This window comes from Neltuma alba, unplaced genomic scaffold (genome assembly GCF_004799145.2).
Source record: "Neltuma alba isolate B1F8T4 unplaced genomic scaffold, ASM479914v2 tig00012028_pilon, whole genome shotgun sequence".
NCBI lineage: Eukaryota > Viridiplantae > Streptophyta > Magnoliopsida > Fabales > Fabaceae > Neltuma > Neltuma alba.
The window spans coordinates 124,384-196,472 of record NW_021636595.1 but is presented as its reverse complement, the minus strand read 5'-3'; the positions used below and the strand labels follow the sequence as shown (position 1 = coordinate 196,472).

General features: G+C 31.9%; 4 protein-coding genes and 1 pseudogene across 6 annotated transcripts; all 5 read left to right on the top strand.

Moving 5' to 3' along the window:
• The first annotated feature begins 13,561 nt into the window (after window positions 1-13,561).
• Window positions 13,562-16,768, top strand: LOC114721307 (protein DETOXIFICATION 40-like). Its single transcript, XM_028907128.1, has 4 exons — window positions 13,562-13,878; window positions 14,010-14,641; window positions 16,053-16,109; window positions 16,705-16,768. Exons 1-4 carry the CDS (start codon window positions 13,594-13,596, stop codon window positions 16,766-16,768), a joined length of 1,038 nt encoding a protein of 345 aa, XP_028762961.1. The 5' UTR covers window positions 13,562-13,593.
• Window positions 16,769-18,427: 1,659 nt separating this feature from the next.
• Window positions 18,428-18,941, top strand: LOC114721306 (uncharacterized). Its single transcript, XM_028907127.1, has one exon. The coding sequence runs from the start codon at window positions 18,537-18,539 to the stop codon at window positions 18,939-18,941; it is 405 nt and encodes a 134-aa protein (XP_028762960.1). The 5' UTR covers window positions 18,428-18,536.
• An 18,102-nt stretch (window positions 18,942-37,043) lies between these two features.
• LOC114721301 (protein DETOXIFICATION 40) lies at window positions 37,044-44,692 on the top strand. Of its 3 annotated transcripts, none has more exons than XM_028907123.1 (7): window positions 37,044-37,420; window positions 37,552-38,183; window positions 39,164-39,220; window positions 41,533-41,771; window positions 42,765-42,883; window positions 43,018-43,104; window positions 44,382-44,692. In XM_028907123.1, the coding sequence occupies exons 1-7, from the start codon at window positions 37,136-37,138 to the stop codon at window positions 44,457-44,459; spliced, it is 1,497 nt and encodes a 498-aa protein (XP_028762956.1). In that variant the 5' UTR covers window positions 37,044-37,135; the 3' UTR covers window positions 44,460-44,692. The 3 variants fall into 3 exon arrangements, 2 of the variants coding, with proteins under 2 accessions (XP_028762956.1, XP_028762955.1); XM_028907122.1 differs by having other exon boundaries at window positions 42,726-42,883; XR_003738066.1 differs by lacking the exon at window positions 44,382-44,692 and having other exon boundaries at window positions 42,739-42,883; window positions 43,018-43,046.
• Window positions 44,693-47,368: 2,676 nt separating this feature from the next.
• Window positions 47,369-51,706, top strand: LOC114721330 (protein DETOXIFICATION 40-like). Its single transcript, XM_028907152.1, has 7 exons — window positions 47,369-47,773; window positions 48,805-49,436; window positions 49,700-49,756; window positions 50,271-50,509; window positions 50,595-50,713; window positions 51,237-51,323; window positions 51,465-51,706. Exons 1-7 carry the CDS (start codon window positions 47,411-47,413, stop codon window positions 51,537-51,539), a joined length of 1,572 nt encoding a protein of 523 aa, XP_028762985.1. The 5' UTR covers window positions 47,369-47,410; the 3' UTR covers window positions 51,540-51,706.
• A 13,340-nt stretch (window positions 51,707-65,046) lies between these two features.
• LOC114721328 (protein DETOXIFICATION 40-like) lies at window positions 65,047-69,359 on the top strand (annotated as a pseudogene).
• The last annotated feature ends 2,730 nt before the right edge of the window (window positions 69,360-72,089 follow it).

The window sequence follows — 72,089 nt, the reverse complement described above, 5'->3', positions numbered from 1 at the left end:
ACGTACATATATAGTATATCTGATTGAGGATTAATCAAATCAAATAAAGGAACGTGGATATTAAGATTTAAGTGTTAAATTAAAAGCAGACACGTGAAGGCTATTAATTACTTTAATCAATTATACAAGTCCAATATTCCTTTATTTAGTTCAAATCTAAGTTCACACACTACTGTTGGATTCCCTTTGCATAATCCGTTCGCTTCAAACCCAAAAGATGCTCCTTCCTCCCCTTTTTGACACACATCACTTCCAATTTCATGTAGACGCCAAATTATTCATCTAATTTTCAAATTAACAACTTTCTAACTTTATCCATATTCAATACATATAATTTTTTAAAAACATAACAATTTGCACAATAATAAATAAAGACAAAATAATACTATATCCATATTAAAAATGTAATGGTGTGACACATAACAATACCCAACAAAAAAATTTCTTTGCTTTATAAATAGCATTAGAGGAGCAAACAGATACTAAATCCTAAAGAGTTATCTCTTTCTACGTATATACATACTACTCCCAATCCTTAATATAAAAGCTAATTAAGGCATTGAGTTTGGTCTTTAACATAAAACATCAATCCATTTTGTTTCCTATTTTTTTTTCAAAATATTCCTATTAATTATAAGATATTCTCACCAAGAGGTAGTTTTAATGCATATGATTGAAGAGTTAAGAAAAGTCAACACATATTTGTAACAAACAACCAACTTAATTAATTTTTTTAATATTATTAAATTAGTTATCTAATTTTTATATTAAAGACAGAAAATATGTATTATATAGAGTAGATGTACTTGTGCATATATGTAGTTAATTAATTATGTAGTGAGTCTGAGACGGCAAAGAGGATTAAATTTGGTCAATAAAAACCCATCCAAAAAGCAGCCACGTAGGAACATATATATATATAACTAAAAGGTCAATTGACCCTGTCGCCTACCTTCTCGTATATATATATAAAACCCATCAATCAATCTCTCTCTTATTACCGTCTTCATTTTCAAGCCTTTCTCAAACTTATCTACTCATCCCCCCACTCATCTCTCTCCACCCATTATCCTTACATTACACGATCACTCTCATAATTCCTCTGAGTTTTAACGGAGCCTATATTATCATTATGGGAAACTGTTGCGGAACGACGTCGTCCTCTGCAGTTGATCACTGGGGCGGCGAGGATTGGAGTTTTCTGACATCGAGCAAGAATAGCAGGAACAAGAGCTCAACGAAGGTGTTTGATGAATTGAAGTTGATGAACAATAAAGAGGACAAGCTTCTTGTGGGAGATTCAAATGCTTCTTCTTCTTCTTCTAATGGGAAGATTAAGATAAAGATTTCGAAGAAGGAGCTTCAAGTTTTATTGGGAGAATTAGAGAAGCAGAATAAGAAGAAGAAGAAGAATACTAATAATTCTGCAGAACAAGTTCTGGTTCGTTTAATGGAGGCCAGAAATCAGCATCATCATCGTGCTGGCCACAACTGGAGCCCTGTGTTAGAGAGTATTCCAGAAGTTAACTGATGATGGTCAGGTTAAGGTTTAGGTTATTTTTAGTGTACAAAAATCTCAGAGCAATTCGTTTGTTAATTCTTTTGTTTAATTTGGGTTTGATCTTGTAGTTTGGTGTAAGTAGCCTGGTTTGGTTTTGATCAGAGTGTATATTTATGTGTGAATATATCGAAACCTGCAATAAAAAAGTGAAAATTTATGTAGGTATATGTGTGTGTGTGTTTCGAAATATATACATATAGTTTTCTATTATAATAATATGTATGAGCTTTGTTAATTAATTCATTAATTAATGTGGAGAGAAATATCACAACAAATCAAATCAAACAAGGTTTCTTGTTTTGAAAATTATTTGTTATATTAGTTCACCAAAACAAAAAATATTTTTTACTATTACATGGCCTATCCTTGCCGTACGTCCACATACTTCGCCTAATTAATTAATTTCTTCGTTTTAGTTAAGATTTAATTAGAAGGTGGATTGTAACTGTCTTTTTGTTTTTGTTTCTTTTTCTTTTGTGTGTATTGTAGTCCTCAAGTTTAGAATAATTATAGAATATGATGAATATCGCCTAGTGATGCGAAAGAACTTTTAATTTGTAGGTGACAATTAATATATGTTGTTAGTAATTGTCTCTCTAAATAAATAAATTAAAAATAATAAACAACAAAAAATAAAGCTGGTAATACGGGTATGTGGGTCCAACCCGTAAAAAATGATGAAATGGGATAATTAAAAACCAGCTTGTCACTCAATAACCTTTTTTAATGCTGCATTGCTAGACATCATGATTCATCGTAAGCCGGGCTATGAGCCCACAAGCGGACTTACATTTAGTTTTATTAATTAATCAAATTATGTTATTATATGTTATATTTTATCTAAAAAAATTTAAAAAAAATACTTGTACCATTTAGTTAGCGCTTTCAATCAAGAAGCTGAAAGAAAAAACAAAAACTCATTATATATTTTTATATATTGTATTAGAAAAAATATAAAAAAATAGAAAATAAAAAAATAATAATAATTAGCATGCCAACCTACCCAATCCACCAAACCGAGCTTAGCGAGCCTGCATGTAAATAGGCTTTTTTAGCCCACAGTGCATAGATTCAATCTGCCATAATAGGCCAACTGGCAACCTGCGAATTGGCCGTATTCTGCTGGAAAATTAAGCAGAAACTAGTAGCAAATGACAATTCTCCTTCTTCTATTTTGGTAAAGTTATGATGTAGTCACTCGACCGAATCTAAATGTCATTTTCATGCAAGAGATTCACTTGTTAGCGTGATATATATATATATATATATATATATATATAATCAATCATATGAAGGAATAAGAAGAGCTAATTATTTGGGAAAAAGACAGAAAAATGCATCTTTAACTTCAAAAGCCCAAAAACGTTCGTCCAATTCCACAAATCCTTTTTGGTACCATGAGACCAAACTGGGATTATTATGTGAAAGGAAAAGACCACATTGTCCTTCATTTTAAATATTATTTTTAAAATATCACAGCCCCTACTAGCTGGCCGGTCACCGGACCTCCGGCGGCGGCGGTCACTGGAGCTCCGGCGACCAGCCGACAATTGGTCACCGGAGCTCCGTCGGTCGGATTTTTTTTTTTGAAAATTTTTACAACTTCAATATAATGGTTAACAATTTTTATAATGCTATTAACAACTTCAATATAGCAATTAACAACAGCTTTTCTGGAAAATTCAACAAACTTCAGCAACCAGAAACAATTATTTTGAAAATTTTTACAACTTCAATATAACCGTTAACAACTTTTGTAATGTCATTCACAACTTCAATATAGCAATTAACAACAGGTTTTCTGGGAAATTCAATAAACTCCGGCGACCGGAAACAATTTTTTTGAAAATTTTACAACTTCAATATAACGGTTAACAACTTTTGTACTGCTATTAACAACTTCAATATAGCAATTAACAACAACAAACTCAGGCGACCGGAAACAATTTTTTTGAAAATTTTTATAACTTCAATATAACGGTTAACAACTTTTGTAAGCCTATTAACAACTTTAGTATAGCGGTTAACAACAGGTTTTTGAGTTTGTTAAAGGCATTATTGAAGTTATAAAAATGTCACTTTTTGAATTTAAAAACTTGTTGTTAACTGCTATATCAAAGTTGTTAACTGTTATATTGGAGTTGTAAAAATTTTCAAAAAAACGTAATTGTTAACGTTATACTGAAGTTGAAAATTTTTACAACTTCAATATAACGGTTAACAACTTTTATAATGCTATTAACAACTTCAATATAACAATTAACAACAAGTTTTCTGGGAAATTCAACAAACTTTGACGACCGGAAATAATTTTTTTGAAAATTTTTACAACTTCAATATAGCGGTTAACAACTTTTGTAACCCAATTAACAACTTCAGTATAGCGGTTAACAACAGGTTTTTGAGTTTGTTAAAGGTATTATTGAAGTTATAAAAATGTTACTTTTTGAATTTAAAAACTTGTTGTTAACTGTTATATCAAAGTTGTTAACCGTTATATTGGAGCTGTAAAAATTTTCAAAAAAACATAATTGTTAACGTTATACCGAAGTTGAAAATTTTTACAACTCTAATATAACGGTTAACAACTTTTATAATGCTATTAACAACTTTAATATAGCAATTAACAACAAGTTTTCTGGGAAATTCAACAAACTCCGGTGACCGGAAATAATTTTTTTGAAAATTTTTACAACTTCAATATAGCAGTTAACAACTTTTGTAAGCCTATTAACAACTTTAGTATAGTGGTTAATAACAGGTTTTTGAGTTTGTTACAGGCATTACTAAAGTTATAAAAATGTCACTTTTTGAATTAAAAACTTGTTGTTAACTGCTATATCAAAGTTGTTAACCGTTATATTGGAGTTGTAAAAATTTTCAAAAAAACGTAATTGTTAACGTTATACTGAAGTTGAAAATTTTTACAACTTCAATATAACGGTTAACAACTTTTATAATGCTATTAACAACTTCAATATAGCAATTAACAACAAGTTTTCTGGGAAATTCAACAAACTCCGGCGACCGAAAATAATTTTTTTGAAAATTTTTATAACTTCAATATAGCGGTTAACAACTTTTGTAACCATATTAACAACTTCAGTATAGTGGTTAACAACAGATTTTTTTGAAAAATTATATAACTCAAAAACCTGTTGTTAATCGCTATACTGAAGTTGTTAATAGGGTTACAAAAGTTGTTAACCGTTATACTGAAGTTGTAAAATTTTTTAAAAAAATTGTTTTCGGTTGCCGGAGTTTGTTGAATTTCCCAGAAAAGCTGTTGTTAATTGCTATACTGAAGTTGTTAATAGTAGTACAAAAGTTGTTAACCGTTATATTGAAGTTGTAAAAATTTTCAAAAAAATTGTTTCCAGTCGCCGGAGTTTATTGAATTTCCCAGAAAACCTGTTGTTAATTGCTATATTGAAGTTGTTAATGGCATTACAAAAGTTGTTAACCGTTATATTGAAGTTGTAAAAATTTTCAAAAAAAAAAAATCCGACCGACGGAGCTCCGGTGACCAATTGTCAGCTGGTCGCCGGAGCTCCGGTGACCGCCGCCGCCGGAGGTCTGGTGGCCGGCCGACCAGTAGGGGCTGTGATATTTTAAAAATAATATTTAAAATGAAGAGCAATGTGGTCTTTTCCTTTCACATAATAATCCCAATTTGGTCTCATGGTACCAAAATGGGATTTGTGGAATTGGGTGGACGTTTTTTGGCTTTTGAAGTTAAAGGTGCATTTTTCTGTCTTTTTCCCTAATTATTTACTTGATCAATGAGTTTTATTTGGATAAAAAAATTAGTATTTTTAATTTTCTTGCACAACAGTACAATATGCGTATGCTTTTGTTTGTTTTTAAAATCAATATAGCATGGGAGAAAACAAATTTCAATTGCACAAAACTAAGGCCCAGTAATAGTTAATGCGTTTCAAGAACAGATTGAATCTAATGGAGAATAAATTATTTTTAACAATATAATTTCGCAATTTTAGTCATTTTTTATGGGGGGAAAATTGCACATGGTCATGTGTGTGTGTATTTGACTATTTGTGCATGGAACAAGGCTCTTTATGTTTTTATTAAAATATTCAATTATTTTTTGAAAAATTCAAAGTATAAGAGCTAGAATCTTGTAATTCTTACGCATCGGATTTGACCCACAACAAAATCGAACTCAAACTGATTTTTGAACATTGAAATTTCGAGAACCGTAATTCAAACAAATGAGATCTAAAACATATCATCACTACCTCCTTTGATTAATATAGATTTTCTTTTCATGAACTCCAGGAAATTAAAAAAAAAGGTGTAATTTCAAACAAATTAACCTCAAAACCTAAGATGTGTATAAGTTTTTCTATTTTTCAACTTCAAAAGGAAAATAAAAAATTTAATAAAATTGGGGCGATTTTGGCGAAATTCAGTCTATCAATTTTAAAATTCAATTTTAATAAAACAGATGCCATATTTATGTATAATTTAATTTTTAATTCAATAATTGGTTTAAAATTGAATTTTAATAAAAACAGATGCCATATTTATGTATAATTTACTTTTTAATTCAATAATTGGACTAATAATTAGTAAATTTGGTTGAAGCATGCTGGCAAAAGGAAGTTAGGATATATTTGTAGTATGTATTTCAAAGATGAAAATCCAATAAATAGCAAAAATATAGTAATTAAAAGTAACACTGTATGACGAAAATAGTTTTCTTAACTCTGTAATTGTGCTTGATCTCACTGAACCTAGTGATAATATTTTATACGAATGTTGTACGCATGCAACCAAATATTAGCACAATTAATTGTATATAAGATTTTATTTTGATTCATTAATTTTATAAAGTGTCGTTTTTTAAATTTTCAACCCTAGCACGGCCAACAAAAAATCTTATATCAAACTTTAAATGTTCACAAAACATTTAAAAATGCTGAATTTTAATTTTCAAAATAATTAATAATGATTGTTACAAAAAAAATTATTATTATTTTAAAACTAATGGTGTCAAAGTTAAATAATTCAAATAATACATTATAAAATTACAGAACTAAATTAATTGGAACCTTATATAAAATTAAAAAAAATAAAGGTGTGCACCTAAATATCGGTTGAGTTTGAAAAATAAGCCGTAATTTTGGTCATAATAATGGTAGAACATTTTATATATATTTCGTATTATAATATTGATATTTATTATCCGAACGTGACACAAAAACACACAAAAAGAATCAATGAAAAGAATGGTAAAAGTTGCAAGTCGTGTTTGAATTCAAGTCAACTACACAAAGTTGGTCATCATGGGATTAAATTAATTAACGTTCCTTATTAACAAAAAGGAAAATGAACAGAAAATCGATATTAAATAATGGTTTTGTGAGGGATTATTAACGTTGGATTCAGCCCCTTTGAACAATTTGATTAACTTGGAAACAGAATTTTGCAAGCCCCTTCAAAATTTTTTCCCACCTCTTCTAATCATGGAAAGTTGGCTGATCTTGATCATTAAAAAATTCAAATGTTGAATTAGTGACTTTTTTTTAGAGGACATTGGATAAGTATGGTCCTGCATGGTGGGGCCCACGCACACATCCAAATATGTTCATTAATTTTATTATATGATCGTTGTTATTCTGCGATTAGATAAAACGTTGATTAGTGGCTAGTGAGGTAATTTAAATTATATTATACATTATATTGATTTTGACGAAATTATATATATTATTTGGGGGAAATGGCAAATAAAGACCCTTGAAAATATAAAATGGCAATTTGGGTACTTCAATTCATAAAATTGCTATCAGAGACCGGGTCCTAGATTGCAATTATGAAATGAAGCCCAAATGACTAAAATGCCCTTCCTTTTCTCTTTCTTCCAGCACCCCATTTCTTTCTCTTTCCTTCTTCTCTTCCTCTCTCCCTTTGTCCTACTCTCCCTCTCCCTCTCTCTTATGATATTAGAAACGTAAATTTCTGACTTCCTTTCTCTCTCTCTCCCCTCTTTCTTCTCTTTCCTTCTTCTACTCTCCTTCGACTTCATTCTTCTTCTCCAGAACCGTGACGTTCTTCCATGTTTTTCCCAACCCATTGATTTGCAATGGGAAAAATGAAAACATGTTAACCGTGTAGCTTCCATATTTAATTTTCTGCAAAACATGTAATGCTAATAGCCTAATATAGTACTCTTCATATAAAAGCTCTCATTCTCCATAATCTCTCTTTATTCTACAATCTCATCTCCTACTGATATACTCGAATTAACAACTATTACCTCCTTTCATTGTAAAAAACTGGTTGTTGTCAAAGAATTCTGGAAATTATCATTTACGAAGAGAAATGTAAACTTGTATAAAAACCTTATCAAAAGTGATAAGTTCACTATGACAAATGACAAGCTGAGTATGGTAAATGACAAGTTCTCATAAGGTTTTCATACAATTTCAAATTTCTCTGTTAAAATGACTGAATTTTCATATTGATTTATGAAATGACAAGTTTACTATGGCAGATGACAAGTTGAGTTTGACAAATAACAAGTTCCCATAAGTTTTCATACAATTTCAAATTTCTCTGTTAAAATGACTGAATTTCCATATTGATTTACGAAGTGAAAAGTTTACTATGACAAATAACAAGTTGAATATGACAAATGACAAGTTCCCATAAGAATTTCATACAATTTTAAATTTCTCTGTTGAAATGACTGAATTTCACATTGATTTACAAAGTGACAAGTTTACTATGACAAATAACAAGTTGAATTTGGCAAATGACAAGTTTCCATAAGGTTTTTATACAATTTCAAATTTCTCTATCAAAATGACAAAATTTTCATGTTGATTTACGAAGTGACAAATTTACTATGGCAAATAACAAATTGAGTTTGGCAAATGGCAAGTTCCCATAAGGTTTTCATACAATTTCAAATTTCTCCATTAAAATGACTGAATTTCTACATTGATTTACGAAGTGACAAGTTTACTATGGCAAATAACAAGTTGAGTTTGGCAAATGACAAGTCCCCATAAGGTTTTCATACAATTTCAAAAAAATGAATGAATTTTCACATTGATTTATGAAGTGACAAGTTTACTATGGCAAATAACAAGTTGAGTATGGCAAATGACAAGTTCCCATGAGATTTTCATACAATTTCAAATTTCTTCGTTAAAATGACTGAATTTTCATATTGACTTACGAAGTGACAAGTTTACTATGGCAAATGATAAGTTGAGTTTGGCAAATGACAAGTTCGCATCAGGTTTTCACACAATTTCAAATTTCTCTGTCAAAATGACTGAATTTTCACATTGATTTACGAAGTAACAAGTTTACTATGATAAATGACAAATTGAGTATAGCAAATAACAAGTTCCCATAAGGTTTCATACAATTTCAAATTTCTCTGTTGAAATTAAAATTTGCAGATTTCTGACAGCAACTACTTCTGATAAGCAGTAAATGACAAGTTTAGTAAGATTAATGACAAGTTCAGTGAGTTGAACCCCTTGTACAAGGAAACTAATTACGAGCTGCACCTCATGCAATCTTGAGTCTTACATTCCATCATAAAGTTGACTTCCCTTCCTCATTCACATGCAATGAATCATCCAAGCTTTCATTCTTTAAGGAGGAGTAGATTATGAACTTGTCACCATCAAATTGAAATGTATTTCCTAATCTAACCATAGTCCTCAAAGAATTTCTTGACACCTTGTTCCATTTGGAAGAATTGTCCTGTACGCAAGACAAAATCCAATATGATCTTGGTATGTTTTCTAGGTATGTACACACAAAAAAGTTCAAACTATATATAAAAAGACACATACACATTAAAATAGCCTTTGACTTTCTCCATGAAACTGATAAATTGACTAATGAAAGTTAATCATGAATTTTCATTTCTTGATTTCCTCCATAACTACCTGACTCACAAAGACAATACCAAAGACAAAGTAAAGAAAGAAGGAGGAATTCAAAATGAGTATAAGCAAGGATAAGGCGTAAGTATCTTCAAGTTTTTGGTATAGTTTTCATAAGTTATGGTAAGATAATTATTAGATATGCATAAAGCCCTGTTTTAGATAGTAGAAAAACATAATGAATTGATAATGTTCTGATATATCCAAGGTGATAAAAGATGAATCAAATAATGTTGCAGATTTGGTACTTAGTTCAAGCAGGGGCAGAATATCACACTCTGTAAGCATTACACATAATCTTAAACAAGCATAAAACAATGCTCCAACATGCTTTGCTACACTGTTCCTTCTCTCTCTGAGACAAGGAATAATAATTTCAAAGTAGATTTTCTATTCAAAATCTAACAAACCATCGCAATATTATTTTGTTACAAGAGAGATAATAGTACAAGCTGAAACTTTACCAAATATTCTAAGGTACAGATCCTTCTTCGCTGCACCAGGTTTGTGGCTATGGAAGGTGGAAATGGAGATAGGCTTTTGAGCTATGGTGGAAGAATCAGAACATAGCAGCACCTTTCTCTCCCTCTAAATTCTGAAGTGAGAGACGTGGCTGAGGTGAGGACTAGAGTGCAATGCTTTGATCTTGATTCAGCAGCAGCAAAGAAAAGGACAGAGAGAGAGAGAGCAAGAGAAGAAAGAAAAAGAGGGAGGGGATGAGACGGAAGGAAGAGAAAGGAAATGACATTTTTACTTTTCTCCTACATTTCATAATTGCAATTTAGGACCCGGTCTCTGATAGCTATTTTGTGAATTGAAGTACCTAAATTGCCATTTTATATTTTCGAAGGTCTTTATTTGCCATTTTCCCTATTTGTAAGCTCTGACAAATATCGATTGATGTTACGTGTGTGTATTACATATATGAAAAGTTATAACTAAGCCCCATGTAAACTATATTACACGTAAATATTATAGGACAATATGTAATACCAGATTATTGTGATGTTTATTTTTTATTCTTTACATGTATGAAAAGGTAACTTTTGATTAATGGAGTTGGATCTAATAAAAATGGCTCGTCTTTTATAACATAACAAATTAATATTAGAATTCCTGTCATGAGAAGTTTTATATTTAACACCTGACAATACTCAAAAGAAAACTACTTCTAATGAAAAAAATATATGTCTCTATGTCTAGCAAAACAAAAACCAAAATAAATAAAAAGTATCTTTTTATGAAAAATGAAATTACAAAATACGGGCAAGGATATATGAGTGGGCCTGGTAAAACGTTATTTCACTTCACCTTAATAGCGGCCCAAGAGCCCCAAAAAAATTATAAGGCAGCCACATGAGATGCCGTTTTTCTCTGCTAAAATTAATAATTAGATTACCAATAAGATTGGGTCTAGCAAAAAGGATTAGTCTATCACAACATGACGAATCAAGATTTAAATTTCTGTTAGAAAAAATACCCACATTTAGTGCCTAACAGTACCTCGAATAGGATTGCCTCCAATAAGAAGATACCTATGTTTTAGCAAAAAAAAAAAAATGGATTTCAGTTTGATATGTAAAATAAATATAAATTTTCACTCGAAAACTAGTTTGAGTGAAAAAATTTTATATGGCTGCAAATTTAAAAATAGTGATATGTATAAATAATATTTATTTTTCATTTTATATAAACACACTCTACAGTATACACACAAATATATTAACATCAGATTTAAGTCTAAAATTTCATTTAAATATAACAAATGGCCCGTTTAGGCAACTTGCCGTTGATACAAAACAACACTCATGAAAGCATATGTTTTCTTTTTTGGTCTAATTAATCTCAAATACTGTTGTATTAATATAAAAACCAAAAAAAAAAAAAGACAGTAACAGTACAATCAGAACTGCAGTCCAGAAAACTGAGAGCAGAGAATGAACAGAAAAGAAAATGCAACAAAAACAAGAAATGAATTGGAAGCAGATATACCACAGGCCAGGCCAGCTATTAGATATTAATACTCCTCTGCAAGGGAGAGGTGGCAGATTTATTTCTGTTTTCAACCTCAGTATTCTTCTATTTTTATATCTGCTCTGCCAAGTTTTACTTTCACAATTAGTCTCAACACTAGTTGTAATATAACTATTACCTTATGTATCTAATATAAGAATTAATCAAGGTGTTAGATATAAGATCTTAATTAAGTTACTTTATTTCTTATATTTATTATTTTCTCCCAAGCTAATTTATCTAACTTTATAAGCTAATATATATATGATCTAGAAAAAAAACTTAGGTCAAATTATTTATATCCATTATGTTAAGTTTTTCAATCATGCATGACCATGTGGCTTTTTATATTTCATACGAGTTTATAATTAAATGTTATTAAATGCTAATATTTTAAAAATAAGACATATGGTCATATCTGATTTCAGAACTTAACAGAATGAATGTAAAAAACTTGATGCAGGTATTGTCCAATAATCTAATGTTATACAAGAGATCATGCCTTATTTATTATAATTAAAATTTGATGTACCTAAGAGGGAGTGTTACATATCGAGTTTTTCAATATAATTTTCATTAGGAGTGTTCATGGGACGGGACAAGACAAGGATGATCCCGTCCTAGACCCGTCCTGTCCCAATTGGGACAGGACATAACTAGGATGGGACAAGGACGTCCCATCTCTTTTTTTGTAATTTTTTTAATTTAAAAACTAACTATATAAGAAATGTAAAAACTTATATTATGTGAGGAAAATAGATAAAAATGACAACATACTGACAAAGAAAAATGTTTTTTGTAATATGAGAGACAAAAAATAAACAAATATAAAATATTTGCTACAAAGAATATCATGTAACTCATACGAAAACAACTTATAAACAAACAAAAAATAACAATTGATAAATATCATTACCAAAATACTATTACAGTGATAAATAAAATAAATATATAACAACTAAAAATAAAGATAATATATCAGGACGGGACACCCTTATCCTGCATCCCGTCCCGTCCTGAAACAATTTTGTCCCGTCCCGCTTTCGTCCTGTCCCAAAAGCTTTCAGGACAGGACTGTTCCGTCCCAAAATGACTGGGACAGCAACAGGACACTGGGACGGGACATAGTTGAACACCCCTAATTTCCATTCCTATCACTTGAGTTACGTACAATACCTTCTAAAAAAGACTAATATAATCATACATTTTCCATTCCAGTCTACAGTTTCTTAAGAGACTTCATTAACTTCGTCTAGAAATAAATTTTTTTCCTAACTTTAGAATATTGAGAAACATTGCATTAGATTTCAAGTCGCTTCCTACTAAATTATAATAGAGTTAATATCTTAAAATAGTTACTCATCTGGTCCTATTTATAAGTCACTTCCAACATATTTCACACAGACTAAGAAAAACCTTAAACTTCATTAACTTTTATTTAAAATTCAACAACTTTTCAACTTTATCCCTGTTTAATATACATTATACCTCATGTAAAGAAAGTCAACATAATAATAAATGAAGGGTAAAATTATATATCCATACAAAAAAAATTCTTTTAGTGCCCCATAAATAGAACCAAAAAATATTTTCTCTCTCGGTCTTATAAATAGGACCAGAGAAGTACTTATCTAGTCCTAAAGCACTTCCAGTATGTTTCACTTAGACTAAGAAAAATCTTAAACTTCATTAACTCATTTAAAATTTAATAACATTTCAACTTTATTCCTATTTAATATACATTATACCTCATATAAACAAAATCAACAAAATAATAAATGAAGAGTAAAATTGTATATTCATACAAAAAATTTCTTTTAATTCTTTATAAATATGACTAAAAAATATCTTTCTTGTAAACAGGACAGGAGGAGTAACTAGTAACTCATCAAGTAACTTTTGCGTGTGTGACTATCAATTCCCTTTAAAGGACACCATGGATAAGGAAACGCTGGAAGTATATATTCTCTGTCCCCCGCTTATTGGTCTCTGGGAGGAACAAATTCTAATTCAGCTTCAGAATCAATCTATCCATCTAATCCACTCATGGCTTCATCAATAGAGAGATAAGCGGAAGAGCCCCTTCTCATGGAGCCCAAGGAGGCATCATCAGAAGAGCCGCCCCGAGTAAGGTCGGAGCTAGAAGACGTTCTGACAAACACCGACCTCCCTTACTGGCGGCGCCTCCGATCGGCCACTTGGATCGAGCTCAAGATCCTCTACCGCCTCGCCGGCCCCGCCGTGGTCGTCTACTTGCTCAACAATGTCACCTCCATGTCCTCACAAATCTTTTGCGGCCACCTCGGTAATCTTCAGCTCGCCACCGCCAATCTCGGCAACACCGGCATTCAAGTCTTCGCTTATGGCGTCATGGTACACTCGCTCTCTCTCTCTCTCTCAAACTATTGGAACATGACGTTTCCTGAATTCTTGGAATTAAACATTAAATTATTCAACAAAGTGTGTCTTTATAAGTTTTTGTCTTGTTCTTATTTTGCAATCAGCTTGGGATGGGAAGTGCAGTGGAGACACTGTGTGGTCAAGCTTATGGAGCTCATAAGTATGAAATGCTTGGCATGTACATGCAAAGATCAATGATTCTTCTAATGGCGACGGCGATTCCACTCACACTCATTTACGTATTCTCCAAACAAATATTACTTCTTCTGGGTGAGTCCACCATTATAGCATCAGAAGCTGCGATTTTCGTGTACGGTCTTATTCCTCAGATTTACGCATATGCGGCCAACTTTCCGATACAGAAGTTTCTTCAAGCTCAGAGCATAGTGGCTCCGAGCGCTTATATATCGGCGGCGACGTTCGCCGCCCATCTGCCACTGACGTGGATTGTGGTGTTTAAGTTGGGCGGCGGGTTGCTGGGGGCGGCGTTGGTGCTGAGCTTTTCGTGGTGGGTAGTGGCGGCGGCTCAGTTTGTGTACATAGTGGTGAGTAAGAGGTGTGAGAGAACATGGAAGGGATTTAAGTTGGAGGCTTTTAGCGGACTTTGGGGTTTCTTAAAGCTTTCTGTGGCTTCTGCTGTTATGTTGACCTTGGAGACTTGGTATAATCAGATCCTGGTTCTCATTGCTGGCCATCTCAAACATCCTGCGATCGCCCTTGATTCTCTCTCCGTTTGGTAAAATCTCTGTCTGTTAGTTAAATTAATTAAACGTCACTAAAAGTTATTTTTGTAAGTATTCATGAAGAAGAAGTTATGAGTATTCTGAAATTTTTTTGACTCAGTATCATCCTAAAAATATTTAAAAAGAAGTAGTATTATCATTTTCGTTAAAATTTATTAATAGTCAATGTTAGCTTTTAAACAAAAAGAGCGGCTTCTTTTTTAATACTTACAGGAGATATTAAGAGGTAATATTACCATTTTCGTAAAAATTTATTGGCCAACTGTTAATGTTAGTTATTAAACAAAAAGAGTGGTATGGCTTCTTTTTTAATACTTACGGGATGATATTAAGCCAACAAAAACTTTCAATACATCCCCATTAGCTTCTTTGTAAATACTTTCAATATACTTGATTTGTTTTGCCTGAGCATTGAATATATATACTTGATTAATTAGGTTGCATTTCATTAGAATCATATATATATATATATCATGTATATATATTTACTCCTCCGGTCCTTAATATAAGACCCATTTAACTAATTTGATTAGATTAAGGAAGTTAGGTAAGTCAATTAATTATAAGAAAAGTGAAATATTTTTCCTAAAACACCATAATCATCTTTTTTAGTACCCCCTCCCCCTCTTCTACTTAATTATGGTTGAGAGAGTATCCATATGGGTAATTTAGAGAAAATTGATAAATATGAGAAATGGGTCTTATATTTAGGACCAAAACCAACTCAACAATTGGGTCCTATATTAAGGACAGGAGGAGTATATATCTCGCTACGTAGTTAGGGCAACTACATGGAACAAGAATGTCAGATATGAAGATGTCGTACAGGGTTGATGTGTCTTACTGATTGAATAGATCAGATACATATGTTTATTAATTTGGTTTGATGGCAAACCTGCGTGGGGTCTGCATGCGATTTGCTAACCTTCTAACAAGAATCTCCTAGCAAACAGTTGGTATAAATATATATGTCCACCAGAATGTTTGGAAGGCACAACCCCACCAAGAAAAAAAGGGGGAAAAAAAAAGAACAGAGCAAAGAACAAAAAAGGTCAGATGTACCATTCGATTTTATGAAACTTGTCTTGTATTTGACTTGTCAATTTGAAAGTTCACTTAATTTTGGTTGGAATGATGGTACCATCTTTTAAAATAGTTTTTAAATCATAATTTATTGGATACGAAATAAACATGTGAAGAAAATTTTGTTTTCACTGTTAAGCAACTCTAAACCAACCCTTAGTTTTACCATTATATATATATATATTGCTGTTAATATGCTTGAAACGTATATATACATGTATATGTATATATGTATGCACAATTCACTATATGCATGATCAATAACGGAGATTACATATAAATACACAACACTAAGTTTTATTTGTTATTTGCATGATGCAGCACGACAATATCTGGGTGGGTGTTCATGATTGCAGTAGGATTTAATGCAGCTGCAAGGTATCATCGTATTCATTTACACTTCAAATAACTTCATCGTATTCATTTACACTTCAATTTTTTAATTCACTCGAATTAGTTGATTAATTTTTACATTAAGTATCATAGATTAATAGGAGTAAATCAACATCACGCAATTATCAGAGGATTCATCTTCTCTTTGGTGTTTTGAATTTTATTATGTGCATGCATCAGCAATTCAATTCAGAATATAAATATATATTTGAATGATATTCAATAATATCTTTCCACACACATATATATATATATATATATTTCATCTAAAGTAGGAATAATGCAGTCCTATGGGCTTCAAATCATGGTACTATGGTGTTCTTCTGTGGGTTTGATGCCAACATTTTCATTTGATCAATTATGAATCATTCTACCACAGCCAAAATATCTTACTCTGACTTCATCATCAACTCTCATCTTCCATTTTCCAGAAAATTCTAACAACAGAAAAACATATTCTCACAAAATAATTAATCAACTCTGTATATTGTAATCAATTTGATTTGATTTGATTATTAAAAATAAAAAAAATAAACCAATCATTCCTGAATTTTTCTGGTGTTGTAATTTGATGTCCTAGCTCCTTGGTATATGCTGAGTACAGATTTGCTTTCAATGTTGATGCTTTCTCTTTTTCCCCTTAAGTTGCAATATTAATATTAATTACGTGTGTTTTTGGATTTATATGATCGACTTCGCTAATAAAATCCTCGAGTAATTTTCTTTACGTCACTTAAGATTTAATTAATAGGTTATGTGTACATTGCTCAAATCAAAATGTTAATGAGTGATTACTATTTGCACACAAAATAAAATTTTGAGGTTCATTTTATTTGAGGTGTGGCTCCAGTTCTTCAAAATAAATTAACATATTTATCATCACTCGAGATTATATATACAATTTTAAAATGTTAAAAGTCCACATTTTAGTCAAATATAAAGTCAAAGTCCCCATAAAATGTATTTTCTAGGGAAAATGATGCATTAATACATATATATTAACATAGATTCATTTTATTGTATCACGGTTATGACGAAGAGAAAGAAGAGATTAAAAGATAACTTTGTGTGTGTGGATGAATGAAGAGATCCACTTGCATTTTAATTTGTCATTGTTCTTTTTTTTTTTGGCCAACAATTTGTTATTCTCATTCATGAATAGAATAATATTGAACAATTCGACTTAATTTTAATTCGTTGGTAGAGGTCATTTGAGTGTTTCAACATAGATATCATTAATTAATAAACAAGCGGATAATTAAAAAATTTAATTAGTTTAAAACACGTACATATATAGTATATCTGATTGAGGATTAATCAAATCAAATAAAGGAACGTGGACATTAAGATTTAAGTGTTAAATTAAAAGCAGACACGTGAAGGCTATTAATTACTTTAATTAATTAAAAGGGCAAAATATTACAAGTCCAATATTCCTTTATTTAGTTCAAATCTAAGTTCACACACTACTGTTGGATTCCCTTTGCATAAGCCGTTCGCTTCAAACCCAAAAGATGCTCCTTCCTCCCCCTTTTCCACACACATCACTTCCAATTTCGTGTAGACGACAAATTATTCATCTAATTTTCAAATTAACAACTTTCTAACGTTATCCATATTCAATACATATAATTTTTTAAAAACATAACAATTTACACAATAATAAATAAAGACAAAATAATATGATATTCATATTAAAAATTTAATGGTGGGACACTCAACAATACAAAAAAAAAAACATTTTTCTTTGCTTTATAAATAGCACCAGAGGATCAAACAGATACTAAATCCTAAAGAGTTATCTCTCTCTATGTATATACATACTACTCCCAATCCTTGATATAAAAGCTAATTAAGGCATTGAGTTTGGTCTTTAACATAAAACATCAATCCATTTTGTTTCCTATTTTTTTTCAAAATATTCCTATTAATTATAAGATATTCTCACCAAGAGGTAGTTTTAATGCATATGATTGAAGAGTTAATAAAAGTCAACACATATTTGTAACAAACAACCAACTTAATTAATTTTTTAATATTATTAAATTAGTTATCTAATTTTTATATTAAAGACAGAAAATATGTATTATATATAGTAGATGTACTTGTGCATATATTTAGTTAATTAATTATGTAGTGAGTCTGAGACGGCAAAGAGGATTAAATTTGGTCAATAAAAACCCATCCAAAAAGCAGCCACGTATATAAAAAGGTCAATTGACCCTGTCGCCTACCTTCTCGTATATATATAAACCCATCAATCAATCTCTCTCTTATTACCGTCTTCATTTTCAAGCCTTTCTCAAACTTATCTACTCATCCCCCCCACTCATCTCTCTCCACCCATTATCCTTACATTACACGATCACTCTCATAATTCCTCTGAGTTTTAACGGAGCCTATATTATCATTATGGGAAACTGTTGCGGAACGACGTCGTCCTCTGCAGTTGATCACTGGGGCGGCGAGGATTGGAGTTTTCTGACATCGAGCAAGAATAGCAGGAACAGAAGCTCAACGAAGGTGTTTGATGAATTGAAGTTGATGAACAATAAAGAGGACAAGCTTCTTGTGGGAGATTCAAATGCTTCTTCTTCTTCTAATGGTAAGATTAAGATAAAGATTTCGAAGAAGGAGCTTCAAGTTTTACTGGGAGAATTAGAGAAGCAGAATAAGAAGAAGAAGAAGAAGAATACTAATAATTCTGCAGAACAAGTTCTGGTTCATTTAATGGAGGCCAGAGATCAGCATCATCATCTTCATCGTGCTGGCCAAAACTGGAGCCCTGGGTTAGAGAGTATTCCTGAAGTTAACTGATGATGGTCAGGTTAAGGTTAAGGTTATTTTTAGTGTACAAAAATCTCAGAGCAATTCGTTTGTTAATTCTTTTATTTAATTTGGGTTTGATCTTGTAGTTTGGTGTAAGTAGCCTGGTTTGGTTTTGATCAGAGTGTATATTTATGTGTGAATATATCGAACTTTGCAATAAACAAGTGAAAATTTATGTGGGTATATGTGTGCGTGTTTCGAAATATATACATATGGTTTTCTATTTATAATCATATGTATGAGCTTTGTAATTAATTCATTAATTAATGTGGAGAGAAAGATCACAACAAATCAAATCAAACAAGGTTTCTTGTTTGAAAATTATGTGTTATGTTGGTTCAGCAAAAAAAAAAAATTTGTTACTATTACATGGCCTATTCTTGCCGTACGTCTTAATACTTCCCTAATTAATTAATTTCTTCGTTTTAGTTAAGATTTAATTAGAAGGCGGATTGTAACTGTCTTTTTGCTTTTGTTTCTTTTTCTTCTGTGTGTATTGTAGTCCTCAAGTTTGGAATAATTATAGAATATGATGAATATCGCCTAGTGATGCGAAAGTACTTTTAATTTGTAGGTGACAATTGAGATTACTGATTGGATCCCACTATAATATATGTTGTTAGTAATTGTCTCTCTAAATTAAAAAAAAAAACAATAACAAAAAATAAAGCTGGTAATATAGATATGTGGGTCCAACCCGTAAAAAATGATGGAATAGGATGACTAAAAGCCAGCTTGTCACTCAATAAACTTTTTTAATGCTGCACTGCTAGACTCATAACTTACCGTAAGTTGGGCTGTCACCTGCATTTGATTTTATTAATTAATCAAATTATGTTGTTATATGTTATATTTTATCTAAAAAATTAAAAAAATACTTATACCATTTAGTTAGCGCTTTCAATCAAGAAGCTGAAAGAAAAAATAAAAATTCATTATATATTTTTATATATTGTACAAGAAAAAATATAAAAAATAGAAAATAAATAAATAAATAATAATTAGCATGCCAACCTACCCAATCCACCAAACCGACCTTAGCCAGCCTGCATGTAAATAGGCCTTTTTAGCCCACAGTGCATAGATTCAATCTGTCATAGGCCAACTAACAACCTGCGAATTGGCCGTATTCTGCTAGAAAATGAAGCTAAAACTTGTAGCAAATGACAGTTCTCCTTCTTCTATTTTGGTAAGTTATGATATAGTCACTCGATCGAATTTAAATGTAATTTTCATGCAAGAGATTCACATGTTAGTGTGATATATATATAATCATATGAGGAAATAAGAAGAGATAATTAATTTACTTGATCAATGAGCTTTATTTAGATAAAAAAATTAGTATTTTTAATTTTCTTGCACAACAGTACAATATGCGTATGCTTTTGTTTGTTTTTAAAATCGATATAGCATGGAAGAAAACAAATTTGAATTGCACAAAACGAAGGCCCAGTAATAGTTAATGCATTTCAAGAACGTATTGAATCTAATGGAGAATAATTATTTTTAACAAGATAATTTCGCAATTTTAGTCATTTTTTTCAGGGGAAAAAGTTACATACAGTCATATGTTTGTGTATTTGTGCATGGAACAAGGCTCTGTTTTCATTAAAATATTCAATCATTTTTTGAAAAATTCAAAGTATAAGAGCTAGAATCTTATAATTCTTACGCATCGGATTTGACCCACAACAAAATCGAGCTCACACTGATTTTTGAACGTTGAAATTTCGAGAACCGTAATTCAAATAATGAGATCTAAAACATATCATCACTACCTCCTTTGATTAATATAGATTTTTTTTTTCCATAAACTCCAGGAAATAAAAAAAGGGTAATTTCAAACAAATTAACCTCAAAACCTAAGATGTGTATAAGTTTTTCTATTTTTCAACTTCAAAAGGAAAATAAAAACTTTAATAAAATTCGCGTGATTTTAGCGAAATTCAGTCTATCAATTTTAAAATTCAATTTTAATAAAACACATGACATATTTATGTATAATTTACTTTTTAATTCAATAATTGGACTAATAATTAGTAAATTTGGTTGAAGCATCCTGGCAAAAGGAAGTTAGGATATATTTGTAGTATGTATTTCAAAGATGAAAGTCCAATAAATAGCAAAAGTATAGTAATGAAAAGTAACACTGTATGACGAAAATAGTTTTCTTAACTCTGTAATTGTGTTTGATCTCACTGAGCCTAGTGATAATATTTTATACAGATGTTGTGCGCATGCAACTAAATATTAGCACAATTAATTTTATACAGGATTTTATTTTGATTCATTAATTTTATAAAGTGTCGTTTTTTAAATTTTCAACCCTAACACGGCCAACAAAAAATCTTATAGTCAAATTTTAAATGTTCACAAAACATTTAAAAATGCTGAATTTTAATTGTCAAAATAATTAATAATTATTGTTAACAATAATTAATTATTATTTTAAAACTAATGGTGTCAAAGTTAAAGAATTCAAATAATACATTATAAAATTAAAGAACTAAATTAATTGGAACCTTATATAAAATTAAAAAACAAAAAACAAAACAAAACAAAGGCGTGCACCTGAATGTCGGTTGAGTTTGAAAAGTAAGCCGTAATTTTGCTCATAATAATGGTAGAACATTTTTTATATATATTTCGTATTATAATATTGATATTTATTATCCGAACGTGACACAAAAACACACAAAAAAAATCAATGAAAAGAATGGTAAAAGTTGCAAGTCGTGTTTGAATTCATGTCAACTACACAAAGTTGGTCATCATGGGATTAAATTAATTAACGTTCCTTATCAACAAAATGGAAAATGAACAGAAAATCGATATTAAATAATGGTTTTGCGAGGGATTATTAACGTTGGATTCAGCCCCTTTGAACAATTTAATTAATTGGAAACAGAATTTTGCAAGCCCCTTCAAACTCTTTTCCCAGCTCTTTTAATCATGGAAAGTTGGCTGATCTTGATCATTAAAAAATTTTTTAAAAAATCAAATGTTGAATTAGTGACTTTTTTAGAGGCATTGGATAAGTATGGTCCTGCATGGTTGGGCCCACGCGCACATCCAAATATGTTCACTAATTTATTAAACGTTGATTAATAGCTAGTGAGGTAATTTAAATTATATTATACTATCTCCGATCCTAATTATAAGAGCTAGTTGACTAAATTGAGGAAATTAAATAAATAAGTTAAGTTAGTTATTTGTAATAAATAGGTGTTGTCTTTCCTAAAATATCATTACTAATCAAATTTATTGGCTAGAACTACTATTATTCGAGGGACTATTTTGGAAAAAAAAATGTATAAAGGGGTGTTTGGATAGAAACCAAACCATAGTTTCAGAAGTGCTTTTACAATTTACAAAGTAAATATGTGGAGGAGTTTGTCTCATTTTGCGGAAAAGTGTTTCTGAAACCATAATTTGGAGGTTGCCAAACACCCCTTTATAATAAACAAAGTGGATTGAGGTCTTATAATTAGGATCAAAATAAAATTTAAATGAGATCTTATATTAAAAATCGGAGGTAGTACATTATATGTTGTGCGTGTGCGCATTACATATATGAAAAGTTATAACTAAGCCCCATGTAAACTATGTTACATGTAAATATCATAGGATAATAAGTAAATGCCAGATTATTGTGATGTTTACTTTTTATTCTTTACATATATGAAAATTTTTAATTAACGAAGTGAAGTCCAGTGAAAATGACTCGTCTTTCATAACATGACAAATCAAGATTAGAATCCTTATTATAAGAAGTGCTCATATTTAATATATGACAATATTCTAAAAAAAATTGCTTTCAATAAAAAAAATTATCTGTGTGGCTTGGAAAACAAAAACAAATAAAAGGTAACTTTTTATGAAAAATGAATTATAAAATATGGGCAAGGACATATGGGTGGGCCTAGTAAAACGTGACTTGACTTCATCTTAATGGCGGCCCAGAAACCCCAAAAAATTATAAGCTGGTCATATGAGATGCCGTTTTTCTTTGCTAAAATTAATAATTGGATTTCAGTTTGATAGGTGAAATAAATATAAATTTTCACTTGAGAAATAGTTTGAGCGAATAAAATTTATATTGCTACAAATTTTTTAAAAATTATATATATAAATAATATTTATTTTTTCATTTCATCTAATTTAAACGCACTATGCACACAAATATATTAACATTAGATTTAAGCCTTAAATTTCATTTAAATATAACAAATGGCCTGTTTAGGCAACTTGCCGTTGATATAAAACAGTACTCATGAAAGCATTTTTTTTTTTTTGGGTCTAATCTCAAATGCTGCTGTATTAATATAAAGAGAAAAAAAAACAGTAACAATGCAATCAGAACTACAGTCCAGAAAACTCAAAAGCGGGAATGAACAGAAAAGAAAAATGCAAAAAAAATATATACTGTGGTATCTCAAAAGCCAGCTGGTACCTTTTTGAATCACAAAACTAATTTAGCTGATCTTTACCGCTTCCGTGAACTGTACGGAGAGAATCTGAGTCAGATTAGTCCCGCTTCTTCCTAATGCATACATGTGTGTACACAAATATCTCTTTATGTGCCTAGGGCCGCCCCCGCCCATGTGATTAAAATTTTAAAAATATCCTAATTTGTTAGATTCAGTTTTTAAGTTAATGGGTTTAAGGTTGGTCCACGAGTTTTCAATCTGTTAAAAAAAAAAACTATTTTTATATTTATCACATTTTTATAAAAAAAGAAAAATAAATCAAAAAATTATTAATAAAAAACATAAATATGAATAAAATTAAGTCATAAATATTAAATATTATCATATTTAAATATGCATTAACATTCAAGAATATCTAAAACATCCATTAACAAGATAATAACATCCAAAAGTTTTATCTATAGTGCAAATGTGCAATAAACAAACACTATCATTAATCTTTTGAAATTTCATTATCACTATAATCAATTACTCTTCTTTATAAGTATGCTCTTCTTTCGAGACAAAAATATCAAGTTTTTCTCATTTATAGGAATTTCAGTTTTAAATTTTACAGTTTAGCTATTATTTTACTTTAATTTGAGAAGTATTGTTATTGAAACTCATAAATTTCTAATTAAAATTATAGAATCACAAGTTATATGAGTATAAAAATACTTTCTTATCAAATATATATAGTTTAAAAATATCAACACATATAATATAAATCAAATCATTATTAAAGTCTAAATTAACCCATTTCTTAAAAATTTAATTGGACAAATTATTGTCTAAAACTAAATAAATCAAATCATTCTTTGAAATTTAATTTTAAAATGATAATAATAACTAACTATTTGAAATATCATTAACAATATAAAATAATAATAATATTAGAATTATACAAAAAAATTAAAAAAACAAAAAAATTATAAAACTGCTGAACGAGCAGCCTGTTTAAACCCTCAGTCGTACAAGGCCAGACCCTTTAAACCCATTTTTTATTTGAGGGGAAAAATTTAAACCCAACTTTTACAATTTTTCAAGCCTAAACAGGCTAACCCGTTTTTCTGACTCTAATCAGAGCCTAGTGATATTAATACTCCTCTACAAGTGAGAGGTGGCATATTTAGGGGTATTTAGGTGAAACAAAAAGTATTTTTGTGCTAATCGGGACAAAATTATTCTCGTATATATATTTATTTAACATGTCGTAAAATTACTTTTAAATTATGATTAACGGAGCACTCTTTTATTTCTGTTTGTAGCCCCAGGGATTCTTCTATTTTTGTATCTGCTTTTCTGTGTCTTACGTTCACAATTAGTGTCAACACTAGCTGTAATATAGTAAGAATTAATTAAGGTGTTGGATTTAGTGTAAGATATAAAATCTTAATTAAGTTAGTTTATTTTTTATATTTATTATTTTCTCCCAAATTAATTTATCTAACTTTATAAACTGATATATATAATCTAGAAAAAAAATTTAGGTCAAGTTACTCATATCTATTATGTCAAGTGTTTCAATTATGCATGGCCACATGCCTTTTTATATTTCATATGGATTTATAATCAAATGTTATTAAATACTAGTATTTTAAAAATAGGACACATGATCACATGTGATTGCGAAAATTTACATAATGAATAAAAAAAATTTGATGTAAGTGTTGTCCTATATTCTAATCTAATGTTATACAAGAGATCATGCTTTATTTATTATAACTAAAATTTGACTTACCTAAGAGGGAGTGTTACATATCGAATTTTTCAATGTAATTTCCATTCCTATCACTTGAGTTACGCACAGTACCTTCTAAAAAAGACTAATATAATCTTACATTTTCCATTCCTTCTATAGTTTCTTAAGAGACTTCATTAACTTTGTCTAGAAATAAATTTGTTATCCTAACTTTTCTTCAGAAAATATTGAGAAACATTGCATTAGACTTCAAGTCTCTTGCCTACTGAATTATAACAGAGATAATGTCTAAAAATAGTTAACTAATAACTCATCAAATGACTTTTGTGTGCACTACAAAAAAACAGACTTTAGGCGACAACTTTCGACGACGACAAAAAAAGTCACTGCTGAAAGTGGACCTTCAGCGGAGACTTTTTTTGTCGCCACTGAAAGTTCGCTATTGTCATATCCCCCCATAACCATCCCCTACCATGCACAAACATGAGACGCACACTGGTTGCTCCCTCCTGAAATCCATATACCTTGTGGAGTTAAGATTGAATTGGGTATTTAATATAAAACATAAAATATGTTGATTATCAAAATGGTAATTAGGAAATTCAGTATTTAAGATCATTACTAATAGACAAATATTGTATAACATATAAAATAGGTTCACTATTCTATATATTAAGAAATTGAGTAGTTCCTATTGTTAAATTTTCATAATAGTAATAAACAAAATATCTCAACTAATATATTTAAGCTTATATTTCTTTTTTTTATTAAGCTAATTCATAAAAGACATTGATTGCTTTTCTAAAAATTAGTGTTTTATTTTATTTTAAAATAAATTTTAATTCTAAATATCAAAAGTAAAATAATTTTCCATTTGAATTAGATTTTAGAATAATTTATAAACAAAAAATAATAAATATTTTAGGTATAAACAATAGTTTAGATTTAAGGCATAGGATACTATTTTCAGTACATTAATAGATTGACCGAAATTAAATTTCAAGCATAATTAATTTTAAAAAATACTATCAAATTAATACAAATTTCAAATTTTGAACATATATCATGGCCAGCATATATGCCATGATTTTCGGGATTAGAGAAGTTATATAATTTTATTTATTTTTCTCAATTTAAAATATTTGCAGAGAAAGGATATTTTGGTTTGTACAAATTAAAAATAGAAAAAATAAGGCTCATTATTGGGGATAACTGCAATAAATTCGGTAACAATTCAGAATTAATTGAATTAATCAAAAAAATTATTAAAAAAATAGATTTATCTCCCATTAGAAACATGGGTAGAAAATGGGTGAAAAATGTGGCCTTTTCTTTTAAGAAAAAAAGAACATTTATCTACTCATAGGTGAGTCACGTGTCGTGCTGCCAATAACTCTTGCTTTGTACTCTACTTTTATATATTAATAGATTTAATTAATTTCACTGCCCGCCATGCCACATTGTATTTTTTGGTTAAATATAGGTATTTTTTTATTGAAGGTAATCTATGTGAGATACTGTTAGGTACTAAATATAAACACCTTCTCTAGCGGAGATTATATATAGTCTAATCAACTACTGGTTAAACATTCTAAAAAACTAAATCGCAAGTAGAAATATTTACAAATCAAAATCATCTGAAAGGATCAAGCAATATATAAACATATGTCGACCGTGGATTATATACAGTCTAACCATATAGCAATGCGGGTCCTGCAAAATAAAACTATCCATATTTCTTGTAATTCTGATTTCACTGTGATGATGCATTGATAGATGCAGGCCTTCCCTCATGGCCAACCCAGTACCTATATTACAGAAAAAGTGTAATGCACCCCTCATTACCTGTATGTGTTTTGTGATTGTAGCTGCTGTAAGAAAATTAGAGGAAAAAACTGACATTCTTAAATGACTTGATCAGTAGTGCATTAAAATTCTATTTGAAACCATTTTTCATTATTGGAGATCAACATCAATTGTGGTTGCACTCTACAAAAACCAAAACACACACGCACACAAGATTCACCCGAGCTAAGATACTCAACAAAAAGCGGAGAGAGAGACATCAGCGAGAGTGCCTCTATCTCTCCATGTCCCATATCACCAAAATTGCTCTCAACAAAACACCACAGTCGTAAATCAACACTTTCCAAACTAAAATAGCTCTCAACAAACTCATTGCAATATCCTTGGGGAAAGATCAATTGGATGTACCAATTTTTGTGCGTAGAGAGACTTGCACGGAGAAAATCAAAAGAACAGAAATAGGATAAAGAGTTTTACTGACAATATTGACTTTGGGGGGGGGGGGGAATCCAGTTCAACCTTTTCTTTCTTCTCCTCAAATATGACCCAATCATCCATTCTCTCCCTAACCATGCAGCCGACGAGTCCAAGCCACAAGATATTCATGAGGAGGGGGACATGAATGGTATTGTTGCCATTGAGCAATAGGGAGGCAATTACACCAAGAAAGATAAAGACACCTAAGATCTAGGAAGCTTTGATGCTTGGGTGAAAGAAGAGGGAAACACCAAGTACAGTGGAACGCTTACGTCAGCGTCGTGCAACCGGACTGCTCTGTTGTTGCAAGATTAGAGCTTCCCAACGGTAGGTGAATGAACCTCCAAGACAAAGCGAGAAGGTTGGAAGCTGATGTCAACCACGCCTTCAAAAGGTGAGAAAAGAGAAGCTTTCTCTGATAGTTTCAAATTGCTGTAAACCATCTTTAGTGTCAAGCAATACAAACCCCTATCGATATAATGCTTGCCACTGTCCCTAGTGATATAAGAAGTCTGAGTCCATCCCAAAATTGGCGTCGGTATATATACATGCGTGCCACGATCACTTAAAGGGGAAAAATACTGCACATTGTCTACATTAGAAAGGGTAACTGCTACAATGAAAACATGGGTAACCGTCAGAAGCACTCACATATCGAACTATTAGGAACGTGGGTAGGAACATGGGTAAAAAATGTGGCATTTCTTTTTTTTGAAAAAAAGAAATATTTATCTAATCTTAGGTGATGCCATGTGTCATGTTGTCAGCAACTATTGCTTTGTACTCTACTTTTATATATTAATAGATTAATAGATGTTGTACGCATGCAACCAAATTTTAGCACAATTAATTTTATACAAGATTTTATTTTGATTCATTAATTTTATAAAGTTTTGTTTTTTAAATTTTCAACCCTAACACGGCCAACAAAAAATCTTATGGTCAAATTTTAAATGTTCACAAAACATTTAAAAATGCTGAATTTTAATTGTCAAAATAATTAATAATGATTGTTACAAAAAAATTAATTATTATTTTAAAACTAATGGTGTCAAAGTTAAAGAATTCAAATAATACATTATAAAATTAAAGAACTAAATTAATTGGAACCTTATATAAAATTTTAAAAAAAAACAAAACAAAACAAAGGCGTGCACCTAAATATCGGTTGAGTTTGAAAAATTAGCCGTAATTTTGCTCATAATAATGGTAGAACATTTTATATAAATATATATATATTTCGTATTATAATATTGATATTTATTATCCGAACGTGACACAAAAACAAAGTAAAAAATCAATGAAAAGAATGGTAAAAGTTTGAAGTCGTGTGCAAAGGTGGTAATCATGGGATTAAATTAATTAACGTTCCTTATTAACAAAATGGAAAATGAACAGAAAATCGATATTAAATAATGGTTTTGTGAGGGATTATTAACGTTGGATTCAGCCCCTTTGAACAATTTAATTACCTTGGAAACAGAATTTTGCAAGCCCCCTCAAACTTTTTTCCCTGCTCTTTGAATGAGGGAAAGTTGGCTGATCTTGATCATTAAAAAATCAAAAAAAAAAAAAAATCAAATGTTGAGTTAGTGACTTTTTTTGAGACATCGGATAAGTTTGGTCCTGCATGGTGGGACCCACGCACACATCCAAATATGTTCATTAATTTTATTATATGATCGTTGTTATTCTGCGATTAGATAAAACGTTGATTAGTGGCTAGTGAGGTAATTCAAATTATATTATACTCCTGTGATCCTATTTATAAGACAGAGAGAAAATGTTTTTTATTTTTATTCATTAAATTTTTATGATGAATGTACTATATTGTTCTTCATTTATTATAGTATATATAATTATTTTTTTAAAATGTGTATATATTAAATAGGGATAAAGTTAAAAAGTTATTATATTTTAATGAATAGTTAATGCAGTTTAAGATTTTTCTTGATATGTATAAAACATGCTGGAAGTGCCTTATAAATAAGACTTAGAAGAGTACATTACATTGATTTTGATGAAATTATATATATTTCTAAGCCCTAACAAATATCGATTGACGTTATGTGTGTATTACATATATGAGAAGTTATAACTAAGCCCCATGTAAACTATATTACATGTAAATATTATAGGATAATATGTAAATACCAGATTATTGTGATGTTTATTTTTTATTCTTTACATGTATGAAAAGGTAACTTGGAGTTGGGTCTAGTAAAAATGACTCATTTTTTATAACATAACAAATTAATATTAGAATTCCTGACATGAGAAGTTTTCATATTTAACACCCGATGATACTCAAAAGAAAACTACTTCTAATAAAAAAATATCTGTCCCTATGTCTAGCAAAACAAAAACCAAAATAAATAAAAGGTAACTTTTTATGAAAAATGAAATTACAAAATATGGGCAAGGATATATGAGTGGGCCTGGTAAAACATTTCACTTCACCTTAATAGCGGCCCAAGAACCCCAAAAAAATTATAAGGCGGCCACATGATGAGATGCCGTTTTTCTCTGCTAAAATTAATAATTGGATTTCAGTAAATTTTCACTCGAAAAATATTTTGAGTGAAAAATATTTTATATGGCTACAAATTTTAAAATAGTAATATGTATAAATAATATTTATTTTTCATCTATTAATTAATATATAAAAGTAGAGTACAAAACAGGAGTAGTTGACAGCATGACACGTGTTGTCGTTTATGGGTAGATAAATGTTTTTTTTAAACAAAAAAATCCCACTTTTTGGAACTATTTTTTTAAACCATTTTCTGCCCATGTTTCTAATAGTCCTATATATCCGCGTTGGTAATCGTGTTTAGTTTAAACTAATGAACCCAGAATTTCTTCTTTTTCCAAATTATTTTATATGATCTGATTTATAAATTGATAAATTATAGGAATGGCTATAATTACAAAATCTAGAAATGTGGGGCAGTTTTTTATTATATCTTTATCAGCAATTTCCTAAGATAAATTGGTTATGAGGATATTGGGGTATATTTATCTATTAATATATAAAAGTAGAGTATAAGGCAAGAGTAGTTGATAACACGACACGTGGCATCATCTATGGGTAGATAAATGTTCTTTTTTTTTTAAACCAAAAATCTCACTTTTTTGAACTATGTTTTTAAACCATTTTCTGCCCATGTTTCTAATAGTCTTATATATTCACGTTGGTAATCGGGTTTAGTTTAAACTAATAAACCTAGAATTTCTTCTTTTTTCAAATTATTTTACATGATCTAATTTATAAATTGATAAATTATAGGAAGGGCTATAATCACAAAATCCAGAAATGTGGGGCAGTTTTTTATTATATCTTTATTAGCAATTTCCTAAAATAAATTGGTTATGAGGATATTGGGTATATTTATCTGATCGTGATTTTTATGATCAAGACAGTTTTTTATTATATGATCGTGGCAGTTTTTTTAAATATATTTCGATTTTAGTATATCTTTATCAGCAATTTCCTAAAATAAATTGGTTACGCGGATATTGGGGTATATTTATCCGATCGTGATTTATATGATCGTGACAATTTTTTATTATATGATCGTGACAGTTTTTTAAATATATTTTGATAATTGGAAGTTTTTAAATTAGTTATGAGGATATTGGGATATATATAATCGTGACAGTTTTTTATTATATATTTAAATAAAGTGATTCAATTTTTTATACTATACAAAGAGGTACCAAGTCACACCCGTGAATTGCACGAACGCTGTACTAGTCTATTAATATATCAAAGTAGAGTACAAGGTAGGAGTTGCTAGCAGTACGACACGTGGCATCACCAATGTGTAGATAAATGGTCCTCATTTTTAAATTTTTGTAAAAGTCATGTTTCTACCCATGTTCCCCTATTCATGTGTTTACGTTTCTACCCACGTTCCCCTATTCATGCAGTTATGTTCCTACACATGTTCTCCTATTCATGTGTTTTTCTTTTCTTTGTTTTTTTTTTGGCAAATTATTCACAGAAAAAATTGTCCTCACAAAATTTAAAATTTAAAACATGATCTATCTCACGATTATTTGGTGGTTGGTTACAAAGCAAGAGTTGGTTGCAGGCCGACATGTGAAGTTTGATCACCAGAACACGTTGATTTTATTACTTTGTTATAGGAATTTTTTTAATTACAATTAAGAATATTTCAGGTATGAAATTAAATTCAATAATCTAAAAAAAAGCTCTTAATATTTCAAATTTTAAATTAAAATTAATAGTTCATAAAAAGTGGTTCTCCATCCCCCCAATTAAATCATTTTGAATTACAAATATATTTATAAAATTAAAAAAAAACAATTGAATAGACTTATGCCATGTTGTTACTTTTTTGGGCGAAATTTTTTTAGGTTGGTTAGTTTTAAGATTTCAAATCAATATTCCATATTTAAATTCAAATTAATATAAATCTTTAAACTGTAAATAAAGTTTCACAACATTTAGCTTTGTCAACAATCAATAATCTTCTACAGCATTCCACGTGGCAAGCTATAATCTTAGATAAATAGAGGATTTTTTTAATTGGAAAAATAAAATGGGAAAAATGAAATGATAGCAGTTCCTATTGTTATTCTATATTTTGAGGCAGATTTTTTAATTGAAAGTGAAAATAGGGAGGAATTTCTAATGTTGTGAGTTTTGATCACTGCATCCATATTGGTCCATATTCCAAGGTTTTCTTCTAGGCAATTTTCTAATTTCAAATTAATATTTCATATTTTAAATAAAATTTAATTAATAATTCAAATTTTAAATTTAAATTAATATTTCAATATTTCAATTAAAATTAACATTTCACAAAAAGCGGCTATTGTTTGGATTAATTAATGGATTAAAATAAAATTTTAAGGGTTGTTGTTCATGATTAGACGGCAGCCACACCTTCCCACTTTGCATACTTTTTGGTTTTCAAATTTTGTGTTTAGCTATTATATTGTGATCGTTTCCGCTTTGTCATAAGATTTGTAACAATCAGCCTTTTCGACTATAACAACCCATGGTGGTGAGTGTGGGTTTAGTGACGGTTACAGGTAGTAGGGTTGGTTGTGTGTATGAGTTTGTGGCTATATATACATGTGGTGGTTAGAAGCAATTGTTTTAAGGTAGTTTTTTGGGCAATTCTTTCACTCTTCACCTCTCCAATTTTATGTAGTCAACAATGAAAGCACCAAATTTTCATTCCATTGATTTGGGTAAAAAAGATTTGTCTTAACAATTATGTAGTCACTAAATTTTCATTCCAAATTTTATGTAGTCAATGCCTTTCTCAACCTCTTAAAGCTAAATGCCGATTTATAGCTAACTATTTAGTTTTGTGTGGATCCAACTGAAAATATAAATATTATAAAATCAAGGTCATAAACTGATTTTCTCTTTGAGTTATGATCCTTTCATCTATCAGGTTTTTTTTATTCCTTCCCAACAATTGTTGCATGTTAAAAAAAAAGAAGATAAAAGGTGTCAGTTGTACAACTTTTTATTTGTCTTGAATGTATCCCATGCATTGCACGGGTATTAAACTAGTTACTATATAAAAGTAGGGTACAAAGCAGGATCCGATGAGAGATTGCCAAGTGGTCTCACCATGATGCAGATAAATAGGTTTTATTTTTCTATTTTTATAAAAATTGAAATTTTATGCACACCTCCCCTATCTATGCGTTCCTCACCCTATCTTGATAAAATTGGCAGTTATCTCTCATAATAAATTTGCCACTTATCTCACATTATTTCTGTTTAAAGTATTTTAGTTGAGTTGTTATTTACATTTTAGGATTAAAAGTTATCTTAAAAAATATCTTAAGTTTAAAGTTAACAAAAGTTATTTATTCCAAAAATATTTATTGTTTATTCTCATTTGAATTGAGTGAAATAACTTCCTTGATTCTAAAAATCATGACAAGTATAACAGCCATGATATATTTTTAAAATTTGAAATTTACATTAATTTTAGTGTTAATAAATATTTTAAATTTAAAATTAAATAATACAAAAATAATGTAACTTCCCAATCCTATTAACCAATTATTTTTTTTATCTATACAGTTTCAACAATTTAAAAAATATATTTAAATTTTCTCTCATACCTTCCTATTTTTCTTTATTGGTTGCTTCATTAATAATTTTAAATAGAAAAATAAGTGTGAGCATTATTTTATAGATGAGAAATGGCCCATTTTGTCATTTCTTAGTTAATTGAATGGTTTTGGATTTTAGATTTTATAACTGAAATCTACAATATTTAATTTTTAAAAAGCATTATATATATTATCATCAGTCAAATAATATTCCCACTTGAAAAATATAACTGTCTAAAATATAACCGGCAACTTTAGAAACAATAATATTGCATCAGTGTTATAATAATAATAATAATAATAATAATAATAATAATAATAATAATAATAATAATAATAATAATAATAATAATAATAATAATAATATTTACTTAGATATTTAAAAAATAGAGTAAGTGATGAGCGTCCCAATGAAAACAATGAATGCCCCTTTAAGTGTGATTGGGAGGAAGATACACTTCATACTTTGAGAGACTGTGAGGCAGCAAAAAGAGTGTGGTTACTTATGATTAACCCTCTTTATTATTTTGTTTTTTTCTTTGGAAATTTACAGGTGTGGCTTCGGTGGAACATGAAGAACAACCCAGAAGGCAGGAAATTTACAAGATGGCCGTGGAATAGAATCTTTGGAATCGTTTACTGGGTCATCTGGAAAAACAGATCCAGGAAAGCATTCGGGGAGAGTGTAGATCAACCGAGAGACTTAATGCACAAGATCCTATTCCATCTCATGGAAGGGGTAGCTGAAGATAAATATCATCACAAAATCTTCCAGCTTCAAGATCAGAAAGAAACACAACGAGTTTTGCCACCAATGGGTTATGTTCGAGTGGATGTAGATGGATCAAAGAGAGGACAAGGTGAGGCAGCTTGTAGAGGTTTCATCATTGATGAGAACGGACAGTGGAAGTGTGGTTTTCAACAGAAGTTAGGTTTCATTCCATCAACTGCAGCTAAAATTCACGCTATTGGGTCAAGTCTAAGACTTTGTCAAAAGCTAGGATACAAAAAGATCAAACTATACACTAGTTCTCTGGAGGCTATTCAACTGTTATTTATGGATTGTGATCAGTCACACTTGTTAAGGAAAAATATTCAGTGACTGAGAGACGTCATTTTCACTCACTGGGATGTAGACATCATACACTCCTTTAGAGAAAACTTAGAATGTGCTGATAAGCTTGCTAGGATGGCCCATTTAATACAACAGGAATTTTTAGTACTACAGGATATTCCTGGTTTTTGTACAGGATATGTAGAAGCTGAAATAGGTAATATGCCCGAAATAGCTAGTGGACTTGTACGGGTAGTTAACTATCCCTGAACTATCTCAAGCTCTAAGCTTCCCTTTGTAATATTAAAAAAAAAAAAAGAATCGGAGTCAGGGTAGATAACGGTACGGATAGCTATTAGTTTATTTACTTCCACAATTGAACATATTAGAGATTTGAACGGTACAATGAGTTCTGTGATTCTGAATAAAAGCAAGTAGAGGTCTAAAATTTGGTAGCTTGTAGTTGTAGGTTGGACTTGGACTTGGAGAATTTTTTGGGTCCACTTAAAAACTTAGTTCATGTACTATACACGTATATACCCACTCTTAGTAAAAATAAAGTCCTTCCACCATTATTGTGATAACGAGTGCCACAAAAAAGTGGAGTAAGCTCCAAATCATTTTCAAAACATATTTGAAAATCTAGTATTGGAGCATACTGTGCCAGAGGAAAGGGGTGGGAGAGAGGCTTCTTGGTTCTGCCACCTTGCAACTCGCTTGCCTTGGTCTTCTGAGTTTGAAAAAAATGACTCACAGATCGCAATCATATTTATAGCTCTCGAAGAGGCAATCAAATTCACGGTGACCGGTGGAAAAAAAACCAAACCATAAATGAAGATCCCACTACCTAGAGAGGGGACCCCACAGCGCCGTAGAAGAAGGATTATCGTGCAAAAAAAAAAAGTGAGATAGGACCAAAGATAACACAAAGAGAACCTAAACGGACAGTGAATTCATACCCCGGCATTGCACGGGTGTTGAATTAGTTGCGTGCAAAAGAGAGAACTTTACATATTGTGGGGGACGAATGGACACGTGACGACGTGTTGTTTAAAAGCGGTGAATTATGTGAGCCATGTTGTGGGCCCATGTCTTGCGCGTTTATATTGTTTGCTGAATTGTCAAAGCAAGTTATCATCAGTTCCCTTCTCTCTCTCTCTCTCTCTATTTTGTGGCCTTATATGTAATCACCAATCACATTTGGAAGCTTCGAAACAATCCTTCTCCTACTGTGATAAGGTGTTTTTTGAGCGTTACACGTTTTTAATTTAAATTAAGAATGATTATTTAATCTCATACGCCCCAATGATCGGACATTTATTATATGCTCCTTTTGATGATCTTATATAAAAGCAATATTTTCTCGGATAAGTTCTTTTACTATATAAAAATAGAATACAAAGCAGGATTTGATGAGAGATTACTAAGTAGCCTCACCATGATGCAGATAAATAGGTTTTATTTTTCTATTTTTGTAAAAATTAAAATTTTATGCACACTTCTCTTATCTATGCGTTCCTCAATAAATAAAGCAAAAAATATTTTCTTTCTTTGTCCTATAAATATAGGATCAGAAAAGTACTCATCTAGTCCTATTTATAAGTTTTGAGACAGAAAATGAAAAAAGACAACATAACAGAAGATGCATACTGAACCAGAGTTCGAACGTTATTACATTCCATTCCACTGAGTGAACAGTAGGAAGTTTAATATATAGAGTTCATTGTCCATTGCAAGAGCAACACGTGTAAAGCAAAAGAAGTATAAAACTGCATCATTCTATTCCCCACTATGGGCTTCATTCAAGCGTTGGGCTTGTTTGTTTGTTGGACTTCAATAATAAGGCATTTCTAACATGTTTTACTCAGATAAATAAAAATCTTAAACTTTATTAACTCATTTAAAATTTAATACTACTTCCGGTTCTAATTATAAAAGCTATTTGACTAATTTGAGAAGATTAAAAAAATAAGTTAAATTAGTTATTTGTAATAAATATGTGTTGTCTTTCTTAAAATATCCTTACTAATCAAGTGTGTTGGCTAAAACTACAATTATTAAAAGGATTATCTTGGTAAAAATTGCATAAATATGAGAGACAAAGTGGATTGAGGTCTTATATTTAGAATCAAAATAAAAGTCAAACGAGGTCTTATATTAAAGACCAGAGGTACTAACTTTTTAACTTTATCCCTATTTAATATACATTATACCTCATGTAAACAAAATCAACATAATAATAATAAGTGAGGGGTAAAACTGTATATATATATATATATATATATATAAAAGATTTCTCTTAGTTCCCACTAAAAAATATCTCTTCCTTAGGACAGGTAGGACCGGAGGAGTAACTAGTAACTCATCAAATAACTTTTGTGTGTGACTATCAATTCCCTTTAAAGGACACCATGGATAAGGAAACGCTGGAAGTATATATTCTCTGTCCCCCGCTTATTGGTCTCTGGGAGGAACAAATTCTAATTCAGCTTCAGAATCAATCTATCCATCTAATCCACTCATGGCTTCATCAATAGAGAGATAAGCGGAAGAGCCTCTTCTCATGGAGCCCAAGGAGGCATCATCAGAAGAGCCGCCCCGAGTAAGGTCGGAGCTAGAAGACGTTCTGACAAACACCGACCTCCCTTACTGGCAGCGCCTCCGATCGGCCACTTGGATCGAGCTCAAGATCCTCTACCGCCTCGCCGGCCCCGCCGTGGTCGTCTACTTGCTCAACAATGTCACCTCCATGTCCTCACAAATCTTTTGCGGCCACCTCGGTAATCTTCAGCTCGCCGCCGCCAATCTCGGCAACACCGGCATTCAAGTCTTCGCTTATGGCGTCATGGTACACTCGCTCTCTCTCTCTCTCTCAAACTATTGGAACATGACGTTTCCTGAATTCTTTGAATTAAACATTAAATTATTCAACAAAGTGTGTCTTTATAAGTTTTTGTCTTGTTCTTATTTTGCAATCAGCTTGGGATGGGAAGTGCAGTGGAGACACTGTGTGGTCAAGCTTATGGAGCTCATAAGTATGAAATGCTTGGCATGTACATGCAAAGATCAATGATTCTTCTAATGGCGACGGCGATTCCACTCACACTCATTTACGTATTCTCCAAACAAATATTACTTCTTCTGGGTGAGTCCACCATTATAGCATCAGAAGCTGCGATTTTCGTGTACGGTCTTATTCCTCAGATTTACGCATATGCGGCCAACTTTCCGATACAGAAGTTTCTTCAAGCTCAGAGCATAGTGGCTCCGAGCGCTTATATATCGGCGGCGACGTTCGCCGCCCATCTGCCACTGACGTGGATTGTGGTGTTTAAGTTGGGCGGCGGGTTGCTGGGGGCGGCGTTGGTGCTGAGCTTTTCGTGGTGGGTAGTGGCGGCGGCTCAGTTTGTGTACATAGTGGTGAGTAAGAGGTGTGAGAGAACATGGAAGGGATTTAAGTTGGAGGCTTTTAGCGGACTTTGGGGTTTCTTAAAGCTTTCTGTGGCTTCTGCTGTTATGTTGACCTTGGAGACTTGGTATAATCAGATCCTGGTTCTCTTTGCTGGCCATCTCAAACATCCTGAGATCGCCCTTGATTCTCTCTCCGTTTGGTAAAATCTCTGTCTGTTAGTTAAATTAAACTTCATTAAAAATTATTTTTGTAAGTATTCTGAAATTTTTTTGACTCAACATCATCCTAAAAATATTTAAAAAGTAGTATTATCATTTTTGTTAAAATTTATTAATAGTCAATGTTAGCTTTTGAACAAAAAGAGCGGCTTCTTTTTTAATATTTACAGGAGATATTAAGAGGTAATATTACCATTTTCGTAAAAATTTATTCGCCAACTGTTAATGTTAGTTATTAAACAAAAAGAGTGGTATGGCTTCTTTTTTAATACTTACGGGATGATATTAAGCCAACAAAAACTTTCAATACATCCCCATTAGCTTTCTTTGTAAATACTTTCAATATACTAGATTTGTTTTGCCTGAGCATTGAATATATATACTTGATTAGGTTGCATTTCATTAGAATCATCTATATATACATCACATATATATATGTATATATATCTCACTACGGAGTTAGGGGAACTACATGGAACAAGAATGTCAGATATGAAGATGTCGCACAGGGTTGATGTTTCTTACTGATTGAATAGATCAGAAACATATGTTTATTAATTCAATTTGATGGCAAGAAAAAAAGGAAGAAAAAGAACAGAACAAAGAACAAAAAAGTCAGATGTATCATTCGATTTTATGAAACTTGTCTTGTATTTGACTTGTCAATTTGAAAGTTCACTTAATTTTGCTGGTACCATCTTTTAAAAATAGTTCTTAAACTATAATTTACTGAATACGAAATAAATATATGTGAAGAAAATTTTGTTTTCACTGTTAAGCAACTCTAAACCAACCCTTAGTTTTACCATTATATATATATATATTGCTGTTAATATGCTTGAAACGTATATATACATGTATATGTATATATGTATGCACAATTCACTATATGCATGATCAATAACGGAGATTACATACAAATAGACAACACTAAGTTTTATTTGCTATTTGCATGATGCAGCACGACAATATCTGGGTGGGTGTTCACGATTGCAGCAGGATTTAATGCAGTTGCAAGGTATCATCGTATTCATTTACACTTCCAATAACTTCACCGGATCAGATTCATCAGATCTCTATTATTGCGTTAAATGACTCCTTTCATTTCATTCACACATGCATAACATAATATAAATACTACTTCTGATCTTCTTTTTTTTTGGCTACAAAAGGGGGCTAAAAGCCAAAACAAAATCAACACAAAATGTTTCTTGGGTTGACAGCGCCCACAACGTCCTTTTCTAACCAGAAACCAATTCCATCTGGCGGCTCTCATATCATCCTCGTCTCATTGGTTTGAAGGAAGCTCCAACTTCCGAAGAACTACAGTTGAATCAGACTCAATAATCACTCTTCTTTGAGGTAACAACTGCCGTAAACAGTGCCCACATCTCAGCCTCCACAACACTGCATCTCCCCACTCCTCGAGCAAAACCTCCTATCCACCTTCCCTCGTGGTCCCTAAAGGCCCCTCCACAATCAGCTGCCTTATCATTTCCTCTCACCGCACCATCAATATTCATTTTGATCCATCCTATTTCTGGTTTATCCCATTTTATCTGCATACAGACCTCCTGAACTCCCTTTTCCTTTTATTCCAGCATCTCTCTAATTTCCCTTACTTATGTATCACTACCAGTGGCTCATTTGGTCTCACAAAATCGGTTTCAAATAAATTGCGATTCCTCCACTGCCATAAAAGCCATATTGTTACCAGTAAAGACTGTCTTCCAGTCTCCCCAACCATCTTCCTTCCTACTCAAATTCTGCAAGGACCAATCATGAAGCGTCAAGTTGAAAAACACCTCCCACCTCCTTCCTCTCAGCAGCCTTTCCCAAACCTGCTTTGCCATCACACAATCCCTTAGGACATGCAAAGTATCCTCCTCTTTTTCCATACAGACCATGCAAATAGAGAGGTATTCAGCATTTTATTTCTTCTAACAGAGGTTAATAGACCCCCGTTAATAGCAATCCACATGAACACTAGCATTCTCCTGGGTCCCTTCCACTCCCAAATCTTCTTCCACACTACATCCGCCCCTTCTCTATTAATCTTTTAGGCAGTTATACATATCAGAAACTAGATAATTTCCTTTAGAATTTCCCAGCCATTTTATGGTATCATTAGCATCATCAACTCTAGGAGGTAAACAGCTTGTATTCTTTCTACAACTTCCTCAGGTAGGCACTCTCCTAACAAATCAATATTCCACTCACCATTTTCTGTTATGAAATCTGCCACATAAGCCTTTTCCTCTTCTTCATTCAGACTTCTAATACAATTCTCTTTCAAAGTAGCCACACTTGCTAACCATTTGTCCTCCCAAAATTTCACTCTCCTTCCATTCCTCACTTCCTAGCCAACATTCTTAAACATATCTTGCCACAAACCTCCCATTCTCTTCCATATCGCTGAGTCCCCTTTTTTCACTGCATACTCCCTTCCCAGTTCCACTCTTCTTCCATACTTTGCATCTAGTATTTTCGACACTAATTTCCTTGGTTTCGCCATCATCTCCCATCCAGTCTTGCAAAGCAAAGCATCATTCATTATTTTAAATTCCTTTAAACCATAACCTCCTAACTCCTTCGGCATACATAGACGTTTCCACCCAACAGCATGAAATTTCCTTTTGCCCTCTTCTTCTCTCCATATAAACTCTCGTTGTAGTTTTTCTAACTGCTCGCACACTCCTCTTGGAATGTCTTCATGCAGCATATGGTACATTGGCATTTGTTGAGTAACAGATTGCATTACTTCTAATCTTTAATATAAAAGTTAGTTGGCTAATTTGAATAGATTAAAAAAATTTATTAAGCTAGTTATTTATAATAAATAGACATTGTCTTTCTTAGAGTACTCTTACTAATTATGTGTATTAGTTAACATATGCAACTACTACAAAGTGCAATTACTACTTTGAAAATATGAGAGGCAAAGTGAATTGGAATTTTATATTTAGAATCAAATTAAAAATCAAACTAATTCTTATACTACCTCTGGTCCTTAATAGAAGAGCTCGTTTGACTTTTATTTTGGTTCTAAATATAATACCAAAATCTATTTTGTCTCTTATATTTATCCATCTTTTTCTAAAATAGTCCTTGTAATAATGGTAGTTCTAGTCAACGCATTTGATTGGTAAGAATATTTTAGGAAAAACAACACATATTTATTATAAATAATTAATTTAATTAGTTTTCTTAATATACTCAAATTAATCAACTAACTCTTATATTAACGACCGGAGGTAGTATTAAGAACTGGAGATAGTATTAACTTCTTCTTTTTTCACTTGTGATGTGTATACACACACACACATACAGTGTGAGGGTGGGGAACGAGGTTGGAGCGGGACATCCAAAATCAGCAGCATTTGCAGTTGTGGCTGTGACGACGGTGTCTCTGTCAATAGCTCTATTCTTCGCCATTCTTGTCCTCATCTTCCGCCATGTAATCAGTTATATCTTCACCGGTGGGACCACGGTGGCGAATGCTGTCTCAGAGCTTGCTCCTTTCTTAGCTGTCTCTATCATCCTTAATGGCATTCAACCTGTTCTCTCTGGTAATAACTCTGTTTTGCTTCTCACTTAATTATTACGATTGCCCGTGCAACTCTACTTATTAATTACAGTTCTATGCTAGGTTTGAGATACTAGTATTTTATAAGCGCGTTGGCACTTTTACATTGATTATTACCAAATTATGGATGAGTGCAAGACTTAACATGAAGCTGTAATGGGATTGTTGATTTACTGTTCTTTTATCTTGCTATACATAACTACAAAATAAAAGTAATATTTTGTTGTTCTGGGCTTAATATATATTACACCTCCCATCCTGAATATGAAAACTAGTCAAAAATTTAATTTAGTCATAAATATAAGATCTCAATCCATTTTGTTTCCCATATTTATTCATTGTTTTAAAGTAGCTAGTCCCCATGTTAATTACACATATTAAAAAATTAACGAGAGTTTTTTAGAAAAGAAACATTTATTTATTATAAATAACTAAGTTAATTAATTTTTTTTAATTTTTATATATTAGTTATCTAGTTCTTATATTGATAAGTGGAAGTAGTATACATGAAGCTATAATGGGATTCTTTCTACATGTTTTTATAGTTGATTTAATTTAGATATGTTTTTGTACATAGAATCTGAGTGCACACGCACACGCACGGGCACCCACATATATGAGGATAATTAATATACAAATCTTTATAGTTTTAACTAATGTTTAGTCAGTCCTTGTAATTTTTTTGCTATTAGGTTTTTATAGTTTTACCGTATTTTTAATTAAGTCTTTGTAATTTGAAGTAACTAATAGAAAGGAAAAGAAACTACAAATACCTAATTAAAAACAGATGAAACTATAAAGACCTAACAAAAAACTATAAAGAAAATCTAATTAAAAATCATGCGAAATTTTAAGGGCTTGCAAATTAATTATCCCATCTATATTTATAGTATCTAACAGTCAAGTAATGATCGATAAATTTTGGATGGATGAGTAGTTGATAAAAGTAGGTGCATGTATGTGTATGAAAATGAAGGAGTAGCAGTTGGATGTGGATGGCAAGCTTTTGTGGCATACGTCAATGTGGGATGCTATTATATCATTGGGATACCTTTGGGGGTCCTTCTTGGTTTCAAGTTTGATCTTGGTGCTAAGGTAATTAATTGACTTCCACCATTCTTTAATTTAAACTCTAATAATTGTTAGACGCACACACAAATATCAATATATAGAGTTAATATAATTAATATAAAATTACTTGTTTTGTGAATATATATATATTATTGTAGGGAATATGGTCAGGAATGATAGGGGGAACTTTCATCCAGACTTTGATCCTCATCTGGGCCACTTGCCGAACTGATTGGATTAAAGAGGTAATTAATCTAGTTTACAAGTTTCTAGTTTTAATGAAACTTATTTTCTAATCAAAATTTTTAGTGAATAAATTAAATTAGAGAGAGACACACACGGGGAAAAACACATTAGATAAGAAAGATTACACATACTTTTTTAATTCTATTTATAAGTTACTTCTAATATGTTTTACCAGGAGAAAAACCAAATCTTATTTCATTAACTTTGTCTTAAAATTTAGCAATTCTATAACTTTATTCCTATTTAATATATGCACTTAAAAAAAAACAATATACACAATAATGAAAGAAGCGTAAAATAATATATTCATGATATGAATTTAATGATGTGACTTATAAATGAATAAAAAAACCTTATTTTTCTTCTTTGCTTTATAAATAAGATCAGAAGGAAGAAGGGGGGGAGAGAGAGAGTGTGTGTGTGTGTGTGTGAATACTCCATTCCTAATCTAAACACTAGTTGGGGAGCTAATTTTGATCATAAATATAAAACCTCAATACACTTTATCTTTTATATATTTGTCGTTCTTTCCAAACTAATTATCCAACTATTATAAAATGATATCTAATATAATGTCACATAAGGGTATTTTAGGAAAATTATTAAGTTGTTTTTGCTATAGTTAACTAATTTATCTGATTTTTTTTATTATATTCAAATTAATTAAGTAGCTTTTATATTATAGATGGGAGGAGTATAATTTTTTGCTTTTAAAAACAAAAGAAAAAAGTTTACTTATAGCCTCTTACAATCTAAGGAGCTAAACTCGGTGAAAGATAAAATATCAACAACACTAGTCATGATATGATGAGCTGATTTCACAAACCATTCAATTAGTTTGGCTTCCCTTAAAAGGCTTAGATTGATATCTAATTTTACATATATGACTGATATAAAAAGTTTTCAATTATAATTGAATATAAAATGCATAAATGAATAAAATTTTTTGGAGTGAAGACATGGAGATATAAATTACTCCTCTGATCCTTAATATAGTACCTAATTGTTGAGTTGGTTTTAGTCCTAAATATAAGACTCGTTTCTATATTTATTAATTTTATCTAAATTACCCCTATGGATACTCCCTCAACCATAATCAAGTAAAAGAGAGAGATGGAGTATTAAAAAAGATGATTATGGTGTTTTAGGAAAAATATATCACATTTCTTATAATTAACTAACTTACCTAACTTTTTTAATCTAATCAAATTAATTAAATGGGTCTTATATTAAGGATTGGAAGAGTACTAGAATTTGACAAGTGTGGTTTGTACAGGTTGAAAAGTCAAAGAATCGATTAGTATTGTGGGAAGACAAGAAGGACGAGGAGGATAAGGCCACTTCAGATGATTGAAACTAAAAGAATAAATGCGACCCTCCTTTTGTTTCATTCTGTGCAAGGTGCTTTAATTTTATGAAATGGTGAGCTATTACATATTAGTAGTATTTAATCTGCTGGCCATTTCTGTTCCCTCAATCCTTTTTTAATTTTAATTAACATACATTTATGTTGTCCGCCAAGGATTCATATGTTTTCCTCGTACACAGTCACGTGCCCTATTTTTAAATATTTTATTAAATTATAAATTCATGTGAAAAAGCAGAACACATGGTTATAGTTACACGTAATTGAATGTGACATAATAGGCATAAAAAAGTTAGGTATTTTTCATAACTTAAAGAGCACATAAACATCCAAATCTCGTGAATTTTATCTGTTTATTTAAAAAAAAATAATTGACACGGAATAGATCGTAAAAAAAAAAAAATTCAAGATAGAGAATATAAATTCTCAAGTACTTGTTGCTTTGGAATTAGATGCGTGAGTTAGTGCAGTTTTAGAATGGGATAACAGCAAATCAAAGTTTGTTCGATTCAGCTTTTACATTTTGCCAGCAAGTGGGGCAAAATGGGCCGATTGAAGCATCTAATTCATTCCAAAGGCATAATTCCTGCATATGCCGAAACGCTTGCGTTTCAGAATGGGTGAAGGTATTCACGCGAGTTGTGTTGAGCAAAATGCTCTAGTCTCTCATAATACTCCTCTGGTCCTTAATATAAGACTCATTTAACTAATTTGATTAGATTAAGAAGTTAGGTAAGTTGGTTAATTGTAAGAAAAGTGACACATTTTTTCTAAAATACATAATCATCTTTCTTAATACCCTCTCCCTCTTCTACTTGATTATAGTTAAAGGAGTATCTATAGGGTAATTTAGAGAAAATTGATAAATATGAGAAATGGGTCTTATATTTAGGACCAAAACCAACTCAAGAATTGGGTTCTATATTAAGGACCAGAGGAGTATAACAAATTAAGATAATATTTGAATCTTTATTGAAAAACATACACATATTTAGTATTCGATAATGTTTTGAACAAAATTACCTATAATAAGAGGATGTCAAAGTCTTTGAAAAAAAAAAAAAAGAATCCGTAGGAGATTGTCCATGATGTGGTCTATGAGCTGTGTTAAATTTGAAGAATTAGTTGTATTGGTTAAAATTTTCAAGTTATGAATCGTTAAAAGGGTCTCTACATCGTGAAACATGATGGTATAAGCACATTTATTGCTTCTTAAAATGATCACCTGCAATTTTAGAATTAAAAACCTTGTATTTAAGATCGCTACGATATGAAAAAATTACAACTTTATTTTATAAAATTTTTCCTGTATAAATTTTCCAAGCAACTTACAATAGTGTTTGTTTTGAATTAAAATCGCTTACTTTCTTTACTTTCTCTTTCATTCACGTTGTTTGAATCACATTTGAAACGCATTAGTTTGGTGACTCTGCTTTTTATTTGGATAAATGGGTAATTTTATTCTTGATCTTGTTTTCAAGGTGCATTAATACCTCAATCTTTTTAGTGGTGTAATTTTACCTATCATTTTTTTTGTTACAATTTTACCTATATATTTTTTTTATTTTGATGCACTTAAGAAATAAAATCAGATGCAAAATTGCACAGAAAATGATCATGGGTTAAATGACAAAAAAGATATTATGAGTAAAATTGCACCACTAAATATCATCAAAAAGTGGTAGGTTAGGTTGACAAAATATAATATACTTAGTATTATCATGGGGCTTATTATTGGGGTGAAATTTTTATTATCTAAATGTAGTTTTAATATCCTAAATATAAGATTTTTGATTGATAATTTTAAATTTTTTTTTTTTGAAAAATAATACTCCCTCTAGTTTATTTATAAGCTTCAAATTTATATAGGGGTATAGTTTATTTTATAAGCTTTAATTTGGGTTTGTCTTAACATTTAATGCATTTTTTTAATTTTGTCTTTAATTATTTATTCTATCTTCTTTACACTATATCTTTTATATTTGAAAATAAAAGTATATTTCTTACTTATATATTACGTTTAACAAACTGATTTTTTTCATTATACGTAAATTGATTATTTAAAGCTTATAATAAGAGTAAAAGAGAGTAATTAAGAGATGAGTAATTTTATTTTACATTCTTTATGTATTAAATATTAAATCATTAAATGCATAAAAATAAAATTATATTAAACCTAGATTATTTAAATTTAATTTAATCGGACAACTTAGATTCGGTTCTTATCACCTAGGTGATGAGCAGCAAAATTAAATTTGAGACAGCAAACAGTAACCTGCTAGGGCAAGTCCTCCTAAATTCATGTTTTAAGATGAACTAAATATTAGTACATAAATACATAATCAGCTATATTTACTTAATAAATGAGAACCACACGAAAGCTCATCCATATTAAACTTTTGGATTAAAATTATGATTAATTATTTTCTGAATTGATAATTACAACTTTATTTCTGTTCTCCGTTTTTTTTTTTATAATTTTAGACTGCGTAGTATAAAAAATGATTCTTAAATAAATAAATAAAGACTGTAAAAATTGGAAAATTCTAGATCAAAATTCGTTATTGTACGTTAACAGGTTTTTATAACAACTGACTTACAAATAATAACATATTTTTATTAAAATATATTACTTAAAATTTTGTAATTTTCATGATTTTTTTGTCATTTCCCCCTCTTTTATGAGGAATCAAAGCAACGAAAGTAATAATAGCATATATCTTTTCTATATTAATTGTTTTCCTCAGGTCGTTTTGATATTTTGGTACCAAAAAGGGCCATTGTTGATTTCATTTTTTTTTTTTTTTTTCATTCCCCGTGTACATCACTTGCATTCCTTTGTATCTTATATTCCCCATCTTTCATCCTTTTAATGCGCCAGTCACAAGAAAACAAGCATATCATCACTTCTCTTCGCCGCCTGCGAGATATAGCTTTACATGGAGTCGCCGGAAGAAGACCTTCACCGGCCCATCTTGAACTCAACTTCATCGCCGCCGGTGGGTCAGGAGGAACATGCAGAAGCTAACAGCGGCGGAGGAAGTCATATAGTAATAGTTGATTCTAGACTGGAAAATGTTCTCTCAGATACCAGCCTGCCGTGGCTCAAGAGGCTCCGATCGGCGACGTGGATTGAGCTGAGCCTGCTCTCCCCACTCGCCGCTCCGGCCATCTTCGTCTACCTCATCAACAACCTCTTGTCGAGTTCCACCAGAGCTTTCGCCGGCCACCTTGGCAACCTCGAGTATGCTGCCGCCAACCTTGGCCACAGTGGCGTTCAGCTCTTTGCGTACGGCCTCATGGTATACTATTGCATATCATCAATCCTTTATTCATTTGCATTTTATGTTAAATTTTACATTTTTTAAAAAAGTATCTTACGATTTCTCTAAAAATTTTACAAGATCTTGATTAATCCAAGATTAACAGGCCATTTAATTTCTTTTTTTGTAGAATTCTCCCTAAATTAAATTGTATGGGTATAACTGAATAAGGCTTTCCCCATACAATTTTTTTTTTCCAAACAGGAATTTGAGATCTTTTCTTAAGAGAATAAACAAGTGCCGACACCTTTGATTAATTTAAATGGCCTATTAATTGTTCTCTTCTACTTTTTCTCCAGCTACTCTGCTAGTACTGGTAAGCAATTTTCAATACACCACTGCATAGAAAAGTTTATTCCTATATATATATATATATATATATATATATATAAGTCACTGATAATTAATCTCCTTTTTCTAATTTTATTTTTATTGAATACAATAAAGAAAATAGGCGAGACTCCAGAGCATATTTTTTTCAACACCTAACAGAGGTAAGTGTGAAAAATTTAATGCATTTCTTAGTATGTTAAACTAGAGTACAAGTCATTCACATACATAAGCAGAGCTGTATTTTACAGGAATAAAAAAAACCCTAAATTTTATTAATTTTATCTCAAAATTTAATAACTTTTTAATTTTATCCTTATTTGATACATACTCTTTTAGTCTTATTTATAAGTCGCATCTAACATATTTTACTTGGATCAAGAAAAATCTTGAGAATCATTAACTTTATTTAATAATTTAATAAATTTTTAAATTTATCCCTATTCAATATATATTTTTCAACAAAATAAAAATCTATATAATAATAAATAAAGGATAAAATAATATATTTATATAAAAAATTTAATAATGTGACTTAAAAATAGAAAAAGTACACATTTTCTCTGCAATTTGCAAATAGAATAGGAGGAGTATATTTTCTGAAAAATCATCAATCTACATAATAATAAATTAAAAGTAAAATTGTATGTTCATGTAATATTTAATTTGTTTTGCAAAAGTTGGGCATGGGAAGCGCGGTGGAGACGCTGTGCGGGCAAGCCTACGGTGCGCACGAGTATGGACTGCTCGGTGTGTACATGCAGAGGGCAACCATAGTGCTGACCCTAACCGGGATTCCACTAACCCTGGTTTACATATTCGGCAGACAAATCCTGCTCTTGATCGGCGAATCAACGGCTATCTCATCAGCGGCTGCCATCTATCTGTATGGCCTGATCCCACAGATGTACGCTTACGCCGTGAACGTCCCCATACAGAAGTTTCTCCAATCGCAGAGCATTGTGGCTCCCAGTTCTTACATTTGCGCAGCCACCCTCGTGCTTCACGTACTGCTCAGTTGGGTGGTGGTCTTCAAGTTGGGCTTGGGCCTGATTGGGGCCTCTTTGGTGTTGAGCCTCTCTTGGTGGATCATGGCGGTGGCCCAATTTGTGTACATTGTTGGGTCTGGAAGGTGTAAGCATACGTGGACCGGGCTTAGCTTGCAGGCCTTTCATGGGCTTTGGGCTTTTACGAAGCTATCGGCAGCTTCCGCTATCATGTTATGCCTCGAGATGTGGTATCTTCAGGTGCTGGTTTTGATCACTGGCTTGCTCGATGATTCTGAGCTTGCTCTTGATGCTATTTCTGTTTGGTAAGCCCTTTTTTTTTTTTTTTTGTAAAGTTACCTTTCAAGGTTAGGAGTTATCGCCTCCGGTCCTCGTTATAAACAATGTTTTATAATTAGAACCGGAAGTGGTATTAAATAATTAATCTAAAAAGATTAAAATAATAATTTAGGATCAAAATAAATCCCTAAACTAATTCTTCTCCAAGAGAGTGTTTAATATGGCTTGCAAATGTGGGTTCTGAACTTCTGATGTAATGGATGGTTATAATAAATGTGGTGGCATGCAGCATGGCAATAACAGGACTACTGTTTCAGATTGGAATTGGATTTAATGCAGCTGCAAGGTGAGTCATATTTAATTTGCTGATATAATACTGCTTCTTATGCTTTTTATGAGGTCCAAATTACTGAATTGATTCTGTCATTGAAAAAAAAAAAAATCCTCTGTGAGATTGTCTGAACATTAAATAGATTTTTATCAATTTTACTTCTAATTAAATGCATTATTTTTCAACATGCATTCTATTTTATCTTCTCTCTTTTTTCACTATGTCAATGTCTCACTTGCCCTTGAGGGGCATATTTGGAGAATTAAAAAGTATATTTTAAATATATTTATTATTTTTACCCCTCTCTCTCTCAACCTCTTTTATATAAATGATGGCATATTTAGAAAATAAAAATATACCTTCCTTGCATATTTATTATTTTGAATTAATGTTAACAAATTTCTCAAACCACGTAATTTGGTTATTTTATTTGGATCTTATAAAAATAATGGGAGGTAATATTAATTAAGTTTAAAGAAGTAGGATGATTGTGAATGATGATGAACATGTGGGCACATGGATGTAACAGCGTGAGGGTGAGCAATGAGCTGGGGGCTGGGAATCCAAAGGCAGCAAAATTCTCAGTAGTGATAGTAAACACAGTGTCGTTGGTGGTGGCGGTGATAGAAGCCATGGTGGTGCTCGCTCTCCGCCACGTCATCAGCTATGTTTTCACTGACGGCGAAACTGTGGCGGAGGCCGTCTCTGATCTCTGCCCTTTCTTGGTCGTCACCCTCATCCTCAATGGCGTTCAGCCTGTATTGTCCGGTAACTCTCCTCCCCCTCTTCTCACTGAGAAAGATGATGAGAGCAAGAATGCATGAAACGAAAGAGAAGGTTGTTTATGGTGTAGGGGTGGCTGTTGGGTGCGGATGGCAAGCCCTGGTGGCTTATGTGAACGTGGGCTCTTATTATGTTGTTGGGGTTCCACTTGGTTGTCTCTTGGGCTTCAAGTTCAACCTTGGCGTTAAGGTGCTACTCTCATTCCCTTTTGTTTTGTTCAAAAGGATTTTTTTGCCAGACAAAAATTGGTTTAATTAGTAAGAAGTCAGCTTATATCTCATAAGATCCTAAGTTCAAATTCTACTGCCAACAGTGAGAATTTTGTTTGTGGGTGATCTATAAGTATTTCTATAAGCGTTATTTAAACCTGAGGCGTGCCCTCAAGAACTAACTCTCCTAAACTTTACCCAAAAAAGAAGAATTTTTTAATTGTAAAATTCTTCTATCTATTGTTTTCCCTGAATTATAAAAGTGTATACGGTACAAAATAACTGCCATGCGAAAGAGAACAAATACACATCACAAATTCAATATCTTATCAGTAATCTTAGACTATTAGTATCTGTCCCTTTAAATAATTAAAAAAAATCAGCACATACACTTGGAAACTAATTACTGATAATTCCTACATCTAAGCATTGATCATTCCTTAGATTCTCCTTCAAATTGGATTTGCAAGTTATGAAGAATGGTGAAAATGAAATGCATGTAGGGAATATGGACAGGCATGATGGGTGGAACTATGATGCAGACTCTGATTCTGCTATGGATCACTGCTCGCACTGATTGGAATCATGAGGTAACTGACTTCACCCCCCCCCCAAAATCCAAATCCCACTCTCTAGAGCCCATTATTAACTGTTGGGCTTCAAAACCCAAAATGATTGGGCTTGGCCCTATAGTTCACGGCTGACTCATGTGAAATGGGGACAATCCACAGGTGGACAAAGCTCAGAAGCGAGTTCGCAAGTGGCACGATCAGAAAGAGGCTGAGAATGAGCAGCACCCCGGTTGATTTCCATAATAATATATAATTAGTTGGTTTCATGATACTTAAATGTAAATGAATGAAGTAAAGTGGGCATGTACAAAGAGAAAGCATTGAGAGGTGACATTTGATTCCATGATTTTGCGTTTGTTTGTTTTTGTTTTTTGTTTTTCTTGTTACAAAAACAATTTTATAAAATTGTTTCTTGAAACAAGTTTTGAGAATAAAACAAACAAAAACATATGTTTGGATAATTATTATAGAAAAGCACATTTAAAAAAAATTAAAAATTACATTTGCGAAGTGGTGGCTGTCACCGACAATAATACGTGACAGGCGGTAGGTAAGAAAAGAAGAAGGTTTCTCCAATTTTTTAACATAAAAAGTACAAAATATGAAAAAAAAAATATTTAAAACTTGTTTCGGTCTTTTAGTTTTCAGAACCATGATATTGTTTTTTTTTAAACAACCAATTAAAAACAAATTGCCAAAAATGTTTTTGTTAAATTTTTTTGTTTTTAAAAATTTTTTTTTCGAAACAAAACAAAACAAGCGCTACATTTTTCTTTTGTTTTGTTTTTATTTAAACAAGCAAGCATTAATAGCTTGGAATTACAAGTAAAATCAATCTTGCGACCTCTCATTTAAAAGAAAAGAAGAGCTTTCAAGTCGGTAAGCTAGCTACAAGGCCTTTTGTAAATTATATTTGCTCATTGATAATGGTATTTTCTCACAAACTAAATCAGCCTTTTATTCTTCTTATAAATGCATGGAATGATGAGGAAAAAAATAATTTGAAAGGATATGAAGTAGCATCGGGCTGCAGTAACTAAGACGCCAAGGAGTAAATAGAGTCATTCATGGCTAAAGATTTAAAGCCTAGCTCTTTCTTGATTAGCAGTATATAGATTTGAGAGATAAATTAGTAGTTAATTACTCATTAATCAATAAAAGAGGACTATATATACACACATTATCTCCGATCCTTAATATAAGACCTAGTTGATTAATTTGGAGAGGTTAAGAAAATTATTTGAGTTAATTATTTGTTATAAATAGGTATTGTCTTTCCTAAAATACCATTGCTAATCATTTATATTAGCTAGAATTACCATTTGATAAAACATTTAACATGTGTAACTACTACAAGGATTACTTTGAAAAAAATAAATAAACATGAAAGATATAGTGAATTGGAGTCTTATATTTATGATTAAATTAAAAGTCAAACAAGTTCTTATACTTTTCTATTCCTTAATATAAGACCCATTTAACTAATTTGATTAGATTAAGAAAGTTAGGTAAGTTAGTTAATTATAAAAAAAGTGACACGTTTTTTCTAAAATACCATAATCATCTTTCTTAATACCCCTCCTTCACTTCTACTTGATTATGGTTAAGGGAGTATTTATAGGGGTAATTTAGAAAAAATTGATAAATATGAGAAATTGGTCTTATATTTATGACCAAAATCAACTCAACAATTGGATCTTATATTAAGGACTGGAGGAGTAATTAATTAACTTCCACCATTCTTTAATTTAAACTCTAATAATTATTAGACGCACACACAAATATCAATATATAGAGTTAATATAATTAATATAAAATTACTTGTTTTGTGGATATATATTATTGCAGGCAATATGGTTAGGAATGATTGGGGGGAACTTTCATCCAGACGTTGATCCTCATCTGGGTCACTTGCCGAACTGATTGGATTAAAGAGGTAATTAATCTAGTATACAACTTTCTAGTTTTAATGAAACTTAATTTCCTAATCAAAATTTTTAGTGAATAAATTAAATTAGAGAGACAAACACATGGGGAAAAACACATTAGATAAGAAAGATTACACACACCTTTTTAATTCTATTTATAAGTAACTTTTAATATGTTTTACCAAGAAAAAAACCAAATCTTATTTTACTAACTTTGCCTTAAAATTTAGCAATTCTATAATTTTATTCCTATTTAATATATGCACTTTTCAAAAAAATAACAATATACATAATAATGAAAGAAGTGTAAAATAATATATTCATGTTGTAAATTTAATGATGTGACTTATAAATACATAAAAAACATTATTTTTTTTCTTTGCATTATAAATAAGATCAGAAGGAAGGAGGGAGGGAGAGAGTGTCTGTGTGAATCCTCAATCCTTAATATAAAAACTAGTTGATGAGCTAATTTTGATTATAAATATAAGATCTCAATGCATTTTATCTTTTATATATTTATCATTCTTTCCAAACTGATTATCCAACTATTATACAATGATATCTAATATAGTGTCACATAAGGGTATTTTAGGGAAATTATGAAGTTGTTTTTGTTATAGTTAACTAATTTATTTGATTTTTTATTATATTCCAATTAATTAAGTAGCTCTTATATTATAGATGGGAGGAGTATCATTTTTTTGCTTTTAAAAACAAAAGAAAAAAGTTTACTTGTAGCCTCTTACAATGTAAGGAATTAAACTCAGTGAAAGATAAAATATCAACAACACTAGTCATGATATGATGAGCTGATTTCACAAACCATGCAATTAGTTTATTTATTGGCTTCCCTTAAAAGGCTTAGATTGATATCTAATTTTATATATCTGAGTGATATAAAAAGATTTCAATTACAATCGAATGCAAAATGCATAAATGAATAAAATTTTATGGAGTGAAGACATGGAAATATAAATTACTAAAACTTGACAAGTGTGGTTTGTACAGGTTGAAAAGTCAAAGAATCGATTAGTATCGTGGGAAGACAAGAAGGACAAGGAGGATAAGGCCACTTCAGATGATAGAAGCCAAAAGAATAAATGCGACCCTCATTTGTATTATTCTCTGCAAGGTGCTTTGATTTTATGAAATGATGAGCTAATACATATTACTCCTCCAGTTATAAATATAAGACTTTTATACTAGTGTGTATAAAGATATTATATTTAGGACTAGAAGAGTAGTATTTAATATACTGGCCATTTCTTTTTCCTCAATCCTTTTTTAATTTTAATTAACATATATTTATGTTGTCCGCCAAGGATTCATATGTTTTCCTCGTACATAATCACATGCCCTATTTTTAAATATTATTATTTGATTATAAATTTACGTGAAAAAAACAGAACACATAGTTATGGTTATATGTAATTGGATGTGAGATAATAGGTTAAAAAAAACTTGGGTATTTTTGATAACTTAAATAGGTCTCACGTACGAAAACATCCAAATCTCGTGAATTTTATCTGTTTATTTAAAAATAATAATTGACACCGAATAGATAATTAAAAAAATTCAAGATAGAGAATATAAATTCTCAAGTGCTTGTTGCTTTAGAATTGGATGCACGAGTTAGTGGAGTTTTAGGGTGGGTTTGGATGAAACCAAACCGTGGTTTAGAAAAGTGATTCTGAAGAATAGATTCTGGAAAGAATAGATTTTATGAAAAAGTGATTTTGAGAAGTGAAAGTGTTTGGATAGTTGTTATCAGAAGCACTTTTTATATATACAAATTACTAAAAAAAAGACATAAGTTAATATGATAATTACAGAAAAAATAGATTTTATAATGTATTTTAATTTGAAGGAATAAAATTGTTAATAATATATTTTTTATTAACATAATTAATAATACATAAGATAATATAATTAATAAATAATTAATATGTATATATATTTATAAAATATAAGATTAAATATGTTTATAAAAAAATATGTTTATAAAAAAAATAACATGATACATATCCTATAGGCTCTCACACTCTCCCTTTTTTCTCCAAAAGCAAAAATTTTTTGCTTTTTTCAGAATCATAGTTTTGGAGCCAAAACCATGATTTTGATTTTTGAGTGGGTGTTTGGGTGATTTATTCTCCAAACCATGGTTTGAGTCCCCAAACCATAGTTTAGAACGTCACCCAAACACAGCCTTAGAATGGGATAACAGCAAAGTTTGTTCGATTCAGCTTTTACATTTTGTCAGCAAGTGGAGCAAAATGGGCCAATTATTGAAGCATCTAATTCATGATCCAGTGACATAATTCATGGGTGTCTATGTCTTAAAAAAAAAAAAAAAGGAATCAGCAGAGGATTGTGCATGATGTGGTCTATGAGCTGTGTTAAATTTGAAGAATTAGTTGTATTGGTTAAAATTTTCAAGTTATGAATCGTTAAAAGGGTCTCTACATCATGAAACATGATGGTGTAAGCACATTTATTGCTCCGTAAAATTACAACTTGTTTTATAAAAATTTTCCTACATAAATTTTCAAAGCAACTTACAATAGTGTTTGTTTTGAATTAAAATCGCCTACATTCTTTACTTCCCTCTTTCATTCACGTTGTTTGAATCACATTTTTTTTTGAATAAATATTAGATAACATAGATTCACCAAGAAAATTAACTTCCCTTATCAACCACCCCCTCTTGCCTGAAAGGTGGAGGTTGATCAAGGATACAAAAGTTTGCCCCCATGTGGTGAGACGCCTTTGCTAGGTAATCAACCAATGACAAATTATACCTAGGGGAGTGTCTTACAATAACCTGCAAGTTCCTATGTAAGGCTAACCAATTTTTGTCAATAATATCTCTGAAAGGATTATTAGCATCACATCCTCTTACAACCAAATTGATCGCCTCAATACAATCAGAATAAAGCATAACCGATCTATAACCCTTAGCCTAACAAATGTTAAGGCCACACAAAATAGAAAAAATTTCAGCAATGGCAGGAGGAACTAAGGTGAGTTTGCAGCTGAATCATGTGATCCATTGTTCTTTTTTATTTTGAATCACTCCACCGCATCCACTTCTTCCATCCTGTAGGACTAATCCATCTACCTCCAAAGTGATATAATCTTGCAATGGGGGTGAGGGATCTATAGATCTCCTGTTCGTATTGCTGAAAAGGCCACAACCTTTAATTATATCATTATCCATACAGGCTCTAAAAAAACTCGCTTGGACATTCTGATTCTCACTAAACTCCGTCGCCCCAAAAAGCTGTTTACATCTAGCGGTCCAAATGTCCTAGCAAACGTAGCCAAAGAGTGTGGTCCATTGGAGTTTTTTAGTAGACTACTTCCCGCTTCATGCTTCAAGTTCCAGTGAATCCATTCTGTTCCCTCTAAGGAGGAAAAATATCCCTAGCAGGACTAGGAAACAACAATTTGCCATCTCCTTAAAGCATTAGGACAATCTCTAATCAAATGCATTGAATCCTTTATAGCCTGACAGCCAAAAGGAGACTTTTGCATCTTCTAGGAGGCCCCTCTTGTGCCTAAGCTCTGCTGTATGAAGTCTGCCATGTGAGAAAAGCCAAAAGAAGATTCTGATCTTTTCTGGTACAGGGCACCACCAAAAGCTTCCACACACTATCTTCCTCCCGATGTGTACCTGCATTAAGAAAAAGATAAGCAGATTTAACAGAAAAGGAGCCATCAGTGGACGGCTTCCAATAGTATTTATCCTCTCCTCTCTCCTCTCTAGGTGGGTGTGCACAAACAAGCCGCTCAATAGTATTTTGAGGTAACCAAAAGCCCAGTTTCTGTATATCCCAGTCTCCCAAATGATTAATATAACCCACAACTTTCTCATGTTCATCAATCCAACTTTCTCTCCCAGGAATCAAATCTATAAGAGAAGTATTAAGTTCGACCAATTGTCATGCCAAAAGGAAGTAGATCTACCATCCCCTATTTTACTTCCAATCCCCTTCATGAAGGTATTCCATATGTCACAAATGCCTCTCCAAGTTAAAGAAGACTTAGTTCTCTTCACTACTTGCGACATCAGATTTCTACCACATTTGTATTTATCTTTCAGAACCTTTACCCACAAGGCTTCCTTATCACAAAGGAGTTTCTAACAAAGCTTCATAATAAAAGCCTCATTTTGTCTACAAAGATTTTTAATACCAAGGCCCTAGTCTTTTTTTCCTCCGTAACTTGATCCTAAGAAATATGGGGAAGTCTTTTCAAATAATCTTCTTCACCCCAAAGGAACTTCCTACTACTCTTTTCAAGATCTCTAAGGAGTAATTTGGGCAAGAGAATTGTTTGCATGTGATAAGCAGGTAGCGCTGAGAGCACAGACTTAATCAAGGTAAATCATCCAGCTAGATTCAAACATTTCTTCTTCTAGCCTGAGAGTTTCTTCCTAGTTTTCTCCAAAATATGTTCAAAAGTCATATAGGATGCTCGCTTATGAATTAGGGAATGCCTAGATACTTGCCAAGTCTCCTATTAGTCCCACTCCCATTTTCTGACTCAAGTCCAAAGCCTGAGAGAAGTGAACATTGTTTAAAAAGTACACCTTCGTCTTGGCTCTGTTAACTTTTTGGCCTGAGGCTCTGCAAAATTTACTCATACGGTCCATCATCACCTCTACTTGGTTGGTTAAAGTAGCACCGAATAAAACCAAATCGTCTGGAAAGAAAAGGCGAGAAATTAGAGGCACCGTGGTGCTGAGTTTCACTAGATCCTAAGATCCCTTTGATATTGCATCCTAAATTATGTGGTTTAGCCTTTCCATGCACAAGGTAAATAAGTAGGGAGAGATTGGATCCCCTTGTCGGATTCCTTTGGTAGCGATAAACTCCTGTGTCGGTTCACCACTCCAAAGGATATGAAAAGAAGGATTGGCTACACACTCCATTATCACCTTACATATTTTCTCTGGGAAGCCCACAAGCCTCAAGATATCATGGATAAAAGACCATTCCAGCTGACTCTAAGCTTTTTGAAGGTTGACCTTTATTGCTAGTTAGCCTTGATTTCCTTTCTTATTTTTCACAGAATGGATGACTTCTTGTGCAATGATAATGTTGTCACTGCTCTGTCTTCCCGCAATAAGGCTACATTGATGTTGGCCAATTAACTTCCCCATAATGCCTTTGAGTCTCCTACTCAAAATTTTGGTAACAATTTTGTAGCTGACATTGCACAGGGAGATAGGTCTAAAGTCTCTCATCCTCTCCGGTTTATCAAGTTTGGGAATGAGCACTAGATTTGTGTCGTTAAGTTCTCTGATCTTTAAAGGGTCATTGAAAATATCTTTCACCATTTGACAAACACTACTACCCATTGTGTCCCAATATTCACGATAAAAGAAGGCTTGTACACCATCAGGACTTGGGGCCTTAAAACCTCCAATATCACAGGTTGCGATTTAATCTCATCATCATAGATTTTAAAGGAAAGATTATTCCAGTCATTCTCTAGTAACCTCGGGAAGACATGTGACGTGGTTAAACATTGCAAGGTCCCTTCTTCACTTCTAAAAAGGTCTTGGTAATACTGAATAGCCATACTTTTAAGAGTTTCTTGATCAAAAATCCAATCTCCTGCTATATTCTTCAGCCCATCAATGCAATTTTTCCTTCGATTTATGATGGCAGAGGTGTGAAAAAAATTACTGTTTCTATCCCCACATTGTAGCCAATTACATCTGGATTTCTGGAACCATAATGGCTCTTCCTGGGCAAGAACCTTGTTGTACTCACATCATAGCTCCTGCTCTGTTTGAGATAGGTATTGATTATCTCTCTGGGCTCTGGCTCTATCAATTCATTTAATCCTTCAGATTAAATTCTTCCCAAATTGCCAACTCTCTCATTATTCCATTTCGGAGCTTCTCCTGTAAAGGTATTAATTTTATTTCCCCACCCATTCTGGTTCTAAGCTTTTTTAACAACATCAAGGAAGCCCTCTTCTAAAACCCAAGCAGCTTGACACTTGAAAGGGGGTAAAGTAGATCGCTTTTTCATTTCAGGGGAACTTCTCACTAGCAAAGGTCAATGGTCAGATCCAAACTTAGGTAGATGATAAACTTTAGTAAAGGGGTAGGCTTCATTCCAAAGTGAATTAGAGAAGGCCCAATCAATTTTTTCTTTCAAATTGTTCCTTTCCCAAGTGAATCTATCACCAACAATATTGACTTCCATTAACTGTGTTTTATAAACAAATTCCCCAAAGTGTTTCATAGATTGAAGATTTGGTCTTGAACCACCCTTCTTATCTTTAGTAGAAAGGTAAGCATTAAAATCTCCAACAACAAGCCAACGCCCATTCATAGAGGCATTAATAGAGATTAAATCCTCCCATAAAATTTTCCTCAGAGAAAGACAAGGTTTAGCATAGATGCAAGTGAGCTAAAAGGTCTGATGGTTATCATTTATTTACGCCTCAGTATGAATAAGCTTAGTAGTTGAGGAGATATACGGACTGATTTTTAATCCGCATTCCAAGTATCCAAATACCACTAGCATAACCAGTAGATTCTAATCTAATCCAATTTGAAAAGCTCAATTTTTGAATTATACTGTCAGCCTTGCTACCACTAACTCTTGTTTCAATCAAGATTAGAACCAGTACTTCTTTATCCCTTAAGAAATCCCTTATTCTTCCAAGTAGAGGTTTTGAAGCAGCTCCCCTATAATTCCAAGAAAGGATATTTATCGACATAAAAGAGGCTATAAGAGGTAGAAGGACGACCTATCATTGCATCTCATTCACTAGTCGGATGGTGGCCTCTTCACATTGCATATTCTTATTCACATGATCAACAGTCTCAAACCAGGATTCATTGGTTTCATTGGCATTTTTGTTTTCATCCTCAAACACAAGTCTTCATGTTATGTCTGAAGGGTCTGGTGGCTTCTTTGGCGTCATAATTTCCTCCACATCTGTTTGGTTCAACACAGAGGTTGGTGCTAGATTTTGTAGGCCATGTGTTTAGGAGGTTGAGTTAGCATTAGGCTCATGGTTTGTCTAGCCTAAAATAGCTTCCTTTGTTAAATCTATTGACCCACGGGACTTCAAGGAACCAAAAACCAAATTACGGGTTCTAGCAGCATTCGCCTTTTTTTAAAATAGGAGATATGACTTTGGGCCTAGAGGATTGAGTCCTTTTTTGGCCCAGTTGTCTCCTCCTTTCATCACGAGTGCATCCCTACTTGGGCTTGTATGGGCTTTAGTGTTTTTAAAAGTAAAATTAGTCTCCACTTTTTCTATGCCTTCTATCACATCAATCTGCCTGTTCTCTTTCGTTTGGCCGCTGTTTTCATCCTCTTTGCCCCTTAGATAATCTACTGCATTCGCCAATGTCAAAAGTACTTTCTTGCTTTTATTTATCTTGTCTGCTTTTCCTTTGGTCATTGTTCCTAATATTAGGCTTTGATTACTTTTTCCTCCACTCAGTAGCAGGAACCTTATTTTTGCTAGGGGTTCCCTTTAAAGGTTGTGCCAGAGGTCTCTGTATCTTGTAAAATGTCAAATCTTGTGCCAGAGCTATTACTATTCTCTTTCCCGTTACTCTTAATACCACATCCCTTGTTTATTTGGCTTTTCTTCTTTGTCTCTCCTTTCTAGTTTCTTTTCCTGAAAGTATGCTTTGCTTGCATCCATTTACTGTATTCTTTGTCAAATGCAGCTACAAGCATGCTAAACAAGGGTTGTCTAACGTTTGTTTACATCTCCGGCATCATTCTGGCTTTTTTTGGTGGCCCCTTCTCCTGCTTATTTTGATCAGTATTTTCAGCTTCATTCAATGGGTAGTTTTTCTCTTTATGGCCGTATCTTCCATAGAGAAAGCACATCATCTCTAAGCCTTCATGCTCAACCAAAAAAATCTTCTTTTGCAGCACAAATCTTGACTAAAGCTTCTTGCTCAAATCCACCTCAACACTCACCCTTACAAGTTTCCCTCATTTAACAGAGTTATTGCTGTTATTATTTTGAACCAAAGTGTTGGTATCTACTTTCAAAGCCATACAAATCAGATTTCCCAATTCCCACAATAGCTCTTCATTGTAGCAATAGATTGGCATTGTTTGAACTCTGACCCAAATAGCAACCTTCTTGATTCTATTACAGTATGGGTTAAAGTTGGGGCTCCATCGCTGAATTGCAAGATAATGACCCTGTATGAGCCATGGCCCATCGAAAAGGAGCTGCTTGCAAAGCACCTTGTTGACCGACCTGAAAACTTAGTAGTTGTTAGGAAGATCAATAAGTTCAAAATCAGAGGATTTCAACAACCAGAAAATCCTATCTTTCATCATCCTCAGATTTGTTTCTTTTCCCAGTAGAGTGATAATGAGTGCGTCCTTCCATGGTAGGCATAACTGTTGTAATCGATCATCGTTCATGTTTGGCCTAGGTAGGCTGTCCACCATCTTTCTTTGTTCTTCAAATAGCTTCGGAGCAGTCTCTTCCTCCTCCCTAAGCCATTCTTGCATCAACTTGTTAAAGCTCTTCTCACCCTCACATGGCTTATCTTTTCCCATTAGCTAGGCTTTATAGGAAATTTGTGTCCTTTGAGGTGTAGTTGTCTCTTGTTGCGACGCATCAACAGTTCTCTCTCTTCCATTGGCTTCATTTTTCACCTCTTAGTGTCTATTTGGCAAGGCGTTTATGGAGCTTAAAAGGAGCTTATTGGTGTTACAAGCCCGATCTGTGATTTGTCTTTGTTTGGATAAGCTTTTAGTCTACTTAGCTTATAAGTCAAAAGCCGGCAAAAAGCATAAGCTGAGAAGAGAAGCTTATAACTTATGGAATCGTGCGTTTGCTTTAATAAAAAGTCCTGGAAACATTTATTGCAAATTTAATACCAAATCTGCCTTCTGGCTCTTCTCCCTCATACGTTGATTTTTTGCATTTTCAAATTTTTTAATATAACACAATTTTCTAAAACGTTATCATATGATAAATAACTTTTATTATTAACGGTTTTTTTTAATATTTTACCATATGTAAATGTAATATACACAAACATACATGAATATATTCATACCCATTGTGGTCATTTTACAACCAAACTTGCTTTTACTCAACTATAATCCAAACAAACTTTTACCAATCTTACTTTTACAAACTAGCTTTTCTGAACTCCAATCCAAATACAATTCAGCTTATCCAATTTAGCTTTTACCAACTTCACTTCTCCATAAGCTACTTTTTCAATAAGTTACTTTTTCAATCGCTGATCCAAACGGACCCTTAATCTTTCGCGTTCGAGTTATCTTCGACCATTCTAGACATTGGGTCATCCATAAGAATGTCAACTTCCATGTGCTTAATATTCCTCCATAATATTTCATCTTCTTCTTTTGATTCTTCATGTATATCGGAAGCTTGGTCCCCTACCGGAGTTGAGGAGCTCAAGTGCACACCCCTTCTCTTGCTAACTTTCTCACTTATCTCACTTGGCCGTGGCTGTTTTGGAAAGCGACATTTCAAACGCATTAGTTTGGTGACTCTACTTTTTATTTGGGTAAATGAGTAATTTTATTCTTAATCTTGTTTTTAAGATGCATTAATACCTCAATTTTTTTAGTGGTGTAATTTTACCTATCATCTTTTTTGGTTCAATTTTACCTATATATTTTTTATTTTGATGCACTTAAGAAATAAAATCAGATGCAAAATTACACAAAAAATGACCATGAGTAAAATTACAAAAAAAAAATATTATAAGTAAAATTGCATCATTAAAAATATGGGAAGAGGTAATATGGGTGTATGCGGCCTAAGCCGTCAAAAAGGATAGGTTGGGTTGACAAAATATACTATAGGTGTGTGAAGTCCAATTTCAAAATATAATATACTTAGTATTATCATAGGGCTTATTATTGGGTGAAATTTTTATTATCTAAATGTAGTTTTAATATCCTAAATATAAAATTTTTGATTGATAATTTTTTTTTTGAAAAATAATACTCCCTCTAGTTTATTTATAAGCTTCAAATTTATAGAGGGGTATAGTCTATTTTATAAGTTTCAATTTCTGTTTGTTTTAACATTTAATGCATTTTTTTAATTTTGCCTTTAATCATTTATGGGAAAATTACAAACAAAGACCCTCTAATATATAAAATTATAATTTGGGACTCTAAATTTGAAAAAATAGCAAATAAGGACCTGGTCTCACTTTTGCAAATGTGAAATGTGGGTGAAATGTCTAAAATGTCCCTTATCCAAATTGTGATCTGATCTATTGCAATTGTCATTCGCTAAAGTGAATTTATCATTTTTTATAGTTAACTCGTTATTTGACATACCCTCAGCCAAGTTGTGATTTGGTCTACTGAAATTATTATTCGCTAAAGTGAACTTGTCATTTCTCATAATCAACTTATCATTTGACTGAGGAGTATTTCAGACATTTTATCATGATTTCATAGTTATAAAAATAAGATTGGGTTCTTATCTGCTATTTTCTAAATTTAGGATCCCAAATCATAATTTTACATATTAGGGAGTCTTTATTTGTAATTTTCTCATTATTTATTCTATCTTCTTTACCACTGTATCTTTCATATTTGAAAATAAAAGTATATTTCTTACTTATATATTACTTTGAACAAACTGATTTTTTCATTATACATAAATTGATTATTTAAAGCTTATAATAAGAATGAAAGAGAGTAATTAAGAGATGAGTAATTTTTATTTTACATTCTTTATGTATTAAATATTAAATTATTAAATGCATAAAAATAAAATTATATTAAACCTAGATTATTTAAATTTAATTTAATCAGACTAAATTTAATTTAATTGGACAACTTAGATGCACCACCCAGGTGACGAGTAGCCAAATTAAATTCGAGGCAGCAAACAGTAACCAGCTAGGGCGAGTCCTCCTAAATTCATGTTTTGAGATGAACTAAATATTTTTTTGGATTTTTCCCTTCGGTATCCCACATCCAAAGGATGCAGACTAATCCAGAGTCGTCCCCAGGCAGAGACTTCCCAGGATTCGACCCCAAGACATGGTGGGTACGCGGCGCCTTGCCTTCCCCTTATTGAACCAGTTGGACCAGTCCTCCTAAATTCATGTTTTAAGATGAACTAAATATTAGTACATAAATACATATTCTCCTTTTAAGATGCATTTATTTATTTATTTAAGAATCATTTTTTTATACTAGGCAGTCTAAAATTGTAAAAAATAAAACGGAGAACAGAAATAAAGTTGTAATTATCAATTCAGAAAATAATTAATCATAATTTTAATCCAAAAGTTTAATCAATGTATAGGTGGTGGTGATGGATGAGCTTTCGTAAAATAAAAGTTTAGGAACGTGGTTCTCATTTATTAATTAAATATAGCTGATTAGACCTATTAATTAAACATTTTTTTTTACAACATATATCTTTCTTACCAAGAATGACAAATAAAGTTATAAAAATTATAAAATCCTCAATCAAAACTTATTATAATACTTTAATAGGTTTTGATAACAACTGACTTACCAATAATAACATATTTTTATAAAAATATGTTATTTGAAATTTCGTAATTTTCATGATTTTTTTGGTCATTTTTTGCTCTTTTATAAGGAATCCAAAGCAATAAAAGTAAAAATAGCGTAGATCTTTTCCATATTAATTTTTTTCTTCAGGTCATTTTGACATTTGGACCAAAAAGGGTCATTGTTGATCACTTGCATTACTTTTTTTTGGGTATACATCACTTGCATTCCTTTATCTTTCATGCTTTTAATGCACCAGTCACAAGAAAACAAGCATATCATCATTTCTCTTCGCTGCCTGGGAGATATAGCTTTACATGGAGTCGCCGGAAGAAGACCTTCACCGGTCCATCTTGAACTCAACTTCATCGCCGCCGGTGGGTGAGGAGGAACATGCAGAAGCTAACAGCGGCGGAGGAAGTCACATACTAATAGTCGATTCTCGACTGGAAAATGTTCTCTCAGATACCAGCCTGCCGTGGCTCAAGAGGCTCCGATCGGCGACGTGGATTGAGCTGAGCCTGCTCTCCCCACTCGCCGCTCCGGCCATCTTCGTCTACCTCATCAACAACCTCATGTCAAGTTCCACCAGAGCCTTCGCCGGCCACCTTGGCAACCTCGAGTATGCCGCCGCCAACCTTGGCAACAGTGGCGTTCAGCTCGTCGCGTACGGCCTCATGGTATCCTACTACATATCACCAATCCTTTATTCATTGGCATTCTATGTTAAATTTTACATTTTTTTTAAAAGTATCTAACGATTTCTCTAAAACTTTTACAAGATCTTGATTAATCCAAGATTAATAGGCGATTTAATTTCTTTTTGGTAGAATTCTCCCTAAATTAAATTTTATGGGTATAACTGCATAAGGCTTTCCCCATACAACCTTTTTTTTTTTCCAAACATGAATTTGAGATCTTTTCTTAAGAGAACAAATAAAGTGCCGACACTTTTGATTTTAAGTGGCCTATTAATTGCTCTCTACTACTTTTTCTCCAACTGGTCTTCTAGTATTGGCAAGCAATTTTCAATACACCACTGTATAGAAAAGTTTATTCCTAAATATATATAATTCACTAATAATTAATTTCTTTTTTCTAATTTTACTTTTTTCAAATACAATAAAGACAATAGGCAAAACTCAGGAGCATATTTTTTTCACCACCTAAAATAGGCAAGTGTAAAAAATTTAATGCATTTCTTAATATGTTAAAGTAGAGTACAAGTGATTTACAGATATAAACAGGGCGCTATTTCAAAAGAATGAAGAAAAACCCTAAATTTTATTGGTTTATCTTAAAATTTAATAACTTTTTAATTTTATCCTTATTCGATACATACTCTTTTAGTCTTATTTATAAATCACATATAATATATGTTACTTGGATCAAGAAAATCATGAGCATCATTAACTTTATTTAATAATTTAATAACTTTTTAACTTTCTCCCTATTCAATATATATTTTTCAACAAAATAGCAATTTACATAATAATAAATAAAAAGTAAAATAATATATTTATGTAAAAAATTTAATGATATGACTTATAAATAGAAAAAGTACACACTTTCACTCCAACTTGCAAATAGAATAAGAGGAGCATGCTTTCTGAAAAATCATCAATCTACATAATAATAAATTAAAAATAAAATTGTACATTCATATATTAAATTTAAAAAGATAATTTATATTAATGACAAAAGAAACTCTCTACTTATAAATGCAGGACTAAAGAGTGTGTGTGTATTATTTTAGTGAGGGTAAAATGATATAATATTTAATTTGTTTTGCAACAGTTGGGCATGGGAAGCGCGGTGGAGACGCTGTGCGGGCAAGCCTACGGTGCGCACAAGTATGAGCTGCTTGGTGTGTACATGCAAAGAGCAATCATAGTTCTGACCCTAACCGGGATTCCACTAACCCTGGTTTACATATTCAGCAAACAAATTCTGCTCTTGATCGGCGAATCAACGGCTCTCTCATCAGCGGCCGCCATCTTTGTGTATGGCCTAATCCCGCAGATCTACGCTTATGCTGTGAACTTCCCCATACAGAAGTTTCTCCAATCGCAAAGCATTGTGGCTCCCAGTACTTACATTTCCGCGGCCACCCTTATGCTTCACGTGCTGCTCAGTTGGGTGGTGATCTTCAAGTTGGGCCTTGGCCTGATTGGGGCCTCTTTGGTGTTGAGCCTGTCTTGGTGGATCATAGTGGTGGCCCAATTTGTGTACATTGTTGGGTCGAGAAGGTGTAAGCATACGTGGACCGGGCTTAGCTTGCAGGCCTTTCATGGGCTTTGGGCTTTTACGAAGCTATCGGCAGCTTCCGCCGTCATGTTGTGCCTCGAGATTTGGTATTTTCAGGTGCTGGTTTTGATCACTGGCTTGCTTGATGATTCTGAGCTTGCTCTTGATGCTATTTCTGTTTGGTAAGCCTTTTTTTTTTTTTTGTAAAGTTACCTTTCAGGATTAGGAGTTATTGCCTCTGGTCCTCGTTATAAACAATGTCTTATAATTAGGACCGGAGCTAGTATTAAATAATTAATCTAAAAAGATTAAAATAATAACTTAGGATCAAAATAAATCCCTAAACTAATTCTTCTCCAAGAGAGTGTTTAATATGACTTGCAAATGTGCGTTCTGAACTTCTGATGTAATGGATGGTTATAATAAATGTGGTGGCATGCAGCATGGCAATAACAGGACTACTGCTTCAGATTGGAATTGGATTTAATGCAGCTGCAAGGTGAGTCATATTTAATTTGCTGATGTAATACTGCTTCTTATGCTTTTTATGAGGTCCAAATTGTTGAATTGATTCTGTCATTTGAAAAAAAAAATGCTCTGTGAGATTGTCTGCACATTAAATAGATTTTTATCGAACTTACTTCTAATTAATTGCATTATTTTTTGACATACATATTCTATTTTATCATCTTTTTTTTTCACTATTTCAGTGCCTCACTTGCCCTTGAGGGGCATATTTGGGAAATTAAAAAGTAAATTTCTTATTTATTTATTATTTTTACTTCTCTCTCCCCACCTCCCCTGGCATGTTTGGAAAATAAAAATGTACATTCCTTATATATTTATTATTTTTAATTAATGTTAACAAAGTTCTCAAACCACGTAATTCGATTATTTTATTTGGATCTTATAAAAATGATGGGAGGTAGTATGAATTAAGTTAAAAGGAGTAGGATGATTATGAATGATGATGAACACGTGGGCACATGGACATAACAGCGTGAGGGTGAGCAATGAGTTGGGGGCTGGGAATCCAAAGGCAGCAAAATTCTCAGTAGTAATAGTAAACATAGCGTCGTTGGTGGTAGCGGTAACAGAAGCCATGGTGGTGCTTGCTCTCCGCCACGTCGTCAGCTATGTTTTCACCGACGGCGAAACTGTGGCGGAGGCCGTCTCTGATCTCTGCCCTTTCTTGGTCATCACCCTCATCCTCAATGGCGTTCAGCCTGTATTGTCCGGTAGCTCTCCTCCCTCCTCTCTTCATTGAGAAATTAAAGATGATGAGAGAAATGATGCATGAAATGAAAGAGAAGGTTGTTTATGGTGTAGGAGTGGCTGTCGGGTGTGGATGGCAAGCCCTGGTGGCTTATGTGAACGTGGGCTGTTATTATGTCATTGGGGTTCCACTTGGTTGTCTCTTGGGCTTCAAGTTCAACCTTGGCGTTAAGGTACTACTCTCATTCCCTTTTGTTTTGTTCAAAAGGAATTTTTACCGATAAGAGATGGTTTAATTAATAAGAAATCATGATCTATGAATACTTCTGTAAGTACTCTTTAAGCCTAAAACATACCCTCAAGAACTAACTTGTCTAAACTTTATCTAAAAAAAGGACTTTTTAGTATATAGGGTACAAAATAACTGCCACGTGAAAGAGAACAAAAACATATCACAAGTTTGATATCTTATCAGCAATCTTAGGCTATTAGTATCTGTCTCTTTAAATAAAATAAAATAAAATAAAATCAGCGTCTACACCTAGAAACTAATTACTGACAATTCCTACATCTAAGAATTGATAATCCCTTGGCTTCTCCTTCAAATTGGATTTGAAAGTTATGAAGAATGGCGAAAATGAAATGCATGCAGGGAATATGGACAGGCATGATCGGTGGAACTATGATGCAGACTCTGATTCTGCTGTGGATCACTGCTCGCACTGATTGGAATCATGAGGTAACCGCCTTCAACCCCCCCCCCAAAAAAACCAAATCCCACTCTCTTAAGCCCATTATTAAACTGTTGGGCTTCAAAACCCAAAATGATTGGGCTTGGCCCAATAAGTACACGGATGACTCATGTAAAATGGGGACAATGCACAGGTGGACAAAGCTCAGAAGCGAGTTCGCAAAGTGGCAAGATCAGAAAGACGCTGAGAGTCTGCAGCGCCCTGGTTGACTTCCATAATAATATATAATTATTTGGTTTAATGACACTTAAATTTAAATGAATGAAGTAAAGTGGGTATATACAAAGAGAGAGCATTGAGAGGTGACATTTGATTCCATGATTTTCCGTTTGTTTGTTTTTGTTTTTTTTGTTACAAAAACAATTTTATAAAATTGTTTTTTGAAACAAGTTTTGAGAATAAAACGAATAAAAACATATCTTTTGGATAATTATTATAGAAAAGCACATTAAAAATAAAAATAAAAATTACATTTGCGAAGTGGTGGCCGTCACTGACAATAATTCCAATTTTTCAAAATACAAAATACCAAAAAAAAAGAGAAGAAAATATTAAAAATTATTTTGGTTTTTTAGTTTTCAAAACCATAATATTGTTTTTTGTAAACAACCAATTAAAAACAAATTAATAAACATGTTTTCTTTAATTTTTTTGTTTTTTAAAAAAATTGTTTGCAAAACCAAAACAAAACAAGCTCTATATTTTTCTTTTCTTTTATTTTTATTTAAACAAACAATTAGTATTAATAGCTTGAAATTACAAGTAAAATCAATCTCGCGACCTCTCATTTGAAAAGAGAGCTTTCAAGTCGGTAAGCTAGCTACAAGGCCTTTTGTAAACTATATTTGCCACCAAACTAAATCAGCCTTTTATTCTTCTTATAAATGCATGGAATGACGAGGAAAAAATAATTTTAAAGGACATGAAGCAGCATCAAGCTGCAGTAAGTAAGACGCAAGGAGTAGATTACTCCCTCCGTTCCTTATTATAAGAGACGAATAACTGAATTATGTTGATAAAAAAAACAGTTAAAATTAGTTAAGAACAATCAATGTGTAAAAAATATAATCTTTTTTTCAAAAATGCCCTTATTAATAAGGAGAGAGAGCATGAGAAAGAACAATTAAATTATTGAAAGAAAGAGAAGTGGGAGGGAGAGAGAGTGTGAATTGGAGACAATAAATATGGGTAAAATAGGAAATCAACATAAAAAAGTAGAGGCAACTTTTAAGTGTCTCTTACATATAGGAACATGTCATAAGCATCAAATGTCTCTTATAATAAAAAACGGAGGGAGTAATAGAGTCATTCATGACTAAAGATTTAAAGCCTCGCTCTTTCTTATTTATAGATTTGAGAGATAAATTAGTAATTAATTACTCAGAAATCAATAAAAGAGGGCTATATATATATATATATATATATATATTAATTACAATTACAACACCAACCAGCTTCATTAAAGCAGACACATGCCCTGAGCTGACTTGTTAGAGTAGCCCATCGGTCCACCTCACTTCAAAGCCTTCCAACGCGAAGCCAAGCACATATATTTATATATATGCACATACATGTAGTATATTATAGTGTAGAGAGAGAGAGAGAGAGAGAGAGAGAGTTGAAATGAATGGTGGGGTTGCATGAAAGATGAAACCACACCGCGCTTGAAGTTAGACCAGAGAGTGCCATATATGCATGAACCTCGCGATTGTGCGTGCAATTCCAGATTCAACTCTCTTATTTTATTTATAGTCAATTACTTCTATATATTTATATATTTATGGAATTGTTCAGAATGAATCCGAAGCAGAGTTTATTAATTATCTGCTTCTCTAGAAAGGGGGCAACTCCATTACAACACCATTAACAAGAATTAATTAATTATGCTCAACTTACAAGATAAGTCATTTTAACTAATTCATTAGTATTAAAAATAATATAGTTAACTCATTAAATGTTTTCCAAATTGAAAGTTTTCTTTTTTTTCAACTTTTCCCATATTAAATGAGATCATAGAGGAGAACGAAAAACACAAGTAGGTATATTTAAGGATAAATTGCAAGGACATAATTGATAAATAAGCATTAATTACTACTCCTCCGGTCTTTAATATAAGACCCATTTAACTATTTTGATTAGATTAAAAAAGCTAGGTAAGTTAGTTAATTATACGAAAAGTGACACATTTTTCCTAAAACACTATAATCATCTTTCTTAATACCCTCTCTCCCTCTTCTACTTGATTATGGTTGGAGGAGTATCCATAGGGGTAATTTAAAGAAAATTGATAAATATGAGAAATAGGTCTTATATTTGGAACCAAAACCAATTCAAGAATTGGGTCCTATATTAAGGACTGGAGGAGTATCTAATTACTTACTCCTTTGATTCTATTTATAAGTTACTTCCTAGATGTTTCAGACAAACCAAAAAATCTTAAATTTCATTAACTCTCATTTAAAATTTAACAAGTTTTTAACTTTAACCCTATTCAATAAACATTATACCTAATGTAAACAAAATCAACATAATAACAAATAAAGGGTAAAATTGTATATCTATATAAAAAATTTCTCTTAATATTCTATAAATAGAACCCAAAAAATGTATTTTTTCTGTGCCCTATAAATAGGACCAGAGGAGTATATTTTGAACCAAATCATTTTTTTAGAAGAAACTCGAAGGGAGTAATATCGATAAGCATTGCAAGGAGTATATTTGGATGGAGGGATTATTAGGAACTTAGTTATATAATCAAGTCAATACTATAAAAATTAAATTTTAGAAGTTGAGTTTAAACTGAATCAAAACTATAAAAAAAATTAATTTTTCCTTTTTATTTTGAGACTTTTATATATTTTGATGAACGGATTGTATGGATTGACCTGTAGTCCATGAAAGTAGAAGATGAATTATTAAGGAGACCGTGGTTTGCTAAGCTATTAGGGTACCATTAATTGCTTGCAAGCAAATATCTGTATTCATATCAAATTACGCAAATTTATTTATTTAATGTACATAAGTAGCTGGATCCATTCAGCACTGTCATGATATATATATATACACACACACATATATCAGTTGCCTATTTCCACACAAATAATA

Excerpts from the sequence above, each read along its gene's own strand:
- LOC114721330 (XM_028907152.1), top strand. The coding sequence starts at position 47,411 with ATGGAGTCGCCGGAAGAAGACCTTCACCGGCCCATCTTGAACTCAACT. Across the intron at positions 49,437-49,699 it reads CTTGATGCTATTTCTGTTTG|CATGGCAATAACAGGACTAC; the intron begins GTAAGCCCTTTT and ends GGTGGCATGCAG. Across the intron at positions 51,324-51,464 it reads GCACTGATTGGAATCATGAG|GTGGACAAAGCTCAGAAGCG; the intron begins GTAACTGACTTC and ends GACAATCCACAG.
- LOC114721307 (XM_028907128.1), top strand. The coding sequence starts at position 13,594 with ATGGAGCCCAAGGAGGCATCATCAGAAGAGCCGCCCCGAGTAAGGTCG. Across the intron at positions 13,879-14,009 it reads TCTTCGCTTATGGCGTCATG|CTTGGGATGGGAAGTGCAGT; the intron begins GTACACTCGCTC and ends TTTTGCAATCAG. Across the intron at positions 14,642-16,052 it reads CTTGATTCTCTCTCCGTTTG|CACGACAATATCTGGGTGGG; the intron begins GTAAAATCTCTG and ends TGCATGATGCAG.
- LOC114721306 (XM_028907127.1), top strand. The coding sequence starts at position 18,537 with ATGGGAAACTGTTGCGGAACGACGTCGTCCTCTGCAGTTGATCACTGG.
- LOC114721301 (XM_028907122.1), top strand. The coding sequence starts at position 37,136 with ATGGAGCCCAAGGAGGCATCATCAGAAGAGCCGCCCCGAGTAAGGTCG. Across the intron at positions 42,884-43,017 it reads AGTTTGATCTTGGTGCTAAG|GGAATATGGTCAGGAATGAT; the intron begins GTAATTAATTGA and ends ATATTATTGTAG. Across the intron at positions 43,105-44,381 it reads GAACTGATTGGATTAAAGAG|GTTGAAAAGTCAAAGAATCG; the intron begins GTAATTAATCTA and ends TGGTTTGTACAG.